This window comes from Chelonia mydas, chromosome 4, assembly GCF_015237465.2.
Source record: "Chelonia mydas isolate rCheMyd1 chromosome 4, rCheMyd1.pri.v2, whole genome shotgun sequence".
Lineage (NCBI taxonomy): Eukaryota > Metazoa > Chordata > Testudines > Cheloniidae > Chelonia > Chelonia mydas.
The window spans coordinates 6,736,144-6,808,232 of record NC_057852.1 but is presented as its reverse complement, the minus strand read 5'-3'; the positions used below and the strand labels follow the sequence as shown (position 1 = coordinate 6,808,232).

Below are 72,089 nucleotides of genomic sequence, written 5' to 3'. Positions count from 1 at the left end.
GTAACAGCCGTGTTAGTCTGTATTCGTAAAAAGAAAAGGAGTACTTGTGGCACCTTAGAGACTAACCAGTTTATTTGAGCATGAGCTTTCGTGAGCTACAGCTCACTTCATCGGATGCATAGCATATCGTGGAAACAGTTTCCACGATATGCTATGCATCCGATGAAGTGAGCTGTAGCTCACGAAAGCTCATGCTCAAACAAACTGGTTAGTCTCTAAGGTGCCACAAGTACTCCTTTTTTTTTTTTTTTTTTTAGTTTTTCATTTCAATTCTGCTGTTCTCTGGAGTTTTCACCCCCTTTTTATTGTGTGAGTGCATGTCTTTGAAATTGGCCAAATTTAAATTTGAGAGAGACAAATGGTACAAGGGTAAGTAACTATTACAAAATGTATTAACAACCAGTATCACATATTCACTTTGGCCCCAGTTCAGGAAATACTTAAGCCCATTCCTATTCAGGACTGCAGAAAGACACATGATTAACTGTTCTCCTGATTAGGGATGCTTTCTTGAATCAAGGCCTTCGCAAATAGAAAATATTGATGTATCATCTGTGTTATGACTACATACTGCCTAGACCTAAAGTTAGTTAAAAGATGTTTGCTGTAAATGCCACAGAAGCTCATGCGGAGAACTAAGACAGCTGGTTCAGTGAAAGATTTCTCAGATACCTTCCAAGGCCTATGATATCTGGAAGAATTCCAGATAAACGTGTCTGTAACTCTGGTTATTAATCCAGCAAGAAAAAAAAATCTCATTCTCTCAAAGGTATAGTAAAATGTGATGCTGACAATATGGAAAAGCAGGAACTTATTGGAAAAGGAGAACAACCTATAGACTCGGTTAATTCTATGGCTGGAATTAAAAAAGACAAATAAACCAAGGATATGTGTTAATTCATGCTGTTTAAGCAAAGCCAAAAAGATGTGAATGTTATCTGGTGAAAACTGCCAAAGTGACATCTGAGCTCTCAGCAGCAACATTTCTCAGTACTAGGTGTGGAACATGCAATCTGGCAAGTACAGGTGAGTGAGTAAGGCTCTAGTTTATTGACTTATAATAAACATATATATTTCCAATGGTGCAAGGAATACCTTTTGGTATTAGCTCTGCTCCTGAGGTATTTCAAAGAGTAATTTCACAGATTAAAAAGTGCTGATATTATAATGCATGCACCTTAATTTGGGTTAGGCACCTTAAAGAACATCACCATTTACTGTAGGCAAATTTGGAAGAACTTTCACCTCTCTGCATTGTGATATGGTGCATCTGAATATGCAGCACAAAACTGCACTGGCTTTTTTTTTTTTTTTTTTTTTTTGCTACCTTATCACATTGGAAACTGAGGGCCAGATCCTCAGCTGGTGTACGTGGGCTTATTTGACTCCACTAACTTCTTCACCAACAGTTCAGTTGAGATATTCTGCTTTATAAAAACTGAGAATCAACCAACATTGTCTAATTTTCTGTCCATTCTCAGCCTGAGGTCTTTTCCACATTACTGCTTCTTATATTTCTCCTTTCTTAAGTATGAATGTAGATAATTTTTCCTTGCCATATCACCTTTGAATTTACCAAGTTCAATATCATTGTTATTTTCTGTCCATGTGGTTAGGTTCCTTTGTATTATTCTACTTTCTTTGTGGTGGATGTTCACAATTCCTCCCAATTTAGTATCACTGGCAGATTTCATTAATTTTCTGTTTATTTCTAATTCCAGATCATTAATGAGGATGTTAAGACTGGACCTAGCACTAATGTCTGTTATGCCATCAAGTAACTCCTCTCAATTTTATGTACTGTTGTTCAGCATTACCCCTTTCTCTAGCCTTTTTAACTATTATGTCTTTGACCATTCACTATCCATTAGTTCTGGTGTGTGACTGGTCAGTTAATCACATGACATTGTTTCTGCTTCCTGATAGGATGAGTGAAATTTTCTAAACAGAAAGAGGGAACTCAAGGATGTTTAAAGATGTCCCCATGATCACTTTGGCATGACAATTTAGCTGGATATACATTTGCACAACTGCATGATTTCACCCACCTTCTTGCAGTATTTACACAGACCGTCTTTAGATTGTGCTTTCTGAGTTAGTTTACCCTTTTCCTTAAACATATGTGATATGAAACAATAGCTGATGCTGCACTAAAATCTAAATATATCACCCCTACACTTTCATCCACTGATTTTTGTAATTCTGTTAAGAAAAGGGAATTAACTTTGTCTGCTAAGATTTCTTTTTTAATAAACCATGTTGCGTAGAGTTCACATTTTTATCTCTAGGTGTTCAACTATTCTTTTAATATTTGTTTGTTTCGTAGGAATTTATTTAACTGGGGATGATTGCAAGGGTAGCAGATTTTTTTCTTTTTTGAAAATCAGTACGACATTAATTTCTTTACTCCTGGGGGATTCTGCACCAAAAAATAAAATTTTGCATACAGTATTTTAAAATTCTGCACATGTTATTTGTCAAATAAATGTGGAGGCTCCAGCATGGCATTGGAGAGCACTGGCCGCTGGCTGCGCAGAGGTGGGAGATCACTGTGCAGCTCCCCCCCCGGGAGGGGGTAGAGCTTCATGGGGGGGTCTGGGTGTGGGGGACTCAGTGGGGGGTCCAGATGCTGTGGGAGAGGCGCTCAGGGGCGTGGGGATCCAGGTGTGACTGCTTGGGACTCGGCGGGGTGGGGATCTGGGTGTGGGTGGCTCATTGGGGTGGTCCAGGTGCAGGGGGAGTGGGGCTCATTGAGGGGGTTCTGAGTGCGGTGGGGTGAGGCTTGGCGGGAGTGTCTGGGTATGAGGGGGTCTGGATGCATGGAGGTTAGGTGGATGGGGGAGCAGCTCCCTGTACAAGGATCCCTCCCTCTGCAGCTGAGGAGCGATGCATGCAGGAAGTGGGGGAAGAGGAGGAGGAGTTTGCAGTGCTTCCTGCAGATTGTGGAGAAATCTGGGGCTGGGTCTGACCCTGCACCAGATGCCATGTAGGGGAAGAGGAAGTCCTGTCCTCCCCAGCCCAGCTGTGACTAGCAGTTGAGCATGGCGCAGGGCAGGAATCACCAGTTGGGTCTTCCCCAGTCCCGCCTCCCACAGTGGTTTACCTCTCTGCCGCCTGCCCTGGGCACCTGAAAAAATACTGGTGGGGAGGGTTGCATGACTGCTCTTTTGGCTTCCCTTTGCTTCCCTGTCAGAAAGTCATTTTTCTGCGGGGAAACAAAGAAATCTGTGGGGGACCTAAATTCTGTGCTTACGCAGGAGGTGCAGAATTCCTCCAGGAGTAAATCTCTTGATAGCTCACAAGTTGTGTGTGAGTTTTCAGAAGTAATCAGTGACACAATAAATAGGGCTGGTTGAAAAACTGTGGTTGCAACTTTTGGTGGAAAATTGAGTTTTTGGTGAAATGACAGTTTTCACAGAGTGTCTAGTTTTCTTTAATTTTTTTTAAATTTTTCATCAAAAACTGATTTTTTCAGTTTCTGGCAAAGTCCAGCCAGAAATTGGGTTTTGGTTGCCAAAAGAAATTGAAATCTTCAGCTAAAAAAATCCTTTTCCCACCAGCTTTAACATTAAATGTTGTAGTTGATTGCATTAATACCCTGAGGTGTGTATCATCCAGACCAAATAATTTGTATATGTTCACATTTTCCAAATATCACACCTTATTCTCTAGGCTTCTTAATCCCCAAGTTTTTATTTCCATGAAATCTTATTTCCTTGTATTGCTGCACTCTGAACTCATGCAGCAGTTCATGCTCTCTGGCTCCAATCTTTCCTTTTTTACTCTATCTCTGTACATTCCCTACTATTAGAGCAGGCACTTTTCACTCTGAGATCAGACTAGGAGGTTGTAGGCAGTTCTGCTCACTGCTGTAGCAGTTCCTGGCATCAGAGCATGGCATTACAGGGGCTTTCACCTCCTTGGCCCTGCAGTGGCTTGTTTCTGTCCACAACTTAGTCCTCGGGCTAAGTCACATCTGGTCCAGACCACTTTGGACAAATGTTCAAACAAACAAAAACTCTTTCTCCCCACTTGGGTTCCTCTTCTGCCCACTTTCTCAGCTCCCTTTATGTATCCACTCACTCCCATGCTCTTAGTTTCTCTCTGGCTCGGAGAAACCAACTGTTCTGCTCTGCTCTGCTCTGGTTTCTCACAGTCTGATTCCCAGTCTGATTCCCTGAAGCCCCTTCACATTCTTCAGGGCCTTGCACAGCAGCCCAGCTTGCTCCCTGTGGTTCCACAACCCTGACTGATCTTTCACAGCCCTTTTTGAGGTCTAGGTGTCCATTAAGCTATCGCTAGACCCGGTAGTTCCCCACCCTCTTCAGGTTGGGAATCTGCTAATTAGTTATGCCACAGGTAGAGCTTGTCCCATTTGCCCTAAAAGGGGCCAGGCACCCTGCAACAGAGGTGTCTGAGATCCAGACAACCTGGGATCATTAAAGATCCCATGGAAGTTTTTGCAAGATATGGCATCTTACCAGATGCTCGCACTGATATGCAGTAGAGAAAGCTACACCCATCAGCCACAGGTGGATCCCAGATGCCTTAGAAGAAGATGCAGAGCTACAAGGCAGGGTGCATGAACCAGACACCTTCACACACCACGAGCTGCATTGACATCAGCTGACTTAACATTCTAAAAACTACTGTGAACTGTGGGGAGAGAGGCCAGGAAAAACGAATGGAGGGAGAGTGGCAAAGGAAAAGGTGAACCTCAAAACCAGACTCCGAGTAGGAGCTAACACATGGGTACGTGGTGAGGGCGTGGGTCAGAAAAGGAAGGAAGGAATATATATCTAGCAGTCTAAAGACAAGGGGAGAAAGTTAAGGGCTGAGCAGGATTAAAATTAGGGGGAAATGGGCATGTGCCCCCAAATGTAGTCTTTTCCTCTCTCCTTTGTGTGTTGGCTATTTTTATGCTGAGATTTTCAGAGGAGTTGAAGGGAATTGGACACCTGAATGTCATTGAGCTGGGTGCCTTGATCCCTTAGAGGCCTTTGAAAATTCTTGCCTTATATTCGGAACGCTTGAGCCCAGGGACTTGCCTTATTCTATGTTCTCTAAAGAACACTGCCTGTTTCTCGGAGTTGAATTAATAAAGTAAACTCAATCATCACCACCATCATGAAATGTTCTTAGGCCTTGTCTGTGCACAAATGTTGTACTTGACACTATACTGGGATAGTTAAAATGGTACCCTCTCCCCGCGCCCCTGTGTGGATGTAGTTATATCAGTCTAAAGGTGTTTATATCAGTATAGCTTATAGCTGTGCTGGAGTGGGGGGTGGGGGAAACCATAGGACTGGAAATTACAGAACGAAAATGGAGACGGCAAGGACATACATGAAGGACAGACCTGAATAACGAGGCAGGTGTTGGACTGGAACCTCCAGGGCAAGAGGTGAAGAGATAGACCAAGGATAACATGGAAACGCACAATAGAAGTAGAACTGAAAGCTATCAGAATGACAGGAGAAAGAGATAGGACTGCAGCAGGAGACTGGCCAAGACAGAAGGCAGAGGGGAAGGCTCTGTGTTCTGCATTGTCATCATTCCAGGCTGACCCAGCTCACCCCCTTACAGGCAGGCCCTTAGTTGATTTTTCCCTCACTCAGGGTATCAACAAGTCTGGACAGATTGTTAGACGCTAAAGAACACGCCCTTGTGGAGGGTCTCATTGATTAACAGAAAAGCCAATACAGAATATGAACCAAGTCTTCATCCCAACATCTCAGGTGGGTGACCAGAGTCATTTTTAGTCCATCTGTACCCCACCAGAGTCCAGTGCTTGCTTGAACCAGGCTCTTCCCCAGGGGGTGTCTCGGTACTGCTCTCTGCCCCTGCTGATAGGCCTTTTGCCTCTACGAGAGTAGAATCCTTTTCTGGAGTCAGGGGTCCAGGGAGGTCCATCCCCTGTGACTCTGCTCCAAGGACAGGGATGATCCTTGCCAGGCTGGGCTTCCAGCCAGTGACTGGGAGACCCTTGGCTGAGACCAGACCCCCTTGGGTGCCTGCCAACAGCAGCTCTCCAGCTAGGAGAGTCTCCTCTCTAGGAGCACCTCTTACAGGCTCCTCAGAGAGCTCCCTCTCTAGGCTCCCTACTCAGTCCTCTGACTCAGGCCTCTCACGGGAGCTCCACTCTACAGGAATTTCCTGCCCCAGTTAGGGGTTCCCCATTAACTGGCCTGTATTAGGCCCAGGTGCTTGTTTACTAATCAGCCCCCACCACAGTCAGTTACCCCAGATGGGGCCTTCATAAGGCAGTCACTGGCAGGCTGAGCCTGAACTCCCCATTAACTGCCCTGTGACATACACGGACTAGAAAGGCATAAGAGTGAGATATGTACCAGTATAACTAACCGTGTTCACATTAGGCATTGTATTGTGGTAACTACATTGGTAAAAAACATCAGCCCCCTAACCAATATAGTTATACGGCTACAAAAACTATGTTTACGTCAGGCTTAAATTCCAACTACATTATGTCCTGTCTACCTAGATTACCTCTCTATTTTCAGTTGGATACATTATTTTCTGTTATGGTTCTGTGTTGCTATGTACTGTTATGAAGCTGTTACATGTCACCCCAGCTGCAGTTGCATGCCAGTGGAAGTAATTTCCTTTACTGAAGAGACAGACATATTTGCAAAGAGATGCAGGGTCCTTTGGGATCTGAGTGGCTACATAAATGCCCAGTGTTCTCAGTGGGCAGAAGCCGGTTAATTTGATAACCCAGTGTTAGGGAACTGTGTGACCAAGGTGCCGTCCTGTTGCCGTTTCAAGTGAAATGCTTATGAGTGGTCTCCTTGTCATCTCCTGTGGATGAAACTAGTGGCTGCCTAAGAGGTTCTCCACCAATTTCCACTTCAGCATATTACGGAAAACTCAGTATGGCATTAAAGTGAGGAAATTCCATTTCAGACAACTCAGAAACAGTAATATTTGTGCAAGAGGTCAGCATACAGTGTCAATTACTGTGTGTCACCAGATCACAGAAGGAGGACATAAAAAATAAAATAGAACTGGGTTTCCTGCACAATGTTTTACTATAGCAGCATTGGTTCTCTTTCAAGTAGACGCTACAGGAGCTCAGCCACAATAGGCAGTGATTTCTTACATTGTTCACAGCAGAAAGTATTTGTACAGTAATGCAAATAGAAGCCAGTGGCCTGCCGGGCTGCTGTTGAAGGAAAATGTTTGCAGAGATATTGGAAGTGACTCAACAAAGTCCTACAGCAGGCCATGCTGGGACTCCATTTGAGGTCGGGATTGCAGGCAAACACTAGTTTCTTGCTGTGAGCAAGATGATGGCTGGGAAGTGAGGCGCTCCAGAGGGACTGAGCCTTAGCCTATGTCTGAGCTAGGAGGGTTTTGATAGTATAGTTATACCGGCAAAACCCTGTAAGCAGACATGGTTATATCAGTACAGTAGTGCTTAGCGTTCCCCCAGTCGGTATAAGCTATACTGATATAAGCACCGTTACACGGGCATAACTACATCTACATTAGAGCTTTACTTGCACAACTGTATGTTGTGGGGGAAAATCAAACCACTCATAACGGACACAAAGATGCTGGTAAACCTTAAGTTCAGATCACACCTCTGCCAAGTGTGTCTCAGGCACAATTGCTTTCAGGAGCTGCTTTTTGGGGGGTGCAGGTATGTGCCACCCATTACATTGCGCTGCATGTGAAAGCTCAGAGAAACTCGGAGGATCAGATTCTTAGGGCTTGGCTACCCATAAAAAAGTTAATCCAGAATAAAGTAGAGGGGAATTCGAAGCACATTAACTATTCCTGCCTAACTCCATGTGTGGACACTTATTCCAGAATAAGAGTGCCTTATTCTGGAATAAGAGTGTCCACATATTGGGTTAATCAGGAGTAGCTATTCCAGAATCATTTCTTGAGTAGACAAGCTGCAAAACCCTTCCTCATGTTGTACCCATTCCTTACTACATTTGTGGCCCTATTGAGTTCAATGGGATTACTCACCGAGTAATGTATATTCAGCATGAGTAAGGGTATGAGAATCTGGTCCAAAGTGAAACAAAACCCCAGAGCTTCATTTATGGGTGAAGAGTGTCACCGTGTTTGAATCCTACCACCAGTTCCAGAGCCCGTCTTTTCTCCTACTGAAAATGACATGTGGCAGAACACCTCCTTTGGCAGGTGTTCATGTACTTGAGGAAATTGAAAGCAAACAAAAGGCTTTGTAGAATGTCTAGTGAGAAATAAAAGCAGCAAAAGAAAGAAGCCTCTTTGCATTTCTGCTCTGAATAAGAAATTCCAAGACATTATTTTCTTGCGCTATCTTATTTGCTTAAATACACAGACAAGTAACAGAGGAGTCATTTCAGGGTGTGCAGCACATTAGCTGCATTAAAGAATCGCAGGCAGGCTGGCCAGGCCCTGGAGTTAGGATGTATGTTAGCTTTAATTAATAATCTTTAAATTTTGTAATCGTTAGCGGCTTCCTTGCATTCAGGGGGAATAGCTAGAGGGGGCCACACAGGAGGAAAAGAGAGAAAAGTAGACAAAGTGTTTTGGAACATTTGCAAGAATTAGAACCTCCAGCCTTTCTGTAGAATGCTCTGTTCACTGGAGGGAATATTACTGATGAGATCCTCTCAGTGTTAAGAACTATTTCCTCCCCAAACATGAACGGACTCTTCCAGAAACAGGCACCATGCTAGCCCTGCAGTTCCAATACAAATCATGTCTAGCTACTGTTCCTTCAGTAGAACAACCCTCAAATGCCTCCACCATCTCTTTTTGTAGTGTATTGGGTAGCATGCCTGTAAATAGTTTGATAGCCCTCTACAAGCCTTCCTATCTCTACTGCAAATGTCACAGGAACCTAACTATATAAACTGCTGCTCTTATCTAGTAGAGCTGGGGCAGAAACCAGATTTTCCATTTTGCAAGAAATTCTGCCATTTGCCCCCCTTTTTGTTGTTGTTAAATTTCAAACCAGAACAAAAACAAATTGTTCAGATGTCTCACAAAATGAAATTCTGAAAAAAAAAAAATTCAGGTCAAAGTCTTTTGTACCAATAAAACCCGAACATTTTGTTCTGATTTTGATCTTTTAAAACTTTTTTGTAAAAAATAAATAAATAAATAAAATTAAAAATAAATCCATTTTGAAAAGTCATTTTGAAAATAAAAATTGAAACTTCTCATTCCAAAAGTGTCAATACTGGACATTTTGACATTGTAAAGATGCTTCATTTTGGAGTTTTTCAAAACAAAAGCTTGTTGAAACTGGCATGTTTTGATTTTGACAAAAAAGGCATTGTTTGTCAAAGTATTTTGACAATGTTTTTCCAACCAGCTCTAGTAGCTAGGCCTTGGATGTTTGTATGGAGTTAGTAAAAACTGTTAATTGAGACCCAACTCTTTCCCTGTTGTTTCCTCATATTCTTAATGTTGCAAAGACACAACAGCACCCACCACTGCTTTGCTGATCCAGTGGATGGGTCCTGCACCCCCCGGGCACCCTCTGCTTCCACCAGATATTGAGGGTCATTCCAATACCATTGCTCCCTCCTGCCATGTCAGAGATACTGTCTGGGTGAGGGTCATGGTGGGAAAGACTCTGCTTCTCTGGCTCACTGAACCCTCCTATCAGGCTTGGCTCTTGTAGGTGATATAAATGTTCTATGGCTCTTCCTAAAAAATGAGGATTTAGAAATTAAGAAATTAAGTACTTAGGGTTAGATCCTCAACTTGTGTAAAATATCATAGCTCCATGGAAGTCAATGGAGCTGATATTTTTCGCTGGCTGAGGAACTGGCCCATACAACTTCTACAACAAAATGATACGATAATTAACTGGCAGCGTCCGGCTAACTCCTGAAATGTAAGCAGCTCCCACTAAACCTTCCGTGGCCTGTTAGGAAGAGCAAGCGTGTGAGCACCTGTTTCAGCAGTGCATATATTAGACCAGTTTGTTCATGCAGGAGACCAGGAAGTGAAACTGACTACTGACAGATGTAAAACTGACTATACACAAAGTGACAAGATAAAGAACTCAGCACCTATAACTAGGGCCCTAGCAAATTCATGGTCCATTTTGATCAATTTCATGGCCAGAGGGTTTTTAATTGGTCAATTTCACATTTTCAGCTGTTTGCATCTGAAATTTCATGGTGCTGTAACCCTAGGGGTTCCAACCCAAAAGGTACCTGAGGTGGGGCTGATCTCCCTACTCTGCAGCAGCCCTGCAGGGGAAGGACAAGTCTTGTCCTTTCTCAGCCCGGTGGTGACTCGCAGCTAGGAGCCCCCCCACTCCCCCAGGTGGGGTGCCTCCCAGCAGCAGGGGAGATTGGACTCACCTTCACAAGCCTCCTCCAGCTGCAGGAACATCTGGGGCTGCTGTCCAGCCCCAGGGCTTCCTGCAGCAGGGGGAGGAACTTGGAGGTGGTCTGATCTCCCTCCTCTCATGACAGTAGCCCAGCGGGGACTTGCAGCTAGGAGTCCCCTGGCTGGGGCACTCCCAGCAGCAAGGGGGAGATCAGATTTCACAGGGAAGGACTAATTTCACAGTTCGTGACACATTTCTCATGGCCGCGAAATTGGTAGGGCCCTACCAATAACTGGGGTCAGATTTCCCAAAGTGCCCGCCACCCAGCAGCATCCCCTGTGACATTCAAGTACTGTCAGATGCACAAAGTGCATGTGTGCTGGGGGAACAGACAAGATGTCTTTGCTCTTCTCCTTTGGTTTTAGTTATCCTTAAAGAGTGTTAATATTAGTCAATGAAAAACTTTGAGAGAAATGACTGTTTTGAATAAACATTCTGAGCAGAATTTTCAAAAGCATATTAGAGATTCAGGAGCACAAATCCCAGCGACGTTGAGTTAGATTTTGATCCTAACTCACATAGCTACTTTTGAAAATCCCACTCTGTCCCTTTAAGGGTTTTCTCTGAGTACTATCTTTTCTAAGGAGCATTGGGTAGCACAGACCAGCTTTCTGAAGAGCTATTAACATTTTATTTTCTCAATTTGGGGATTTAATGAATGCTACTAGAGTTGAAAGGAAAGTATGTGCAGAGAGATCGCCTAAAAGCAAAAGCCTGATGCATCAAAATGGAAGGCTCCTGGAGGAAAACCACAAAGGGATTTAGGTTCTCCAATACTAAGCATCACAGGCCCTAAATTTTAGGCACCTAGAAAATCCAGGAACAGCACTGCAAACTTCAAAGCCAAGGTAGGCACCTAGACTTCCTATACAGTGCCTTGGACAAAGAGGTGCCTACAAATGTGGATCCACAGAAGCCAGCATGCTATGTGGTGATCAGTGGGAGATACTGACAAGAGGAGTGTTTAAAGGACCAGAACACAGGGGCTCATGCCTAGTAGCTGAAGCAGGAATCAATAGCCAGGAAAGGGAGTCCAAGCTCAGAGACCTGAGCCAAAGTCAGGAAGTAGGGCTGAGGGTCAGAGCCAGCTGTTTCCTTGCTTGTAGGCAAGTATCTCAGCTTTGTCACACTGATGACCTTTCTTTGAAGTCCAAGAAGCTTTCATGGCCCCCTTCACAATAAAAGTAAGAATACAAATGTACTAAGGATCATTATCATCATGTTCCTATTATGTCTCTGGTGTTTAGGGCAGCAACAAAGCTCCTCCATTCCTGTCTGTTTCTGACAAGTCTTTCAATGGTTCCCCAGCTGTGCCCCAGGTTTTTCAGCTTGGCTTCCAAGGCTCTTTGCCATGTTGTTTTTGGGTGGCCTCATTTTCACTTGCTTTCAGGTGTCCATCTTATTGCTACTCTGGTGATGGAATCAGTTTCCATCCGAAGCACATGGCCAATCCATCTCCAGTGGCTCCTGGCAATGATGGTGCTCATATCCTCTTGGCTGCACTGTGTCAATAGATCTTGGATTGAGATAATTCTGGGCCAAAAGATACGGAGGATTTTTCTGAGGCAGGTTGTACGGGATGAAGACAGTTTGGACATGTCAGACTTTCTCATTCCCCAGCATTCTGCACTATAAAGTAGTGTTGAAAGTACGCAGCTCTGATAAATCTTGAGTTTGGTTTTGGTTTTGTATGTTGATGATTTCAAGACTGTATTTAAGCTCCTGAAGGTGTTCCTGGCTTTATCAATTTTGTTCTGGATGTCCTGGCATGTTCCACCATCCTGGCTGATGGTGCTGCCCAAGTATGTGAATGTTTCTACATTGGTCAAAACATAATCCTCTATCCGTACTGGTGATGGTGAGGCAATATTAAAGATCATGAGATCTGCCTTATTCCGGTTGATTTTCAGTCCAGTTTGCTGACTGAATGCATTGAGTTGAGTTGTTTTTTCTTGTATATGGTGTTGGGTATGTGACAGGAGAGTAAGATCATCTGCGAAGTCCAGGTCTTTAAGGGATGAAAAGGGTTTCTGTTTAATGCCACTTGGCATGTCTTCTGTTGTACGCTGCATTACCCCGTCAATGGCAATGTTGAAGAGGATTGCAGACATGAGACACCCTGATGTACTCCTGTTTTGACTTCAAAACTGAGCTGACCGTGATCAAACCCCCCGCCCCCCCCCCCGGTAATAGGTCACCTTAAGCGATCACTCTTGTTACAGTGTGTATGGTAAAACCCATTGTTTCATGTTCTCTATGTATATAAATCTCCCCACTGTATTTTCCACTGAATGGATCTGATGAAGTGAGCTGTAGCTCACGAAAGCTTATGCTCAAATAAATTTGTTAGTCTCTCAGGTGCCACAAGTCCTCCTTTTCTTTTTCCTTAGTTGGGGTGTCTATGTTGATATCAAGATCTTCTTCTGCCTCCTGGATGTTTGCTTCCTCTTTAGGTGGCTCCCTGTTCAGCAATTCTTTGAAATGGTCTGTCTAGCGCATTTCTTGTTCTTTTTTGGTTGTTAGTACGTGTCCTTGTTTGTTCCTGATGAGAGTGTTTGTCGGTGTCTGCTGTTTACTTCTGATAAGCTGCGTCATTTTGTAGACGGTTCCTTGTTCACCATGATAAGGACAAGTGTGTATAATTCATGTGTGTGCATGTATTTTGGGGGTCTGACCCTCAAAGGGGAAGGGGGTGTGGGAAATGAGATTCTTTGCTTTACACTGAAATGAAACTTTCAGTGCTTTGCTACTCTCCAATTGACTTTCATGACAATCTCCCCCGCCCCGCCCAGGGTGCCGTAGTCCATCAGTTGAGAACCTCTGTTTTAGATAATACCGACCCAAGATTTCCCCCATAAGAAAATGCATAAGACCCTAACACATTATTTCCTTTGTAAGATCTCAGCCATCATGCATAGCAGCTGTAAAACTATCTGAATGCCAGTCCTTAAACATTATTTTGACCAAGCCGAAGCCTCTTTGTGAATGAACAGAAGGCTCCTATCTCTTCCAGTAGAAACACTGGTTTTCTGGGACACTTGTATTTAATGCATATTGAGAGCTTATTTTGCCCTGCTCATTTACATTTCTGGGTCTACATCCCACTGGCCTAGTCATTTACAGCCATATCCTTGAAATTGGAGCGGGAAAGGAAACTTGGCAAACCTGCTAATGGGCTTTCATTCCTTGATGCTTCAGAGAAAGCCTTTCGTCTGGTGTCTCGAAAATATCGACTCACGTTAATAATACCTGCAATCCCTGGAGTGATGGCTCTTTGTTGACTCGCTCTCATGTCTGAGGCTCCAGCACAAGCATGATTTTGTAAGAACAGCCTTAACAAGTCAATACTTAAAAGCTCCTGGAAAAGACTCCGCTCCATTGAGGTAGTCACTTGTTTTTTAAGGGAAGTCTTTTTTAATGGCTTAGATGTATGTGCTCATCTAGGATTTCCATCTCTCTGAAAGCTCCTAGGACTTTCCGTAGCAGGGGGCCTGCAAGTGTTGGCTACGGTGACTTGTTTCAATAAAGTAAAGTAATAAGGAGACCTGATCACCAAAGTTGTACTCCTTTCAACACCTGGATAACACTCTAGCTCAACCAGAAATTATTGGGCATGATGCAGGCATCACTGGCTGAGGTTCTCTGGCCTGTGTTACACAGGAGGTCAGACTGGGTGATCATACTAGTCCCTTCTGGCATTGGAATCTATGGAACTCCTGAATTTGGAATCTCTATGTATATATGGCTGTTCTATGAGGACACTTTTATACTGTACGGGCTATAGGAGTCTCTCGTGTATAATTTCAGAGTTGCTTAGGAAATTTAGTTATGAGTGGCAGTATTTCTAGTAATAAACAATGGCCTTTCTTCTGAGCGCCTCTTTAGCCCTCCAGTAAGCAACACATTTTTTTCTATCTACAGTGTATTTTCTCCCCCCATTTTCATGATCTCCGGAGGGCGATAAGCAACTCCCTAAAAGCTGCACTGCAGAGCTTGTGGACTTCTAGCTACTGCCTCCTCTAAGGCTGGTGGTTGGCAGACTCGTCTGGTTGGGAAATTTCAGGGAAAATTTTTTTTCATGCAAAATGGGGTTTTGTTAAAACTTGAGATTTTTCCTTGGGAAAAGATCAGTTTCTGGCAGCATTTTCCACTGAAAAATCAGAACAAGGTCTCTTCATGGGTCAGCATTAGCATCTTGCATCTTCCAGAGCCATTGTGGTATCTCATGGGAGTTGTAGTTCCAAGTCCTCCCATTGGCTTATTCAGCAACAAGGGAGATCAAGGTTAGATATTAGGGAAAACTTTCTAATTATCAAGATAGTTAAGCTCTAGAACAAGCTTCCAAGGTGTGATGTTATTGACATGAACTGTGACCGTATAGATCATTGTTGCAACCAAGGTCATATAGTGGCACCAAATCTTGTACAAAGGAGGTTAAGTAAAGTGTCTATGACAAGGTTATGATTTGCTGGTTATGATTATGCTATCTGTATGCATCTATCATTTTTGTATTTAAACTTATAAGTATTGGCTCTATACTGTCTGTATTTCAAACTTGTGCTATGCTTCTGGGTGAGACCCCAGACAATTTGGTGTCAGCACTGCCTAGCCTGCTTGATGGCCCATTAAGGACCATCAGCTATACAATTGACCCATTGAGAGAAGGCAGATACACCTTGTGACTCAGCAAGGCATGCAGGGACGTGCCTATGGACAGAACTCTAAGGTTTTTCCATGCCATGTGCTGGGTAGCTTGTTTTTGGAACAAAGGAAGCACAGGTTGCATGGCAAGAGACTATAAAAGGCAGCTGCATCTTCTCCATTTTGTCTTCAATCCTGCTTCTTACCTCTGGAGGAACTTTGCTACACTGAAGCTCTGAATAAAGGACTGAATGACCCATCCCAGCTGTGGATGTACTTCGGAGATTTGATTTGAGCCTGCAGTTAATTCCGTCACTGCTAGAAGCCTGAACCAAGAACTTTGCCAGTACTGTATGTAATTGATTCCTTTAACCAGTTTTAGCTCTCATCAATATTTCTTTCTTTTTATGAATAAACCTTTAGATTTTAGATTCTAAAGGACTGGCAACAGCGTGATTTGTGGGTAAGATCTAACTGGTATATTGACCTGGGCATGGGGCTTGGCCCTTTGGGATCAGGAGAACTTTTTTTCTTTTACTGGGATATTGGTTTTCATAACCATTCGTCCCCATAAGGAGTGATGCGGGTGGTGATACAAGGGAACTGGAATATCTGAGGGAATTGTTTGTATGACTTCTGGTTAGCCAGTGGGGTAAAACTGAAGTCTGCTCTGTTTGGCTGGGTTGGTGTGCCTTAATAGTAAAGTAAGTCCAACTTTGGGCTGTAACTGCCCTGCTCTAAGCAATTTGTCCTGAATTAATACTCTCAGTTGTGTCCCGCCAGAGGCTGCATTGTTACACAAGGGAGGTTGTGAAATCCGTCTCATTGGATCATCAGAGATGGTCTAGGTTTACTTAGTCCTAACTCAGCACAGGGAGGCTCCCTGCCAGCCCTACATATATGATTATGTGCCTGCCTTCTCCATTGTGGGCCCTGCTTTCTAGGTGGATTACATCTCCCACAATGCACAGTGGTCTCTCCCTGTTGCTGCACTGCCACAGTGCATCATGGGACTCTGAAAAGTTTCAATATATTGACTTTCCAGCCTGATTTGGGATGAAAACAAATGTTGAAATATTGGCATTTTGTGTGGGGCAGAAATGCCCTTCTTCAGTCAGAGAGACAAGGTGGGTCAGGTAACATCTTTTACTGGACCAAATTCTGGTGGTGAGAGAGAAGCTTTTGAGCTTATGCAGAGCTCTTCTTCAGGTATTCAGAGTTACAGAAAAACGGAATTAACAGAGATTGGGAGCTACTTTGAAAAAGTAGAATGACGAGCAAATTGGGCTATTGAGCTGTGAAATTTTACAGAACGGAGGGCATTCCTCTGAAAGGAGGAAACAAAGAATGGTGGTGTGTGGGAAAAGACAGGGTGGAAAGCTATTTACAACAAAAGCTCTTTTAAATATAGAACAGTTTTGCTATTTTAATAGTTGAAAGAAAATTACAATGCTATTACCATCCAGCCCTGAAGAATTGCTCTGTGTGAGCTCAAAAGCTTGTCTCACTCACCAACAAAAGTTGGTCCAATAAAGGATATGCACTCATCCTCCTTGTCTCTCTAATATCTTGGGACTGGCATTACTATAACACTGCGTTCCTCAGTCAATTCCATTAGGAGCTCGAAACTGTGAAAGGGGTAAGACCTGCAAGTTCCATCTTGGCAAGGTGGGAAGCAGACTTCAATCTAGGAAGCCCCGAGCTATCACTGGGAATAGCTTTCTCCTCCATCCCTAGGAAGCCTTCCCTGCCATTGCTACTCTCCCTGTGGCTATGCACTATCATATTTTTCACCTGAGAGGGCTGTGTTGGGTGACCATGAATGCCGCAGGATTTCCAGCTCATTTCTGTGGGATCCTGAAGAGAATGTCTTGGGACCGGTAACTCTCTGTCAACATTCCTTTCCTGAAATGTGTTCCTCTGGGTTCTTGTGGAGGCACTCTGTATGTTTCCAAGGATGCGGTAAACACGTGGGAGATCTGTTACTCCATGTATACCCAACCATGCTGCTAGCTAGTGCTGCCCTCCACCAGCAAAAGAGGAGGTGCACGCAGGTCAAGAGAGACATGTGGGCAGCAGCTATGAAGCAATCAAACAAATGTAAAAAAAATCAGAGATGCCCATCTGTTAGAAGGTGTTTCTTTTTTTCTTCCCCTATGATTGTGGGTGGTGGTGTAGGGGACTCCCGACCAGCAGCTACTGTTTATTGAGGCTGCAGCCCCTCCCAGTGGCCACAGTGCAGGCAGGGTAGGGGAATCCAGGCTTCTCCTACGCCACCGACTTCCAACTCAGGATCCTGTAAGGCTGGTTTGACTGCTCACCTGTCTCTGTAGTGTGTCCGCCTCCAATCAGCTTCCCTGGGCCTCTTCCTACTCTAGTCTGTGTCCCATCTGGCCACCTCCCAACTCTGGGGAACGTTGCCTTCTGGGCTTGCAGCCCTTGTCCCAGCAAATGGGTGCTGTGTCTCCCCTGCTCACTGGCTCAATGCAGGCTCAGTGCCAGTCGTCCTGGGGAGATCCCAGGGTACTTCCTCTTCCTGGCTTGCCAACCACAGACTGAGCTGCCTGGCTGAATTTTAACCTTGGGTGCCTCCAACCTCAACATGCTCAGCAAGGGCATGGGGAGGGGACTGCTTAGCCCGTAACTGTTCCTTAGCCCCCTCATGGCCAGTGGGGGATTTATATACCTGGTTACGTGTTCCTACTTACAGTGGGTAGCTCCACACATCTCTACTCCCACAATGATTCCATGAACTCTAAGCCCTCCTTGAATACTTTTGGTAAACAATTAAATATTTATCAGGCTTTTACTACACAAAGAAGGGAAGTGGCTTTAAGTAATTAACGCAATCTCTCTGTTCCTACAGCAGATCATTTGGTTCTCTTTTAGGCCTTAGGACAGTTCTATGTCTATTAATACTTATGCAGTTTGATGTTCAATAGGAATAACCATTGATGGTTAAAACAGAAATTCACATTTTTGTCAGATTTCAATGACAAAAGCAAACAATATTTTGTTTTTCAAGCAACTGTAGCAATAACAAAAAGCTTAATTTTTTTCAGCTAGTTTTATCCCTAAGAATCCAGAAAGCTTCACAAAGTTTGTACAGGAATCATTTCATTCACCTGTGAATGTACATCCTCTGGGTTAGAATATTACAACTTTAAACAGTGTACATCTAGATTACAAAACAGGACAGGAAGTGAGCAGAATAATGTATTCATTTAAAACTGCAGGGAGAGTGTATGTCAGCAAAAGACAATTACTTAAACTGGAATTTGGCCAGGGCACTAGGGCTAAAACCCTTACTTTTGCAAAAGAGCAACATGGGATCTTAATGATGACAAGGTGCCAAGAGCTAAGATTTACGGCCTCGATCCAGCAAACACTTAAGCATTAAAATGCTCATCTCCCTGATCTTAGAATCGGACTTTGAGGCCAGAAAGGATCATCATGATCATCTAGTCTGACCTCCTGCACATTGCAGGCCATAGAACCTCACCCACCCACTCCTGTAATAGACTTCTAACCTCTGGCTGAGCTACTGAAGTCCTCAAATCATGGTTTAAAGACTTCAGGTTACAGACAATCCACCATTTACACTAGTTTAAACCTGCAAGTGACCTGTGCCCCATGATGCAAAGGAAGGCACCCTCCCACCCCGTGTCTCAGCCAATCTGACCAAGGGGAAAATTCCTTCCTGTCCCCAGATATGGCAATCAGTTGGATCCTGAACATGTGGGCAAGACCCACCAGCCAGGCACCTGGGAAAGAATTTACTGTAGTAACTCAGAACCCTCCTCATCTAGTGTCCCATCACTGGCCATTGGGGATATTTGCAGCAAGTATTCACACATTGGCTACATGCCATTGTAGGCAGTCTCATCATACTATCCCCTCTATACATTGATCAAACTCAGTCTTGAAGCCAGTAAGGTTTTTTTCTCCCACTGATCTCCTTGGCAGGCTGTACCAGAACTTCACTCCTCTGATGGTTAGAAACCTTCATCTAATTTCAAGCATAAACTTGTTGATGGCCATAGAATCATAGAAGATTAGGGTTGGAAGGGACCTCAGGAGGTCATCTAGTCCAACCCCCTGCTCAAAGCAGGACCAACCCCCACTAAATCATCCCAGCCAGGGCTTTGTCAAGCTGAGCCTTAAAAACCTCTAAGGATGGAGATTCCACCACCTCCCTAGGTAACCCATTCCAGTGCTTCACCACCCTCCTAGTGAAATAGTGTTTCCTAATATCCAGCCTAGACCTCCCCCACTGCAACTTGAAACCATTGCTCCTTGTTTTCTCATTTGCCACCACTGAGAACAGCTTCGCTCCATCCTCTTTGGAACCCCCCTTCAGGTAGTTGAAGGCTGCTATCAAATCCCCCCTCACTCTTCAGGAGACTAATAAGCCCCTTTCCCTCAGCCTCTCCTCATAAGTCATATGCCCCAGCCCCCTAATAATTTTTGTTGTCCTCCGATGGACTCTCCAATTTGTCCACATCCTTTCTGTAGTGGGGGGCCCAAGACTGGATGCAATACTCTAGCTGTGGCCTCATCAGTGCTGAATAGAGGGGAATAATCACTTTCCCAGATCAGCTGGCAATGCTCCTACTAATGCAGCCCAATATGCCATTAGCCTTCTTGGCAACAAGGGCACACTGCTGACTCATATCCAGCTTCTTGTCCACTGTAATCCCCAGGTCCTTTTCTGCAGAACTGTCGCTTAGCCAGTCGATCCCCAGCCTGTAGCAGTGCACGGGATTCTTCTGTCCTAAGTGCAGGACTCTGCACTTGTCCTCGTCGAACCTCATCAGATTTTTTTTGCCAAATCCTCCAACTTGTCTAGGTCACTCTGGACCCTCTCTCTACTCTCCATCATATCTACCTCTCCCCTGAGCTTAGTATCATCCGTGAACTTGCTGAGGGTGCAATCCATCCCATCATCCAGATCATTAATGAAGATGTTGAACAAAACTGGCCCCAGGACCAACCCCTGGGGCACTCCGCTTGATACTGGCTGCCAACTAGACATCGAGCCATTGATCACTACCCGTTAAGCCCAACGATCTAGCTAGCTTTCTATCCACCTTATAGTCCATTCATCCAATCCATACTTCTTTAAATTCTTGGCAAGAATACTGTGGGAGACCACGTGAAAAGCTTTGTTAAAGTCAAGGTATATCATGTCCACTGCTGTCCCCATCTTCACGGAGCTAGTTATCTCATCATAGAAGGCAATCAGGTTGGTCAGGCATGACTTGCCCTTGGTGAATCCATGTTGACTGTTCCTGATCACCTTCCGCTCCTCCAAGTGCTTCAAAATGGATTCCTTGAGTACCTGATCCATGATTTTTCCGGGGACTGAGATGAGGCTGTAGTTCCCCGGATTCTCCTTCTTCGCTTTTTTAAAGATGGGCACTATATTTGCCTTTTTCCAATCGTCTGGGACCTTCCCCAATCACCACAAATTATTCAAAGATAATGGCCAATGGGTTTGCAATCACATCAGCCAACTCCCTCAGCACCCTTGGATGCATTGCATCCAGCCCCATGGACTTGTGCATGTCCATCTTTTCTAGATAGTCAACCTGTTCTTTTACCACCGAGGGCTGCTCAACTCCTCCCCATAATGTGCTGCCCAGTGCAACAATCTTGGAGCTGACCTTGTCTGTGAAAACCAAGGCAAAAAAAGCATTGAGAACTTCAGTTTTTTCCACATCATCTGTCAGTATGTTGCCTCCTCCATTCAGTAAGGGTCCCACACTTTCCCTGACCTTCTTCTTGTTGCTAACATACCTGTAGAAACTCTTCTTGTTACCCCTCAGATCCCTTGCTAGCTGCAACTCCAATTGTGCTTTGGCTTTTCTGATTATACCCCTGCATGCTCTAGCAATATTTTTATACTCCTCCCTCATCATCTGTCCAAGTTTACACTTCTTCTAAGCTTCCTTTTTGTGTTAAAGCTCACCAAAGATTTCTCTGTTAAGCCAAGCTGGTCGCCTGCCATATTTACTATTCTTTCTACACATCGGGATGGTTTGTCCCTGTAACCTCAATAAGAATTCTTTAAAATACAGCCAGCTCTCCTGGACTCCTTTCCCCCTCATATTAGCCTCCCAGGGGATCCTGCCCATCAGTTCCCTAAGGGAGTCAAAGTCTGCTTTTCTGAAGTCCAGGGTCTGTATTCTGCTGCTCTCCTTTCTTCCTTTTGTCAGGATCCTGAACTCGACCATCTCATGGTCACTGCTGCCACCCACTTCTACTTCTCCTACCAATTCTTCCCTGTGAGAAGCAGGTCAAGAGGAGCACAACCGTTTGTTGGTTCCTCCAGCACTTGCACTAGGAAGGTGTCCCCAACACGCTCCAAAAACTTCCTGGATTGTCTATGCACTGCTGTATTGCTCTCCCAGCAGATGTCATTGTGATTGAAGTCCCCCAGGGCCTGTGATCTTGAAACTGCTGTTAGTTGTCCTAAGAAAGCCTCGTCTACCTCATCCTCCTGGTCTGGTGGTCTATAGCAGATGCTCACCATGACACCACCCTTGTTGCTCTTGTCTCTAAACTTAACCCAAAGACTCTCAACAGGCTGTTCTCCAGTTTCGTACTGGAGCTCTGAGCAATCATACCGCTCTCTTACATATAGTGTAGCTCCTCCACCTTTTCTCCCCCACCTGTCCTTCCTGAACAGTTTATACCCATCCATGACAGTGCTCCAGTCATGTGAGTTACCCCACTAAGTCTCTGTTATTCCAATCACATCATAGTTCCTTGACTGTGCCAGGACCTCCAATTCTTCCTGCTTGTTTCCCAGGCTCCTTGTGATTGTGTAGAGACACCTAAGATACTAGCCGATTGCCCTACTTTCTCAGTATGAATGAGGAGTCCTCCCCTCTTGCACCCTCCTCTTTGTGTTTCCTCCCAGTATTCCACTTCCCCACTTACCTCCGGGCTTAGGTCACCATCCCCTCCTCACTAGGTTGGCAAGCCTACCTGCGAAGATGCTCTTCTCTCTCTTCATTAGGTGGATTCCCACCTCTTCCTCACAATCCTTCTTTCTGGAACAACATCCCATGGTCGAAGAATCCAAAGCCCTCTCTGACACTACCTGCATAACCACACATTTACTTCCACTATTCAATGGTCCCTACTTGGGTCTTTTCCTTCAACAGGGAGGGTGGATGAGAACACCACTTGCGCCTCAGACTCCTTTATCCTTCTTCCCAGAGCCACGTAGTCTGCAGTGATCCGCTCAAGGTCATTCTTGGCAGTATCGTTGGTGCTCACGTGGAGAAGTAGGAAGGGGTAGCGGTCCATGGGCTTGATCAGTCTTGGCAGACACTTTGTCACATCCTGAATTCTAGCTCCAGGCAAGCAGCACACTTCTCGAGTCTCCCGGGTCAGGATGGCAAATGGATGACTCCGTCTCCCTTAGGAGGGAGTCCCCGACCACCAACACCCATCTCCTCCTCTTGGTAGTCATGGAACCCTCATCCCTAGGACAATGCATGCCATGCCTTCCGGCTGATGGGGTCTCCTTCTGATACCTTCCCTCAGAGGGCTCTTCCAAATCCTTCTCCGCAGTAGTACCTGTGCAGAGAGCCTGAAAATGGTTTCTTACCTCTACCTGTATTAGGGGTACATGGGTTCTCCTCTTTCAGTTTATATCCATTTGTTCTTGTGCCCACATTGGGACTTAAATAACTGCTCTTCCTCTCTGGTATTTATCCCTGTGATTTATTGATAGAAAGCAATCATATCCCTCAGCCTTCTTTTGGTGAGGCTAAACAATCCAAGCGCTTTGAGTCTCCTCTCATAAGATAGGTTTTCCATTCCTCTGACCATCCCTAGTAGACACAGCTGCCAACTTTTCCTTTTCCCCAGGGGTGCTCCACCCCTGCTCCACCCCGAGGCCTTGCCCCCACTCTGCCCCTTCCCCCACGGCCCTACCTTTGCTCTGCCTCTTCCTGCCTCTGCTCTGCCCGTTATCAGCTGTCTGGCTGCAGTGCCGCCCCCATCAGCTGATGAGAGGGGATCACAGCGAACAGCTGTGGCTGGTGGATGCTGAGCACCCACTTTTTTTTCTGTGGGTGCTCCAGCCCCAGAGCACCCACGGAGTCGGCACCTATGCTAGTAGTCCTTCTCTGCACCTGTCCCAGTTTGAATTCATCTTTCTTAAACATGGGAAACCAGAACTGCTTATTTAAGTTGAAGCATGAGTAGTCAAATTGACTTCACTGGGACTGCTCTTGTGCTTGAAATTAAGCTACTGGCTGAGCACGTTGCTGCATTGAGGCCATAGTGAGCCTTGGCTTACAAGGAAAAATGACTTTAAGAGGTTTTTCACTCCACATATTTAGCCAGATTTTCCAGTAAGCTCAGCACCCAGCTGCTCCCACATAGGCACCCGGTTAAGTGTCTGGATTTTCCAAAGATCTCAGAACCCAGCTGTTACCATTGCTCTTAAGGGAGCTGAGGGATGCTTCTTTTTGGAAGTCTGGCTACTTCATTTGGGCACCTAATGGAAGCTGAACTCGTTAGCAAGTCTGGTCCCAGGGGTGGCCTGTATTTCGCCAGATGCTGGTGACTGAACAGAAGTTTAATAAAATGTCAGAATATTAATGAAATCAGCTGATAAACACATAGTAGCTCCGAGTCTGGGCTTTGAAGTCAAATAATGAGGCGTGCTTTCGGTCCATGCTTTTATTATTAGAGCCCTGCAAATCCATGCGTATCTGCTGCATAGAAGGGCTCAGAATTGTAGTGTCTCTGCCTGGAGTAGGGAAGGAGGTATGGGTCAGCAGAGTGGGCGGCAGGGCAGGAGGTCTCTGGGTAGAAGTGGGGCTGGGGGTGGGGGAGGTTGGGGGCTTGACACAGTCCTGTGTCACTGCTGCGCGGTGACCTGTGGAGCTGTTTAGAGCCCTGCAAATCTGCAGATATCTGCAGTCGATTGGATGTGGATACACCTTTTTGTATCCATGCAGGGCTCTATTGGTTATTTTTTTTATACAGAAGTTTACATTTTTTATGAAGTGATCCTCTATGAGTTGTTGCACACTGCATGTCTCCTGCATCCTTGGGTAGTGGCCTAGATACTCTAACACAGCTAAGGCCACCACCCAAATAAGATGACTTTTCTTAATCTCTAAATAAAACAATCCACTTTAATTAATTTGATGTGCTTAAGAAGCACATGTATTTATTATGGATTGTTTTTTTCATTTATCCCTACAGAATGAATATATTACAGTTGGGCAATTTAGTACATCCTTGTTTTAAAGTTTAATTTGATTCTTCTTTTAACAGTCTATGCTTAACCCTCAGGCTATCAGGTTTGAAATTCCCTTGTGCAGCATCTTTCATCTTTTTCCATTTTACACCTCTGTGTGATTCGCTTTGCTATGGAAGTTGCAAGAGTAACAGTGTTAAAAGTAACTCATCTTTGCATGTAATAAGACAGCTTATTATTAAAACTAGTCAAATACAAAACTAGTTCCATGACCAATTCTGAATCTTTGCAGTTGTTTTCATGAACAATAGGTCCATTTTTCTTTTTTCCCCCAAATAAAATCAATTTTAAAATCAAATGATTTAAAACATTATCAAATGTTCATTTACCAAAACCACTTTGGTAAACAAAAAATGTCATTACTGTTTTGATAACTATTTCGATAAAAATTGAAAATGAAAAAAAATAACTAATTTCATTCAATTTTTCAAAACTTGATAGTTTCCTTGTGAAATGGACACACCTTTAGGTTTTTGGATTTTGTTTTTGATTTAAAAACAAATAATAGTGCAGCAAAAATATTATTGAAAGCGGTTATCAAAAAAAGTTGTTTACCAAAACTAGGATTTTCATTAAAGCAAAAATTCAACATTATTTTTTAATTTAAAAAAATCCGAAAAACAGTTCAGAGAAAAATTGACATCAACTATTTTTCATGAAATATTTCATTGTCTTTAAAAACAGCTCTTTTTCATTTAAAAATCTTTTTGTTCAAAATTTTTTTGCCCAGTGGTAGTGACCGATATATTTTAAAATTAAATGCTTCCACTGTTAATATTCCTTCCGTTGATCCTGATTGTGCAATCATTGGTGGTCATTTACGGACACAAATAATTCCACTGAAGTCTCTGTGACGACTCACAATATAGTAAGTGTTGCACAACTGAGCACTATAGGCTTGATCATGCTAGCTGCTGAGCACTCTGGCCTTGATCCAGAAAAATGCTTAAGCATGTGCTTAACTTTAAGCATGTGAGTAGACCTGCTGAAATCAGCAAGACTATTCAGGGAGTAAGGTGCCACTCAGCATGAATAAAGGCATCAGAATCTCTCCAAGTCTAGGATCAATTGAATTCTCATGTTGTCATATCAATAATATTTCAACTCCTAACAGTATTTTCCCTTGATATTTTAAAACTCATTTCAAAGTAATTTCACTTAAACTTCTAGAGAATCTGGGATGACATCTGGGATGTTTCTGATGTCTCTAGTGATAACAGGTCTTGTGCACATTTGTGCTTCAACGTGAATTTTAATTTTGTAATCGATTATTTTTGAATTAGCCTCTTGATAATAGGAACATAAGAACGTAAGAACGGCCATACAGGGTCAGACCAAAGGTCCATCCAGCCCAGTATCATGTCTACCAACCGTGGCCAATGCCAGGTGCCGCGGAGGGAGTGAACCTAACAGGTAATGATCAAGAGATCTCTCTCCTGCCTTCCATCTCCACCCTCTGACAAGCAGAGGCTAGGGACACATTTCCTTACCCATCCTGGCTAATCGCCATTAATGGACTTAACCTCCATGAATTTATCCAGTTCTCTTTTAAACCCTGTTATAGTCCTAGCCTTCACAACCTCCTCAGGCAAGGAGTTCCACAGGTTGACTGTGCGCTGAGTGAAGAAGAACTTCCTTTTATTTGTTTTAAACCTGCTACCCATTAATTTCATTTGGTGGCCCCTAGTTCTTATATTATATAACTTTTCCTTATTCACTTTCTCCACACCACTCATGATTTTATATACCTCTATCATATCCCCCCTTAGTCTCCTCTTTTCCAAGCTGCAAATTCCTAGCCTCTTTAATCTCTCCTCATATGGGACCCATTCCAAACCCCTAATCATTTTAGTTGCCCTTTTTTGAACCTTTTCTCATGCCAGTATATCTTTTTTGAGATGAGGAGACCACATCTGTAAGCAGTATTCAAGATGTGGGTGTACCATGGATTTATATAAGGGCAATAAGATATTCTCTGTGTTATTCTCTATCCCTTTTTTAATGATTCCTAACATCCCGTTTGCTTTTTCAACTGCCACTGCACACTGCGTGGACATCTTCAGAGAACTATCCACGATGACTCCAAGATCTTTCTCCTGATTAGTTCTAGCTAAATTACCCCCCATCATATTGTATGTATCGTTGGGGTTATTTTTTCCATTGTGCATTACTATACATTTATTTATACATTTAAATTTCATTTGCCATTTTGTTACTCAATCACTTAGTTTTGTGAGATCTTTCTGAAGTTCTTCACAGTCTGCTTTGGTCTTAACTATCTTGAGCAGATTAGTATCATCTGCAAACTTCATCCCCTCTCTGTTTACCCCTTTCTCCAGATCATTTATGAATAAGTTGAATAGGATTGGTCCTAGGACTGATCCTTGGGGAACACCACTAGTTACTCCTCTCCATTCTGAAAATTTACCATTTATTCCTACCCTTTGTTCCCTGTCTTTTAACCAGTTCTCACTCCATGAAAGGATCTTCCCTCTTATCCCATGACAACTTAATTTACATAAGAGTCTTTGGTGAGGGACCTTGTCAAAGGCTTTCTGGAAATCTGAGTACACTATGTTCACTGGATCCCCCTTGTCCACTTGTTTGTTGACCCCCTTAAAGAACTCTAATAGATTAGTTTAGTAAAACATGATCTCCCTTTACAGAAACCATGTTGACTTTTGCGCAACAATTTATGTTCTTCTATGTGTCTGACAATTTTATTCTTTACTATTGTTTCAACTAATTTGCCCAGTACTGATGTTAGACTTACTGGTCTGTAATTGCCAGGATCACCTCTAGAGCCCTTCTTAAATATTGGTGTTACATTAGCTATCTTCCAGTCACTGGGTACAGTAGCTGATTTAAAGGACAGGTTACAAACCACAGTTAATAGTTCCGCAATTTCACATTTGAGTTCTTTCAGAACTCTTGGGTGAATGCCATGTGGTCCCGGTGACTTGTTACTGTTAAGTTTCTTAATTAATTCCAAAACCTCCTCTAGTGACACTTCAATCTGTGACAATTCCTCAGATTTGTCACGCACAAAAGACGGCTCAGGTTTGGGAATCTCCCTAACATCCTCAGCCATGAAGACTGAAGCAGAGAATTCATTTAGTTTCTCTGCAATGACTTTATTGTCTTTAAGTGCTCCTTTTGTATCTCAGTTGTCCAGGCGCCCCACTGGTTGTTTAGCAGGCTTCCTGCTTCTGATGTACTTAAAAAATGTTTTGTTATTACCTTTTGAGTTTTCGGCTAGCTGTTCTTCAAACTCCTTTTTGGCTTTTCTTATTACATTTTTACATTTAATTTGGCAATGTTTGGCAGTTAATTTGGAGCACAGCATACGACGAGGCATTAAAAACATGAGCATTCTTTCAGTGCATTACCACTACTCATTGCAAGATTTAAACCTGTGCTTTTAAGGGCAGGCAACCGCTTGACTTTTCTTTATGTTTAAGCAAGAGATAGTGAAACTACTGAAACTGCTAAGAGTTTAGAAAGTGGCCGGCCTGTTCAACTTAGCGGAATGAATGACATGAAATGCCAATGACAACATTAGTGCAGTAGTGAGGCTCAGAATTTAAATGCATGTAAGCCACAAAAATTGAATGCTAAGGTTCCCATATCGATGTTAACTTGGTCCAACTGCTTAGGTAGCATCCACTGAAGTGGACTCTGAGTTGTAGCTGAACGAACATCTGTACAGTGTGGCCATGTTAGCTTTGGTGTGGAACATCAGCAGCTGGATTGTCCCTTTCACTTTGAGTGGCGGGGACTCTGGGGCAGGACATGGTCATTGTAGAAGACAGGGGGCCATGACTTTGGAATTGTTCCCTTTTAGCTAACCCCACAGAAACTCCCGTATGGCTACATCAGGTGGATGGGGCTTTGTTTGTACTGAGGGATGATTGCTCTCAGTGTTGTTTCCCCATCCATACAATGGGGAAAAACAATGGTAACATTATCTTGTGCAGTGTGGACACCACATAATGACTTCCATTCCTGAGGTGGGTTCAAGGGAGCCCCTTGGACCATGGATCCTGCAGGAGCTGTATTACCATAGGAGTAGGTTACAGGAGGCAGTGCAGAAGCCTGGAGGCCTTGGTTTCCCCAGATCTTGGGACAGTGGTGGATAAGGTGTAAGTGTGATAAGTGATGCATTGGGAGGAGATAATGGCTGGACTGGGGGAGCTGTGAGGTGGGTGTGCTTTGTTTTGACTGACCTGGGATTATACCAGTTTCATGTATATTGCATCAAAGGCTTTTTAAAGGAGCAAACGCAGACAAGAGGCCGGTGCCCTTGCTACAGACTCGAGTAGGGAGGCCACTTGGTACTGCCTCTTCCAATACAGAAGGCTCTTCTGGGGTAGCAAGGGCCTGTCTCACTGTTGCTGTCTGAGCCACTGCCAGACACACCCCAGAATCCCCAGCATGGTAACTAGAGAACCGCCTATGGTTCCCTAGCAACCGTCTGCTGGGGAGGAGGTGCCTGATAATCCCTCCTAGCTCATGGTTTCTAGGGGCCCTCAGTGCATTTCCTAGCAACAGTGGGGGGGTATATCTTTGCCCTTTCTCAGCAAGTGAGATGGCTCCTCAGCTGCCACTCCCCTGGGCTAGCAGGCACTTGCTGTCCCCTCGCAAGAGCCCATTGACTGCTGGGAAAGTGCCCACACTGGGCCCCCAGAAGGGACTGTTTGAGGGACTGTTCTGGTGCCCCAAGAAACAAGGAGATAAGGTGACAGCCTCTAGGAGAGCAGCCGTGGAGGAGACCACCAATACCCTTGTGGAAAGGCCCTTGCAGATGGTTGGGAGCCATGGCCCTGGAGTTTCATGTCCCCAATCTCAGCAATGCTGTCCCATCCAACAACTTAATTGGGATCATTTTCTGCTACCTGCACCATGGAGAACATTCCAGATGCCGCTTCCCCATCCATGCAAGCCAATGAACATACCAAGCAGGAACTATACCCTCATGGACCTCTGCTAGCTCTCCTAGGGTAACAACCACACACTTTTGATTTAAATGATGGGGCCTAACTAAACTCTGCTGTTAATGGAAACTGTGCTGGGAGGCAATTAAAAAGGTAATCCCTGGCCCTCTCGTTGCACCCACAGGGAGAGCTGCCTTGTGTCGTTTTAGGGCCTTATTACTAATAGCACTTTTATCTGGCTTGTAAATGCACAGGTGTATCGGGCCTCGTCATGCATCCATGATGTGACCCAGAAAAGTCTTAAGTAGAGCTGCTCAAAAAAGAGGGGAAGGATGGTCCAGTGGTTAGGTTATTGGCCTAGGATTTGGGAGACTGGGGTTTAATTCTCTGTTCTGCTACAGATTTTCTGGTGTGATCTTAGGTAAGTTACTTAGCCTCCCTGTCTGGGCTTCCCTACCTTGCAGGGGTGTGGTGGCGGGAGGCAGATAACAAGAAAGATAAAAATAACATGACAGATAAAAAGAAAATTAACCAACTCTATTTGAATTTCTTACTGCTCCTTCAGAATTTTGCAGTTTTGAAAAAACAAACACCAAAACATACCCAAATTTTTAACTCTCTCTAATACTGACCAGGATGGCTTACATTTAATTTAAAGGTTGCATGGTCATCTATTAGGATTTAGGCATATACACAGGATTGATTAGATACTGTGGGCCAAATTACACTCTCACTTATATCTGTGCAACCCCACTGATGCCCAAGGAGTTGCACAGCTGTAAATAAAGGCAGAATTTGCTTTTTGTGAAACCTTCATTCCTGGTAATGGTGCAGAAGCAAGGGAGAACCTAATCTCACTGTCAGACCTGGAGATGAATTGGCAGGGTTTAGGGATATTTACAAACAACACACTTTTTTTTACTTCTAATCTGAACCAATTTGATCTGCAAATCAGTGACATTCAGATCCCACCCTTCCAGAGTCCTCCTTTCCCAGGCATTGCTCTCCCTGGTCTGTGAAAAGGGAATAGTAATTGTCATAAATATAAAGGGAAGGCTAACCACTTTTAAATCCCTCCTGGCCAGAGTAAAAAAACGCTTTCACCTGTAAAGGGTTAAGAAGCTAAAGATAACCTCGCTGGCACCTGACCAAAATGACCAATCAGGAGACAAGATACTTTCAAAGCTGGAGGGGGGGGGGAACAAAGGGTTCTCTCTGTCTGTGTGTTGTTTTTGCCGGCCCAGAGCAGGAATGCAGGTCAGAACTCCTGTAAAGGGCTAATAAGCAATCTAGCTAGACATGTGTTAGATTCTGCTTTGTTTAAATGGCTGATAAAATAAGTTGTGCTGAATGGAGTGGATATTCCTGTTTTTGTGTCTTTTTGTAACTTAAGGTTTTGCCTAGAAGGATTCTCTGTTTTGAATCTGATTACCCTGTAAGGTATTTACCATCCTGATTTTACAGAGGTGATTCTTTTACTTTTTCTTCAATTAAAATTCTTCCTTTAAGAACCTGATTGCTTTTTCATTGTTCTTAAGCTCCAAGGGTTTGGGTCTGTGTTCACCTATGCAAATTGGTGAGGATTTTTATCAAGCCTTCCCCAGGAAAGGGGGTGTAGGGTTTGGGGAGAATTTTGTGGGGGAAACATGTTTCCAAGCGGGCTCTTTCCCTGTTATATATTTGTTAGACGCTTGGTGGTGGCAGCAATAAAGTCCAAGGGCAAAAGGTAAAATAGTTTGTACCTTGGGGAAGTTTTAACCTAAGTTGGTAAAAATAAGCTTAGGGGGTTTTCTCCATGCAGGTCCCCACATCTGTACCCTAGAGTTCAGAGTGGGGAAGGAACCTTGACAGTAATGCATGCTTACTTCCTTGGCATGTTATGAGACTAACTCATTCATTGGTGTAAGGCACTTCGTGATCCTCGGGGTCAGTTTAATCTTTACTGTAACTTCCGTTGACTTCAGTGTTGTTACAATAGGCCTGAATTTGGTCCATCCCGAGTAGGTGGTTTATTCTTTTGTGTTTGCAACCACTAGAGGGCGAATTGATCTCTCTCTTGTCACACCCAGCCACATTTGAACAAGTCTAATATATTCCATTCATTAGAAGGCATTGGCAAATTTATAGGGTGAGATACTTAATTCCCTGCTGGCCCCCTTATGCCATGTTAAAAGGGCTGGAATAGTGTAAAGTGGCCATCAAAGCCCTGTATTCAGCTGGAGGACAATTCCCTGGTGCAGGCACTGTAGTAGACAGCTGTAAGACTGCCCTCTGAGGACTGCCTCCCAAAATCTGGCACAGGGGACAAGCCGGGCTCAGGGCTGGGGTCTGGAGAGGTGGGCATGCAGCACTACAAAGATTCTGGCAATGCCATGGCCCATAGGGAAGCCCAAGGGGGCAGCTTTAGCTTAGACAGAAATGGCTTCCTAACGCTGTGGCACCTGTAGACTTCAGAGGTCAGAGTCATCCTGAATGGAGGGCTGCCCCTGTGTGTGGCTCTGCTGGCTGTCCGAGTTAACCCTGCTTCAAGCAACAATGCCCAGTGGGATTTCTGCATGCAATCCCTCAGACTCAACAGGGGACTCTGCTCTGGTCACTCCTCTTCCTTCCACAGCCCCAACATGGATTTCCACCCCCATGGCTGTAGAGGAATGGTCTGGGCTATTGTGTTGCTATAAGGGGCACTCCATGTTTCACACTCTGGACAATCAGTCTGGAGACAAGGTGGAAAATGTTACAGAGGAGGTAGTTCAAGTACCTCCAGTCACTGCCTCGTAAAACAGAGATAAGGGGGATTTCAATTGAAGAAATTGAAAGGCAGGAAAGTCATAACTAATAAAAGGAAATACTTGTTCACATAATGCATAATTAGCTTTTGGAACTCATTGCCACAGGATATCATTGAGGCCAAAAGATTCAAAGAGGATTGGATATTTATATGCAAAATAAAACCACTTTAAGACCAAAACAATAATCAAAAACTAGAGTTTTGGAAGTGATCTAAATCCTCAAGCTTCAGGGCATAATCCAACTTCTAACTAATTGGGGTCAGGAAGAACCTTTCTCTGGAGTCAGTCATAACTGCAGGGCTTCTTGCACCTTCTTCTGAAGTGCTGACGACTGTTGGAGACTGGATATTGGACTAAATAGATCATTGGTCAGATCAGTTATAGCAATGCTTGTGTTCTTAAGGCTAAAATCTTCTCCTTAGTGTGTCTCATTGCATCTTGGTATTTCTAGGGACAACTGCCATGCACCATGTATGGTTACATGTATGACGCTGTGCCTGGAGGACTTTCAATGCCTGTAGTCCAGCCACACGCTTGAGTTTGGATCAGAAGGTCAGTCTTGTATAGAGAACACTTTGAGCATTGGAACAGGGAGAAGAGGAGCTCTTTGAGTGAACTCTACATTGGTTAACTACGGGCTGACAGGAGCCTAAGCCCAATTACCCACTGGGTGGCACCTGGCAGGGTGTTGGACATAACTGGAGATCAAACCCAGCTGGGGAGGAGTTGGTTCTTTGTCATAGAAGGGACACGGGTCAGTGAGAACTCTGCAGCCACTGTGTTGGTGGTAGACAGCAGAGGAACAGGAAGAAGCAGCAGGAGCGGGTACAGAAAAGATTGTGTTGGAACTGGCTAGAGGTGGTATATCCTGCTGGGTGGAAGGCTTGTGCAGGGCCCTGAGGTAAAGGGGAAGAACTGGCTCACCCAGGCAGAGGTGATCCCAGGAGCAGGAAGAGCCCAGCAAGGGTAGGACTCATAGGCAGGAAGGCCTGGGGAGTGGAACCCTGCTTGATGTGAAGGTTGTGGTGGACCCAGAACGCAGCCCTGGGGCATGTAACTCATTACAAGGATCCGACAAGGAGTTGGGGAGAAGGCCTGAAAACAGGGTACAGTAGGAAGGAGTCCAGGGAGGCAGCAGCAAGGAATCTGATGGAGCAGCTACTGGGTGTATGATCTCAGTGTAGAAGGAGGGCCCTCTATTGCCACTGGTCAGAGGGTATGTGGCCCCTGAGAAGGGAATAAAGACTACTGAAAGCCGTGAGTGAAGGGGTGTAAAGACCATGAGGCCTGGAGTTGAAGGCCAAAGACCAGATATAAGGATTGGGACTAATATTTGTCAGACCTCCTGTTACTCTGGAAGAGGTGGAACTAAAAGTGATCTGGCCAGAAGACTGAGTTGCAAGAAAGAAGTGACAGTCAGCAGGGGGTGCTAGAGACAAAAGTGTTGTTATGCCCAGACTTGTTAGGGGTGCACCAGTGGTGGGTCACCCCATCTAAGTACTTCTGTCCAGAAGCAAGCAAGGCATATGTCAAATGGAGGAATGAACGAATACTTGAGAAAAACAATACTTTTATGAGTAAGGCTAAGATTTAGTCACAGGTATTTTTGGTAAAGACATGGACAGGTCAGGGGCAATAAATAAAAAATCATGGCTGGTGACCTGTCTTTGACTTTTACCAAAAATACCCCCAACTAAATCTCTACTTCTGGAGCCCTGCTGCTCGGGGGGGCCCTGCTCCAGTGCCGGGGGTTGACTTCCCCCCAGCCTCTGCTCCCAGGGACTGCTCTCCAGGCGGCCTCTGGGCGCCCCTGGTGCCACTGCTCCTGCCGCCTGGGACCACTGCTGCTCGGGCAGTCCCCAGAGCCAGCCACACTGGCTGCTGTTATGGTGGTCCCTGGAGCCAGCTGCCCGGGGCTGCCTGAGCAGCGGCCAGTGCAGCTGGCACAGGGGACTGCCGGAGTAGCTGGCCCCAGGTTGCTCCAGCAGCAGCCAGTGAGGCTGTCCATGGGGTGCCCGAGCAGCTGGCCATGGGGCCAGCTGCTCGGGTGGCCCTGAAGTCAGCTGCACCAGCCTCTGCAGAAGTCACGAAGGTCACGGAAAGTCACGGAATCTGTGACTACCATGACCTCAGCGAAAGAATCGCAGCCTTGTTTATGACGAGCTCATAAAAGCCTGGGAGGTGAGACCCCTTCAGCTTCTTTACTAGTAATTTAAGTATAATTTGAGCAAAGTTCCTTTGTATTATGCAAGGTAGTTCAATAGTGCATTCCCATTAATGTGCTATACATTCAAAAGAAAAACCTAGCGGAAGACAAAAGGTAAAAAGCTTGCTTTCAGAGCTGCAAGTTACATGATTAGCTGCATATACTGAAAAGCTTGTCTGGGTGGCTTGCACTCCCAGTTGGGCTACAGAGAAATGAAATTCTTCTTTAAAGCACCCCCAAAAAGCTAATTTTGAACAGCTGCTGTGTGTGTGGTTTTTTTCCTCTCGTGTGATGTTCATTAAAATTTAAAAATAGAAGCTCTTAAAGATGAGATGACATGTGAGTTTCCTGTGAGTACATTTATTCAAAACGAGTTTCATGAGGACAGGAAACATCAAGCACTACAAAAGCACAGTAACACAGAAAGCCAAATTCTGCTCTCAGGCGTGGGCTACACTTCTAACTTATACCAGCATAGCTCTGTCGGCTAGTGGTGTGAAAAACCACGCCCCTAACCACATAGTGATGTCGACAAGCCACCCAGTGTAGACGCAGCTCTACTGCTGGAAGAGTGCTTCTGTCAGCATAGCTAATGTCATCTGGGGAGGTGGCATTCCTGCACCAGCAGAAACGCTTTCTTTCAGTGTAGTGTAGACATAACCTCAGTCCCCCTGGGATAAGTGTGATGCACAGGAGTCAATGAAGTTACTCTGTTCTTACTTTGGTTTAGATAAGAACGGAATTTGGTCCAGATATTGTTAACATGTCCGCAGTGTGGTACTGATGGCTCTCCCCAAGGCAGGATAGGTTGATTATTAAGTGAAAATCCATCTCACCTGACCCTAGTGACAATAATGTTCAACTTGCAATACAAATTATCTGTCTTGTAAGCAATTAAAAATCAGTTACTTACAGGGAAATCTTAGTGGAGAAAGTACAAGAATCACAGTAATGGGATCAGGCAAAGTGTCAGTGGCTCCAACAGGAGATGGTCCTGCATCAGGATTTCACAAGATGCTCACTGCCCTCTTCCTTCGACCATTCTTATCCTGCTATAGCTCAGTGGAGTTACTCAGAACTTACAGCAGTGTAGGTGACTGGAGAATGAGGCCTAAGGACTGCAGCATTTGACCCTGTAGTTGTAGCTTAGGTTTAATGGATGAGGAAAAAGGACACATCTGATTGTCTTTTGCATCACTTCAATCTGTAGGTGAAATCCTGGTCCTGCTGAGTCAATGGAGAGATTCCTATTGATTTCAGTCACCTCTGGCTCAAGCCCTATGGCACAGTCCTGTGGTGGCTAATCCTAGCCATGCTAAGGGCTGGAATGGAGCAGCCTCTTGTGTGCTGAGCAGGCTGACCTGAAACAGATTAGGGCAGTAGGCTGGGCCATGGGAGACCCAGGTTCAATCCCTAGTTTTGCCACAGACTTTCCTACGTGACCTTGGTCAAGTCACTTGTGTCTCAGCTCCATGGCTGTGCAAAGGGGTTAATAGTGCTGCCCTACCTCGCAGGGGTGTGGGGAGGATAAATACATTAAAGACTGTGAGATACTCCGGTACTATGGTAACAGAGGCCTGATAGTGCTAGATGGGGAATAGCATGTGAGGAAGAGACGGTTTCCCTTCTAATGCACCTGCACAGGACAGAGCAGGAATTTTCTCAACATCTAACAACATATCAGAGCAGATTAGTTTAGAAGCTAGGTAGGAATAAATTTTTTAGTCTCTGAGGTGCCATGAGGACTCCTCGTTTTTTTAGGAGGGAAATAGTGGCAGTAGAACAAGCAAATGCCTTTCATCTTACAGCCCCTGCGTCTAAACTCACTGAGGAATGGCAACGTGACTTTCTGTGAGTCTGCAGACGTGAACCGTAAAGGAACTGGGAATACTGCAGAAAATGTGTGACATTAAGAGCAGCAAATAATAACTGGTGGAAGGGAGCAGTGCTGGTTAAACACGCATTTGAAAAGCAGTTAAATAATTACCCAGTTATACTGTAGAACGGTTCTCAGCAATAAGACCCGCAAAATATACTAGCTCTGGGTTTCTGAGCTCTGCTGACTGAATAGTGTGCTGGTGCACAGAAACTAGTGCCCAAGGGAACTTTTCTTTGCAACTGGTTATTTTTCGGCAGTGAGGTCTATGATGTGTCAAAATCCCTAAGCTCTGTTCTCTGCCACTAAATGGGGCAAACCACTCCCTCCCTGGGTGAGATTCACAAGGCAGCCCTAAGTGCCTAAAGCGGAAGCTGGGCCCCTAAGTCCAACATTTAGGCACCGCTGGTGTTCACCACAAACCCCTCCCCTATCTTAGCACCTATGGGTCTCAGGGACTTTAATGGTGGAAAATTAAATTTTGGTGACTGGGCGTGCACGCAGCTGCCTCAGTCCTGACACCACGCAGGAGCTGAACTCCTAAGCCATGGCGGGATTCTCAAATGAGGCATTCCCACACCTAACTTGCCTTTGAGGCCCAAGCTGATTGATGTGCTAAGAGAACATCTAATCCCATGCAGAATGGCCAGAGGAGGAGGTAGTGCTTCCCTTCCCCCACTAATAAATCTTTAGGTTAGGGGCACTCACCCAAGATATGGGATACCCATGTTAAATTTCCCCCTCTGGCTGCCTTGGAGAAGGGATTGAATTTGGGTCTCCCCTCTCCTAAGGCGTGCCCTTGCCCCTGAGTGATAGGGTACCCTGAGGCAGGGCTGTTTCAATTTCCCCTGTTGAAGCCGTTCCACTGTGTATAAATAAGTAATATTCATTGGCGGCAGAGGACTGGTCCCTGGGTCTCCTGCGTCCCAGGTGATTGCGCTACCCACCAGCACATAGAGCCGGTGTCTCTCTCGCTCATATTTATGAAGTTGTACAAAGTGGAAAAGCTTCGACAGGAGAGAGCTCTGCCATAGCCTGGGGGTTAGGGCACCCTCCTAGGAGAGAGAGACCTGCGCATGAAATCTTTTAACATGGGGAAACTGGTGCGCAAGTGGTAACCACACAAAACTTGACAGGAGGAAAACCCTGACCCAGTGGCAAGGAGATCCAAGACAATCAGGGGCCTCCCTCCTGCTGCAGCCCTCATCCAGCTTCACAGCCGCGGAGTACTAGAAGGTTGTCTATATGCGCCTGATCCACTGTTGCGGTCTTCTCGTGGAGAGAGGACGCCCATGTTCAATCCCTTCTGCACATCAGGCAGAGAGGGGAATTGAACCTGGGTCTCCTCCATCCCAAGTGAGTGCTCTAACCGGTGGGCTAAAAGTTATTGGGGCAGGGAGGCCCAGCACCTCAGTTGCTCTGGTTTAGGTGCCTAACTCCAGGAAAGGCATTGTGGCTGGGAATATCAAGCAGAGATAGACACCTGTCTCTCTTGTTCTGGGGTGGGACTTCAGGCCTACCCCTCTCTTTGACACTTCCTTTTGGCTAGGTTAAGTGGCTCCCTGCTCAGATTGCAGGTTTTTGTGAATCCCACTTTTAGGCACCTATCTCTCCCCATGCATTGTATAGGGAGTCTGGACGCCTAACTCCAGATCGTGAATCCCACTTGGTGGCAAGGCACTTTGATGGTTCTAGGGGCACCCAGGACTGTGGGTCACCTTATTGCACCCTGCTGCCAGTGGTAGCTGGTTGTCAGCTCTCTGATGCTGCCAGCCCTTCAGCCACTCACACTCTTTCCTCTGCCTTGCAGGTTAACAATAGGTGCACTTCTATCCCTTTGAATAATTCCCTCCTGATAGCCAGCTCCTGAACTAGCTACTCTCAGATTACAGCTTCTCTGCCCCCAGAGGTGTAGTGTGCCTCAGTTTTCCAGTTTTACCTTAAACTGCACAGCACTTGTGATCACTTATAATAAAACAAAAGTAGATTTAGTTAACAGAGAATAAAGATTGAGCCAGAAACAAGAGAGAGTGATGAAAACAAATGGTTACAACCAAAAACAAAATCATAAAACATGAACCGGGGTATACACTTATTAATAGTCACATTTTCTATCTAATAAAATAGGTTTCCTGCCGAAAGTTTTCTGTTGCAGAGCTAGCTAGTTTCACAAGAACCAGGATCCAAACATTAATGAAGGACCCCTGCTTCACAAGAGGTTTCCTTACTGAAAGGATAAAGAGTGCTTCTCCCTAGTCTGTCATATTGAAACGGCATTTTGTTTCTATTCACAGATAGGGCAAACCCCCTTCTTAAGTTTCTTCTTTGCCGTTAAGTGGTTTTGATTGTTTTTCATAGCCTCTGATGGTTTCCCATTCAAAGTCTTAGTATAGTGCAAGACTAAACAGTAGAGGCCTGCATTGCATCACCAGGCCAAACAGGTTGGGATGACAAGTCCCCCTCTTACCCAAACAGGCCATCACTCAGATATACCATCTCCTGGTGATCAATTTCTACTCCAGGTCCATAAAGTGTACTTTCAGTATAAATACACTATTCCTGTACAAGCGTCTCACCAAGTATATGAATCTTGACAAGTTATGAGCTTCTTGTAGATACCGTGCATGTTACTTTTTATAGATAAATATCCTGCTAGACATGTTTGGTGTAGTGAGTTCCTCAGGTCTGAGGTGAGAAATGTTTGCAAAGAACAGGGGACCCTTTGCCAAGGCTGTGTCACAGGAATGTAAAAGTTAAGGACTACAGTGCTCAGCATTGCAACTACTAAGTCCCCCTTGTGAATTCCATCCTCTGTGCCTCAATTTACATACCTGTAAAATGGACATAATGATAGCTCCTTCAGAGGTAGTGCTGCAAGCCTGAATTAATCAATGGACAATTGGAACAATTTACCAAAGGTCATTGTGGATTCTCCATCACTAGCAATTTTTCAATCAAGATCTGATGTTTTTTTCTAAAAGATCTGCTCTAGGAATTTTTTGGGGGGAAGTTCTCTGGCCTGTATTATACAGGCGGTCGACTAGCTGATCGTAACAGTCCCTTCTGGCCTTGGAGTCTGTGAATGATGGTCAAGTTCTCTGAGACGCTCAGCTGAATGGCACTACAGGCTTACTGGTTATAAATATTCTTAAAATAGTGGCCTCCCCATCGAATGTATTCTTCTGTTCTTTATGAAAATCCCAGGGCTGAACTCCCGGCCTCACTGAAGTTACTGGGAGTTTTGCCATTGACTTCCCTGGGGTCAGGATTTCACCCCAGGTGTCTCTGCATTACCATTTTTGACCGCTCATTCCGAGAATGCCTTCCTGGAATGTAAAAAGCAGTATTCTGGTTCTCAGAAATATGGAGACAGAAAGAATGGCTGACACTGTAACCCCTGTCATTTAGATTAACTGATAACCCTCAAACGGGATACATTATCTGTGTGTGTGTGTGGGGAAATGTCTTTCTCTCCTGGCATCCCTGAGGTAGCACTTGATGTAGGTGGGCTGGAAGAGAGGTAGGTAGTGAAGGCTCAGACTGTAATCCATAACTGTCTCTGCTTCCAGGATTCTTCCTCTTGCAAAGTCCTGATCTAATTAAACTGTCATCACACTGTTACAGTAATGGTTTGAGGGCATTTGATAGAGCTTGACTGAAGTGGAAAAGAGGGAAATGAGGGATTCATTATGTCGATGACGCAATGCATCACAAACCTGGGTGCTGATATCTAATCCTTCAGTTAGGTTAAAAAAAGGTTTATAATGGAGGAGGAGGAAGGGAATGTTTTCAATGCTCTGTCTTCTAGCCTTCTTAAAGGGTCACTGTCTAATGTGAGATCCGGGCTTTAAAAATCTTCCGTACGCAACAAGACAGGGCCCTGTTATCCCCATCTAGAGAGGCACTTGTGTGTGTTTGCTTTTGCTCTGTTGGGGATGGGTCCTATGGGGAGCACACGGCTCAGCTCCCAGAATACAGCACAGCTCTATTTTCCACACCCCCAGCTAGCTCCCTGGCAGTGCTATGGAGCGATGGATGAAAAGTGCTACAGAGGAGCTATGTAGTATTATTATCCCACTTTCCCTGGACTCTAGCACCAGCACAGAGGGATGGTGCAGAAGAGTGGATGTCGCTTCTGGCTGCAAATCAGGATGACAAGGAGAGGGGGACCATGCTCATCTTTTAAGCCCTGTTCTCATGTCTTGCTGGCCATATCCCCTACCCACTCGGGGAAGGCAGTGCTGTAGCACGGGCACATCCGTGCATGGAATTCAGTGGAGTGATCTGGCCCAGTGCTAGCACCCATGGACGCGGATACTGAAATTTGTTTATAGATTGTATTTCTCTTTCTCCATTTATGTTACTCTTTTTCCCAGAAACGAGGTTTTCATACCCAAATACCCCACCACAGATTGAAGCTGAATTACACCATTTGCCATTTACTTTTCCAGAGCCTTCATTCTTCTGTTTCTTCCTGCTTTGCTTTGTGGCTTTGAAATTTCATTTTGTTTCCAATGATGAAAGCATAGGCTTCCTGAACTGATTATCATTATGTAATGCCTCCGCAAAGGCTTTTACTACTATGTATATTCTCTGATTCTCTTTGAGATGTCTGTGCTCTGCAGTGATTTACTACTGGTCTGAAGCCACTGGGGGAACACTGCCTGAGGCTGGGGCTTGGGTTTGGATGGCTTTTTGCCACAGTTGTTAGGATTTCCAAATTGTGTCAATAACAGGTGTCTGTTGCCACAAGCATGAGAACGTGTTCTCCTAGCACTTAGGGCCTGCTCCAATGCCCATTGAAATCATCAGGAGCCTGTCTGTTGACTTCAGTGGGCATTGGATCGGCCCTTTAATTGTTTCACTTTGCTATATGTACACCACTGCAGAACTCCCACAGCTGCTCTACCCCCTCCAGATACTTAGATTTCACATTGATACTGGCAGATAATATAATGGCTGTGACACAACGGGCAGGAAATATTTTTAAGTGTAAGAAAGTTCCCACACCACTGTTACTTTAAAACAGTTGGAGCCCGATTCTGCAAAGATTTACACACGTGCTTAACTTTACACACTGCGAGTAGCCCCATCCGCTTCAGCGACATTGCATAACCCTGGTGTGAGTCATTGCAGGACTGGGGCCTTCGATTGTGCTATACAAAAGAACTAACATAAATTCTTCTGGTTGGCTCAGTCACCTGCGGTGTTACACTGCAGCCAGCCAGGATAACTATTAATAAGAGCACCGTTTCTGATGGTTCTTGGGGTACCCAGGACTGAGAGGGATTTAAAGAAAAAACAACCATATTTTCAGTGTGTATGTGTGATACTCCTTACTTCATATCTGTACATATATTTCACAATGATGTTAATGGTCAATGTGAAAGTGGTTTTCATTTAAGACTTCACATAGTATTCTTTGAGCTAGAATGTACACACCAGACTCATGAGATTACTGTAACCCCTCTGTCAGCATTGCAAGGTTCTGATGTCGCACCTTTACAGCATTCTACAGCTGTAGATCTCAAAGTGTTTTACAGAGGTAGGGAAATACTATCCCTGTTTTCCAGATGGAGGAGAGTGAAGTGCACAGAGGACTAAGTGACCTGCTCAGGATCCTGAGTGGATACTAAGCCATGGCAGAACTGTCCTCTGAAATAAATACGTTTAAAAGCTTTAACACGAAAGCAGGTTGTGTCCCCACCTTCTTGACACTCCCCACCCCCCAAAAAAATCATGAGGGCAGAGATCTGAAATATAGACAATAGACATTTTATAAAGGGTCTTAATTTCAAAACACTTCTTTTAATGGTTAAGTTATGGGTCAAATATATAACAAAGGGAATTTATATATGGGCTGTCGATTAATTGCTGTTAACTCATGCAATTAACTCAAAAAAAGTAATGGTGATTAATCACAGTTATAATCTATATATAGTGACAGTGACCAGATGGCTACAGGAGAGTGATCCTATTGGGATCCAGGAAGTGGGCAGGCAGAAGCCCGCCCATGGCTAAAGACCTCCTCCCAGCCTAAGGGGAGGATCCACATGACCTGGAAGCCAAATGATTCCGGGGGACTGAGAGAAGGCAGATATATTAGCCCCAGGTTAAGCAGGTCCCTTTCCCCTGGGTAAGGTAATGGGGCAGTTCCAGAACAATCAGGAACTTGCTGGAACCAATTAAGGCAGACAGGCTAATTAGGACACCTAGAGCCAATTAAGAAGCTGCTAGAATCAATTAGGACAGGCTGGCTAATCAGGGCACCTGGTTTAAAAAGGACCTCACTTCAGTCAGTGAGGGGCGTGCTGCTGGAGGACTGAGGAGTACAAATGCTATCTGGCATCAGGAGGAAGGTCCTGTGGTGAGGATACAGAAGGTGTTGGGAGGAGGCCATGGGGAAGTAGCCCAGGGAGTTGTAGCTGTCACACAGCTGTTACACGAAACACTGTAGACAGCTGTGATCCACAGGGCCCTGGGCTGGAACCCGGAGTAGAGGGCGGGCCCGGGTTCCCCCCATCCCCCCCAACTCCCTATTGGATACAGGAGGAGTTGACCTGGACTTTGGGTCCCACCAGAGGGGAAGGTCCCTGGCCCACTAGGTGGACCAGCATAGACTGTGGGAATTGTTCTCCTTCCTTTCCCCCATGCTGGACAGTGATGAGGTTAGCTGAGTGAACGGCAGGTTTGAGCCACTAGCAAAAGGGGCCAAACTGAGGGTTGCCGTGAATCTCTGAGGTGAACAAATCTGCCAATAAGCGTAGGACCCACCAAGGCAGAGGAGGAACTTTCTTTCTCTCTCTGGGCTGTCGATTAATTGCAGTTAATTCACACAATTAACTCAAAAAAAGTAATCATGACTAAAAAAATTAATCGCAATTAATCACAGTTTTAATTGCATTGTTAAACAATAGAATACACATTGAAATTTATTAAATATTTTGGATGTTTTTCTACATTTTCATATATATTGTATTCTGTGTTGTAACTAAAATCAAAGTGTTTATTATTTTTGATTACAAGTATTTGCACTGTAAAAATGATAAATAAAAAATAGTATTTTTCAATTCACCTCATAGAAGTACTGAAGTGCAATCCCTTTGTCGTGAAAGTGCAACTTAGAAGTGTACATTGTTTTTGTTACATAACTGCACTCAAAAACAAAACAATGTAAATCTTCAGAGCCTACAAGTCCACTCAGTCCTACTTCTTGTTCAGCCAATCACTAAAGACAAACAGGAGATAATGTTGCTGTCTTCTTATTTATGTCACCAGAAAGTGAGAACAGGCATTTGCATGGCACTTTTGTGCCTGGAATTGCAAGGTATTTACTTGCCAGGTATGCTAAACATTTGTATGCCCCTTCCTGCTTCAGCCACCATTCCACAGGACATGCTTCCATGTTGATGACGCTTGTTAAAAGAGCAATGCATTAATTAAATTTGTGACTGAACTCCTTGGGAGGAGAACTGTATGTCCACTGCTCTGTTTTACCTGCATTCTGCCATGTATTTCATGTTATAGCAGTCTCAGATGATGACCCAGCACATATTGTTCATTTTAAGAACACTTTCACTGCAGATTTCACAAATGCAAACAAGGTACCAATGTGAGATTTCTAAAGATAGCTACAGCCCTTGACCCAAGGTGTAAGAATTTGAAGTGTCTTCCAAAATCTGAGAGGGATGATGTGTGGAGCATTCTTTCAGAAGTTTTAAAAGAGCAACACTCCGATACAAAAACTACAGAACCTGAACCACCAAAAAAGAAAATCAACCTTCTGCTGGTGGCATCTGACTCGGATAATGAAAATGAACATGCATCAGTCCGCACTGTTTTGGATTGTTATTGAGCAGAACCTGTCATCAGCATGGATGCATGTCCCCTGGAATGGTGGTTGAAGCATGAAGGGACATACAAATCTTTAGCATATCTGGCTCATAAATATCTTACGACACCGGCTACAACAGTGCCATGAGAACCTATTTGGTATTGGTGAGGCCTCATCTGGAGTACTGTGTCCAGTTTTGGGCCTCCCACTGCAGAAAGGATATAGACAATTTGGAGAGAGTCCAGCCGAGGGCAACAAAAATGATTAGGGGGCTGGAGCACATGACTTATGAGGAGAGGCTGAGGGAACTGGGCTTATTTAGTCTGCAGGAGAGAAGAGTGAGGGGGGATTTGATAGCAGCCTTCAACTACCTGAAAGGGGGTTCCAAATAGGATGGATCTAGGCTGTTCTCAGTGGTACGAGATGACAGAACAAGGATTAATGGTCTCAAGTTGCAGTGGGGGAAATTTAGGTTGGATATTAGGAAAAAAATTTCACTACGAGGGTGGTGAAGCACTGGAATGTGTTACCTAGGGAGGTGGTGGAATCTCCTTCCTTAGAGGTTTTTAAGGTCAGGCTTGACAAAGCCCTGGCTGGGATAATTTAGTTGGGGATTGGTCCTGCTTTGAGCAGGGGGTTGGACTAGATGACCTCCTGAGGTCCCTTCCAACCCTTATATTCTATGATTCTATGATTCTATGAATGCTTGTTCTCACTTTCAGGTGACATTGTCTGAGCAATTGGCTGAACCTTGAAGTAGGACTGAGTGGACTTGCAGGCTCTAAAATTTTACAAAGATGATTAGGGGTATGGAACGGCTTCCGTATGAGGAGAGATTAATAAGATTGGGAGTTTTCAGCATGGAAAAGAGTCGACTAAGGGGGTATGATACAGGTCTATATAATCATGACTGGTGGTGAGAAAATAAATAAGGAAGTGTTATTTATTCCTCATAACAAAAGAACTAGGGGCCACTAAATAAAATTAATGGGCAGCAGGTTTAAAACAAACAAAAAGAAGTATTTCTTCACACAACGCACAGTCTGTGGAACTCTTTGCCAGAGGATGTTGTGAAGGCCAAGACTATAACAGGGTTAAAAAAAGAACTAGATAAATTAATGGAGACTAGGTTCATCAATGACTATTAGCCAGGATGGACAGGGATGGTGTCTCTAGCCTCTGTTTGGCAGAAGCTGGTAATCGAAGACAGGGAATGGATCACTTGATGATTCCCTCCTTTGTTCATTCCCTCTGGGGCAACCTGGCATTGGCCACGGTTGAAAGACAGGATACTGGGCTAGATGGACCTTTGGGCTGCCCCAGTATGGCCATTCTTATGTACATAATTATACTATGTAAGTTCAACTTTCATGATAAAGAGATTGCACTACAGTACTTGTATTAGGTGAATTGAAAAATACTATTTATTTTGTTTTTTATAGTGCAAATACTTGTAATCAAAAATATACTTGTAATCAAATATAAAGTGAGCACTGTACACATTATATCCTGCATTGTAATTTAAATCAATATATTTGAAAATGTAGAAAATCCTTTATCCAAAAATATTTGAATAAAGGATATTCTAGTATTGTTTAACAGTGTGATTAATTGCACGATTAATCGCGATTGCTTTTTTTAATCATGTGATTAATCACAATGGATTTTTTTAATCGCTTGACAGCCCTAAAATATATATATATACACACACACACCTTTTGAGGTTGAGATGACACAACAAACTAACCAAGCTTCACTCATGTAAATCATCAGAACCATTTTGATGTGTGTATATGAAGCTTTTTAACTTATAGTTGTGCACTATCTCAAAGAGTATGGCGACTGGAAAGGACTTTTATTCCAGTGAGTATTTTCTGCCGAAAAAAGCTGTATATAAAAATAGAAATATCAGTGTGCAGAGCTAGTCAGAAAATTTCTAATTAAACCTTCTGTGTGAGAAAACAGGGTTTAACTGAAATTGATTTTTTTTGGTGGAAATATCAATTTCAAAGAAATTTTTCAAGCTTTTAATTTTTTTGTTTAGAAAAACATTGGTTAAAAACTCCCTCCAATTGTTAACTTTGAAATGGTAGGTTTACTCCTCTTGGTTACTGTTTTCCAATTTTAATAGTTTATTAGCTCTGTACAAACTATGTACCATTAATATAAAAGGTGACTGAATTATTATTGATAATTGAAAATAAAAAAACCATGGATTTCTTCTCCTAGACTCATTAGATCTGATTTTCCACTCTCCTCCACTGTCTTGCATCTTATGCAGTCCCTGAGGCCAAGAATTTTCAAAAATGAGAACTTAAAGTTAGTCCATATTAGCTCTTTAAGTGGCCTGATTTCTAAAAATGCAGAGCCTGCAGCAGCTCCCATTGAAGTTAACGGAGTTACTCTGCAATTACACAGGTTATATCTAACACCAGAATTTCTCCCCTTGAGGTCTGATCCAAAGGTTATTGAAGAAAATGGAAGTCTTCCCATCTCTAGTTGCATATTACAGGCGTGGAAATTCTTATTTTATCAAACCCATTTATCATTGAAAAATTTATTTGATGTGAATGAAAGTTTTCCTGGGAAATGTTCATTGTGGTTGAAATTAGTTTTCCAACAACCCCCCCAAAACAATAACAAAAAAATGTTTCTTTATTTCATTGTAAAACTGAAATTCCATGAAACTGAAAATTCGGTTTGCTCAAAAATGGTCAGATAGCATTTTTTTCAACCTACTGTTACATGCCCTTCTGTAAGAGATGCATCTTTGTTTGGATAACTCTCTGAAAATTGCAAAACTCCTGTTAAAGTTCACTAGTTTCGTAATTGTAGTAGTTTTAAAATTTTGGCATTAGTGTAACTGGAACCATTCACTGGACTAGTGTTTGGATGGCCAGGCTGTTTTACAGGAAAGTATTATGCTATCTTTGTTTATCCTATTTAGTGAATGCATGAACTCACATGCAGAATATATATTTAATGGTTTTTATATCTTTTTCTCAAACTAATTCCAGCACAGCTCCTAGACTGGCTTACACAGCCATGACTAAGCTCTTGCAAGGCAAGTGTATACTAATTTTAATTAGGAAATGACGTTGCCTGGGAACATGGACAATGTCTCATCTACTTTTTTGTTCCACTTTGACCTTTTGCTTTCTGATCTAGCATGAAACTAGTATAAACTAGCAGGTGCTGACACCACCTTGACGAAGAAAGAATTCAGCCCTTTAGCAGGAACAGCATTCGGTTACCACCATTGCTGGTGCCTCTGATCAGCTAATTTCTTGGCCAGTACACAAAGCCAAATATAGCAAGGTTAAAATCCTGCTTAGAACCAAAATCAACCTTATCTACCTTATTCTGAAGCCAAGAGAGCCAGAAAGTATATGTCCTCTTAATGAAAATGGGAAATCATTTATTTGAACAAAGCAGAGATTTATCAAAGGTTTTTTAAAATAAATAACATGCAAACATTAGCAAAAGAGATGACTTTCAAGAATTCAGTGTTGGACCACTGCGATGTACAGTGACTGTGGCTCTGGCTGTCCAGATATATTAGCAGTATCTGAAGCGTACATGGTCAGGAAAGGAATATTTCATCTCTTCTCATTCAACCTGTATAAGTCACTGATGCATTAACCTGCCAGAGAGGAGTGATTTTTACTAAATGTTTGGGCTGGTGGGGTCTTCTTCCTAAGTGCTGCAGAGAAAACACATGGTTCACAGATAGAGAATGAATGGGAGAGTGCTCTACACCCTCGACTGGTAAAGACATTCGAACAACTGAAAATAGCCGTGCTCTTGGGTCAAAACCTGCCCTTAACACCAAGGAAACAACACCACCTTCCACAGCAGTGTTGTAAAGCTCTAATTGAAGGCATGGTTTGGTCCACTATGTGTATTGCTTTCTTCATTTTTAAAAGGTCTTAAGCAAAGTTTTCTAGACACTTTCATTTATACTGGGGGGATAGAAGGGACAATCTTTAGCTTCAGGCAAGCCTAGTAATCAGCACATGAAGCTTTGTTCTGAGTTTCCATTATGCAAAATGTGTTCAGGAAGCTCAAGGATTTAAGTTACTGTATCTTATTGGGTGGTTTCACTGTTCCGTAGCAAAGAAGTGGGAAGAATGTAATACTAGGTAAAGCACACTGATATTCTTATTGGCGAAAACGTTTTCAGAGCTGTGAATTGCATGGGAGGCTGTGTGCTGAGGAGAATAATGGAGTTTATGAACCAAAATGCTTTCTCAGAGGAAATCTGGAAGAGGGATGGGACAAGGAAGAAGGAAAGGAATACATTTTCTGTTAGTACTCTCTCCTCTGCTGCATTAAGAAACAGGAATTGTGCAAACTTGCTTTTAGAAACTCCAAACAGGTACTGTAAAATTGGAGATGATGGCAATTTTAAAATAGTAGTTCTTTTAAACAGAAGTATAAGCCACTTTTAATGCTTCATAAGGGCGTTTTGGTTGGATAATGATATTGCTTAGCACTTACATAGCACATTCGGTCATTCAAAGGGATCTGACAAACATGATCTAATCTGCATAGCATCCCTGTGAGGCAGATAGCGGCTAACCACCCCATGTTGCAGATGGGACAACTAAGGCAGAGGGATGAAAGGCTAGGTAGTACCTACAGCTCAGTGCTTTGTGGAGAAGTGGGTCACTACAGTGAGAGTGGACCCTGGAGCAGAACCGCCTCTACTCTTTGACAGGGTGGAGTTGCACTGGCTGTCTCATTTCAGCTTCATCCTGCTCCTGGGTGGCGCGTGGACCCCCTGTTCGGGGAGGCTAGCTCCCTGCCTCACCTCTTCCGCCTGAGGCCCTACCCCCACTCTGACCCTTCTGGCTCCCAGCTCTCACCAGCCGGCCCACCAGTGCAGCTCAGAACTCCGGCCGGCACCTGGCGCAGCTCCGAGCCCCAGCCCGGCAGTGCCTGGAGCAGCCCTGAGCCCCGGACCAGCCAGAGGAGCTTTGAGTCCCGCCATGGCCTGGCCCCAGGGCTGTGGCAGGGAGCATTAGCAGAGGTTTCGGGAGGCCTAGCCCCAGCCTCCATTATGCACTGTCCAGGATCCCACTTCCTTTGATTTGCCAGCATGAGCCCAGAGCGTACCTCGGCTGACCCTCAGCACAGGATTCGGAAGTTTTTGTGCCTTTACCCCTGCCTATGTATGGATCCACAGAAACCAGACACGCTTTGGGCTTGGCATCTTGCCCCAAGCCAAAGAAAGAGTCAGTGCCAGAACGAGGATTAGAACTCAGGACTTCACAATACCCATATCTATACTGAAAACAAGAGAGCAAGAGTTTGTGGTGTGTGTGGTTGTTTAGAGCAGACCATAGCTTAACAGAGAGGACTTCTCATGGACCACTTCCTATACCTAACTCCTCTTCATGACTTCAAAGCTGCCAAAAGCAGCTGGACACACATTGTCCTTAAAATTAGTGGGAATTGGCTTTCCATAGATGGCATTGAAAATCTTGAGCCTAAAACCCAAACTGACAGATTCTGCCATCGTTTCTCAGAATGAGTAATATTTATTCCGAGTAGGCCCTTTGACACCAGCAGAACTGCTTGCAGAGTGAAGTGTTGCTCACCACAAGAAAGGACAAAGAAATCTGATCCTTTAATTGTTTTCTTTTATATAGTTATATACCTATATAATCACAGTGAAATTTATGAACCTAAACCCAATTGCTTTACAGCTGGCAGTGCCTAAAACAATATGGAGATATTGCAACAGGTCAGAAACCATCAAATGCGTACAAACCATTCAGTTAGCCTGCTAATAATTTCTTGCTGTCTGTTTATATGGCCCCTATTACACCAGTATCTGAGCTTCTTAGAATCATAGGGTTAGAAGGGACTGCAAGGGTCCTCTAGTTTAACCTTCTGCCAAGATCTTACAATCTTTAACCTCAGAGCACCACCATGAAGTAGGAAAGTGCTTTTATCCCCATCTTAAAGGGGGGAACTGAGACAAAAGGACTAAGTGACTCGACAAGGTGACACAGGAAGTCTGTGACAGAGCAGGGGCTTGAAACCAGGTCTCCCAAGTCCTAGGAGAGTGCCCTTAACTTAACTCATGAGACATTCTCCTGTCTCAGGAAGGTTAGCTCACCCAAATTGTTTCTCCCAGCATTAAACAGCCAGCACTGCTGCTTGTCCCCTAGGTGAAGGATACATGGGTGTATCTCTGCACCCCCAGATATACTTCCCACCATCCGTTGTCCTCACTGGTAAACAGGGTTACCTGTACTGTAAACACTTACTAGCCTGAGTATAGCACACTGTATTTTTGCCTCAGAGTTTCTGGAAGGGCTATAGGAACCTAGTGCTGTATATCCAGTAGTGGATGTCCTTTACCATTATAGTGTAGAAAGCGGTATTCTATTACCTATATTCATGGCTCTGTACAATCACTATACCCGAGGGCTAACATTAAAGTAACACCAAGGATATTAATTCAGAGTCAAGACAAATGGGCTTGCCCTCACTTACCTTCTTGCTAGAAGATTGTAACACACTGATGGGAGACTCACCTGTGCCTAACAACAGCAGGATTAACTAAGGACAGAGTGAAAACCTTGACTCTAAATTTCCATTTGGGAGTTTAATTCATGCCTTAAGTGCTGCTGCTTTAGCCTCGTATTTAGACGCTGACTCTTATACATACAATGATAATACAAACCAGATTGTATCCGCTTATCATGAGCATGCAAGATGGTGCCAGTGAAGCCCACACCAACTAGTTCTTCAACAGAGACAGTGCCCAATTCATGTTGATGATGGCAACAGCTTCTGTTATAGTATCTGTCGAGCCAGTTTGTGCTCAGAGAGGATCATACAGGTGATCAGCACTCTCGTGTTAGCTCTGCACAGGAAGAGCCAAAATATGGAATTAGGAGAGGTACACCCAGACGTTGCATGGCTGGGTTCCCAGGGGCAAGAGCGGCCAGCATGGCGGGTAGTGCTAGTCTAGCTGCTTTGGGGGCCATTGCCCTGCCTCCTTGTGCACCAGACCTTTTGGCTGCAGGCTGGAGAACGGCTCGGAGGAGAGAGCAGCCAGTCTCTGTAGAACAAGGGAAAAGAGGGTCACTGAGAGCTCTCCTGCCAGCATTCTTGAGCACATTATGGTCTCCATGGACATTATGCCCAATCTAGCCCTGCTACTGCATCACTTCTCCTCCTGGCTCCACTTGTAGAGGGCCACATGTTTATTAATGATTATTATTGCTATTATTTCTGTTTATTTATTTATTTACTATTAGCAGCAGCAATATAAAGGGTCCAATTGTCTCTACCAAAATAACAATGAAACTTTCCCCAAACAAAACAAAACAAAATAAATTAAAAAGGAACAAACTGAAGAGGGAGTTATGGCATGAGAACAGGAGTGGATGTGAATGGCAACAATAGTAATACATGGGGGAAAAAAACCTTTAAAGAGCAGTGTTAAGGTTTGTTTGGAGGAGGGCAGACTTGGACGCGGGCATCTGTCAAACTACGTACCCTCCAGCACCAAGGCACGATCACCTGTAAATTTATGACACGACAGTAGGGTCTCTCCAGCCCATGGAGCATAGCCGTAATACTCATGCTGACCAGCTCCACCACAGGCGTGAGCTGCCCCATGCTGCACTGGCATGTAGCAGCAGGCTATCCTACATATGGCAAAGGAGCAGTTCACGAAGGACTGGGCTGAGAGTCGTGTCCTCAAGGAAAGTTCGCAACCTCTTAGGCCTCCACAGATGAAAACAACATCCAGGATGAGTCACCAAGAGCGGTAGCTAAAGGCTGAGTGTGCAGCTCCCATTAAGACACTCTGCCCATCAATCACAACCGCCATCAGTCCTTCAGACGCCTTCCTTAACATCACCTGCTGTGAGCAGCGATCATCCTGCTGTGTCCGCTATGGATTCATTTCAATGGTTGCCTGTGAAGTGGCAGGCTTATTTTAAAGGGCAGCTTTTAAAAGGCAAATTTGGGCTCACAATTAAAGTCACTGGGAGCTGGGCATCTAGCCCCATTGTGTGCCGTGGAAATTCTCCCCCAAAGCACTTAGTGGTATAGGTCCTGGATCCATTAAAGACCTCCCCTGTGACCCTCACCCTGTTGTGCTCATTCACCACCTTCTCCCATTCGGATGAGCTGCTCCAATCGCTTAATTTTTTTTTTTAAATCCCTTTTAATCACTGTGAAGGTTGTGGCACCCTGTGATTATAATTGTCATAAATTGGACATGGATGTCCTAAATATTCTAGGAAATGGGTATATATATCTCACAAACAAGATGAAACAAATAAAGTTCATAAGCATGTAAATGCTGTCTCCAAATTGCACTCTCTTTCCAGGTGACTCAGTGAAGCTCTCTGTCCTACGTACCACACTGGTTAAAGAATGCTTTTCGTACGGCAGGAAGCGACTGAGAGCACAGAGATTGGTAGGACATTTAAAGTGATAGCATGACCTAATTGAGGGTACTATTGTAAGTTTTGCTTCCCTAACCTAAACGTAGGGCAGCTGACCTGTCGCCCCAGCCCGGGAAAGATTAATACCACGCCCAGAGGCTTTTCCAGCCCTTCCTGCAGAGCATATTTTTTTCTTTAAACACAATGCAACAGTTCTAGGTAAGTTCCACATTCATATTCTGCTCCCTTTCTTGCTTTTCTGCAGGGGCCCAGGGGTCTTTCCCATTCTTCTTCTCTTCCCCCTGTGCCAGGAGGACCTACCACAGGATCTGATATCTCTCTCTCCAGTGGCTTTTCTTTCCAAGGAGTCTCGGCTGCTTAGTCTTGGCTACTTAGTCTCGGCTGGGGGGCAAAATCCCTCCTGTGACTCTAACAATATAGCAGAGCCTGGAAACAGTCCACAACAATAAGTTAACAATAGTTAGAAGTTTGATGAAGCTTTCATATTATGAGCTATTGAACAGATTGGTGCTATTGAGCCTGGGTAGAGAAAACCACAAGCAGATTTTAATGAGATGTTTAAGTGTCTGAATATTTGTATTGATTTACCATGAACATAAAACAGTGAGAAAGACACACAAATGGATCCGACGAAGTGGGTATTCACCCATGAAAGCTTATGCTCCAATACGTCTGTTAGTCTATAAGGTGCCACGGGACTCTTTGCCGCTTTTACAGATGCAGACTAACACGTCTACCCCTCTGATACTTGACACAAATGGGAGACACCAAGTAACATTAAAGGAAAGATAAGAGGAAAGAGAATAAGAGATTATATAGTGAAAATAATTGCTAGAACAAAGCAAATCATTCACAACCAAAAACTTATTAGATGTATTTAGTCTCTTTACGCTTGTGAAGTGTCTACAAGGATGATTTCCTCAAATCTATTCATCATGAGAACTCCTCTGATTAAATTTCTGATGGCTTATTTAAAGCTCTGTAGATTGTTCACATGGTTCTGAGTGTTCCATACTTGCGGTTTGAATTATGGTGGGGCTGAGCCTGTGAACTTACTGCCACATGCACTTCCTTTGACTCCAAATGGACTGCATGCAGGAATGGGTGTGTTCAGGATTGTCTACTGGCCTGACTGTGATTGGTTAGCTGAATCACATTGTGCTGTTTCTGTTCCCTGACTGATAAGCTGACAGCATTCTGGTACATGCAAATGCAAAAATTGCGGTGCTTTTTTCCTTTTTTTTTTTTTTTTTTGCAAATACTCATCCATGTAACTTTGTAATTTTATTTTCTGCAAACATTCATGCAAAAGACTGTCTGTACAGCACCTTGCACAATGGGGTCCTCTTCCATGACTGGGGCTCCTAAGTGCAATTGTAGTACAGATAATAATCAACTGCGCATGGAAAGCAAACACAAATGGGGTGCAAATGTGGTTAAAACACACTTTATTAAAATATTTTCTGTGAATAGTCATTTGAATCTTAAGAATGCTCACTTAGGCCATGTCTGCACTACAGAGTTAAGTTAACTTAAGTTAAGTCAATGATCATAAACCACTGTAATTACATCACTTGCATGTTTACACAACGCTCCTTGTGTCAGCAGAATGCATCCACAGTTGGTGCTCTAGTACTGACAGAGAGAGCAGGGCATTGTGGCTAGCTATCCCACTGTGCATATTGCCACTTTCTCCTGCTAGGAGTTCTGGAAATGGATCACAGTGCATCATGGGGGTGGGATCCCTCTCCATGATGCAGTTTTCTTCATCCCATAATTCCAATGGCTTCTGACTGCATTTCGTGCCATTTTTCAACCACCCCTGTAAACTTTGCTCCTGCCATCTCTGCCTGAAAGCATGAATCCTGCACTGCTCACCAGTCTTGGGGTGAGCATTATGAACACAACGCAGCTGATCCTGTAGTATTTCATGAACTGAGAATCTGAACAGTAATCTCTGCTGCCAGTCCTGCTGTGTGCCATGGAAAGAAACAATTTAAAATTGATGTTGGCATTCATGGAGCAGCTTCACATGGTGGACCATCATGATTGGACTCGGGAAACAAGCACTGAGTGTGGGATTGGATTGTGATGCAGGTAAGGGACGATGAGGAGTGGCTGCAGATCTTTCGGATGCTCAAAGCAACCTTCCGGGAACTGTGTGTAGAGCTCGCCCCCGCCTTGCGGCACAAGGACACAAAAATGAGAACTGCCCTAACTGTGGAAAAGCGAGAGGAAAATTGCTGTGTGGAAGCTGGCAACTCCAGACTGCTACCAGTCAGCTGTTAATCAGTTTGGAGTTGGGAAGTTCACTGCTGAAGTTGCGGTGATGCAAGTATGCAGGGCCATTAATCGCCTCTTGCCAGAAAGGTCTGTGACTCTGGGCAATGTATGGGAAATAGTGGATGGCTTTGTGGCAATGGAACTCCCTAACTGCAGCGGGATGATAGATGGCACACATATCCCAATTTTGGCCCCAGACCATCTTGCAACAGAGCCACATCAAGAGAAAGGACTACTTATTTATGGTATTGCAGGGTTGTTTCACTGACATCAATGTGGGGTGATCAGATAAGATACATAATGCACACATCTTCAGCCTGTATAGAAAGCTGCATTCAGGGACTTTCTTTCCAGACCAGAAGATTCTAACAGGGAATGAGGAAATACCCATAGTGATTCTGGGAGATCAACCCCTTACTCCTGTGGCTCATGAAGCCGTACACTGGAAACCTTGACAGCAGCAATGAGCACTTCACCAACAGGCTCAGCAAGTGCAGAATGACTGTAGAATGTGGGTCTGGCAGATTAAAGGGTCGCTGGTGCTGCCTTTTTGGCAGGTTAGACGTTAATGAGGAAAGTATTCCCATGGTCATAGCAGTCTGCTGTGCTCTGCAAAACATTTGTGAAGCCAAGGGGGAAAAGTTTCCTCAGAGATTGAACATTGAGATGGATTTCCTGGTGGCTGACTTTGAGCAATCAGACACCAGGGCTATTAGAGAGGCTCAACAGGGGGCTTTTTGAATCAGGGAGGCTCTGAAGCACCATTTTGACAATGAGCCCCAGTAGTGCGACTCTCTATATTGAAGTAAGCCAGGCATTATTTACTCGCCACCTTGAATGACCCCTGTAATGATTCCTGTCTGAGCATTAATTATAATCTGAAAATGTGGTGATTGCCACTGTGGTTGAATTTCTGTTGCCACCATCCTGTGTAGGTCACAAATAAGGAATTGCTGTCTTTATGAGACTCACTTTTTATTAAACAGCAATACACAGATTAACATTTCTTACAAGGAACATGACAGTGAGCAGTACTCTCTGAAGTGAGGATCTCACAGCTGAGTGTAAGTCCAGCTGTCGTTATGGAAAATGTCCCTAGGTGTGGATTGCAAGGGGTACTGTAATGGGCCAGGAATGTGAGAGGAATGTGTTTGGGGAGGGCAAGGAAGAAAGTTCTGTGTGGGCTGCAGGGAGAGTTGAGTGCACATATGTTCCACCTGCAGCCCAATCTCTGTTTGGTCCTCCATGAGTTTTGTTATCTGCTCCTGAGCCTGTCTCCTCTCCTGGCTATCCATTTGTAGTTTCTCATTTATTGTCACTCTCTCCATGCTCTGTGCTCACTATTGGCCTGATCTAATGATTACAGCGACGGTTGGCCTCCCTTGCCTTCTGGTAGACCTGCCTCAGCTCCTTTATCTTAGCACAGCACTTCTGTGTGTCCCTTTCATGCCCCTTCTCATCCAGGGCATGAACAATCTGCTCGTAGGTGTCAAAGTTCCTGTGGCTGGATTGGAGCTGCGACTGCACAGCCTCCTCTCCCCACAGATCCAACAGATCCAGAAACTCCTGTGTACTCCACATGGGAGCCTGTTGGCTGCAGAAAGCCGGCATGGTCAGCTGGGAAAATGCAATGTGAGCATCCAAGCCGAGCAAAAATGGAATTTCAAAAATTCCTGGGGCTTTAAAGGAGGGCGTGTGTCTGTGTACTTGGCTGCAGGCCAGCAGAGTTTAAACTGCTGACCAGAGCAGTCATGATGGGCGTTGTGGGACACCTCCTGGAAGCTACTTAGGGTGACATAAGCAAGCACAATGCCTACCACTGACACTGTGTTGCTCTAACTTTGTTGCAAAAAGCTCTATGTTGCATGTTGTGGTGGTTTTATTATGTTGGTGTAGCATGGGAGTTAAATTGGTGGGAGGAGCATTGTTGTGTGTACACCTCTTCTGTTTTGTTGATGAAACCTGACTTTTGTCGACAAAACTGTAGTGTAGACAAGGCCTTAATACTACGGAGACAAGGTGAGTGAGGCAATATCTTTTATTGGACCAACATTGGTTGGTGAAAGACAAGTTTTTGTTGTTACAGAGCTCTTCTTCAGGTCTGGGAAAGGTTCTCAGTGTCACAGCTCAGTGCAAGGTGGAACAGATTGTTTAGCATAAGTAGTTAACACATTTAAAGGGACCATTCAAGGTGAATTGACCCATTCCCACCTCTTCAATCATAGGGGGTGAAAGGGGGAGGGGAAAGAGCTGGTGGCAGGCAAGGGGTGGTTAAATGGATTACAGACTGTTGAAATAAGACATAAATCCAAGTGTGTCTATTCAATCCATGATTTTTAGTGTCTAGCAAAGTTATGAATTTAAACTTCTAGGCTGGTCTCTTGTAGGTGTTGTGCAGGTTTCCTTTCAGGATGAGGACTGAGGTCAGATAGTGGTTGCTTTTTCTCCTTTCCCCCTATGACTGGAGAGGTGTTAACTGACCACTTCACCTTGAATGGTCCCTTGAAAATTGTATTAACTACTTATGCTAAATAATCTATTCCAATTTGTATTTAGCTCTGAGTACATTTCCCAGACCTGAAGAAGAACTCGGTGGACACATCTACAACACATCTACAACAACATTGCGTACCTAGCTCTAATACTGACATATCAGACAAAGCTTCCCTTAACTTCAGTGGAAGCTTCACTTGAATAAGAAATACTGAACGAGTCTCCATAATTGGTACAATCTGACATGATAAAATTACAATATAGAGTACATTGGTAGTTATGAAAAAAAGCATTTTTCTTATTCTACTGAGAACTGTAATACGAAAAAAAGTGGTATGTTCCTGTTCTAATAATCTAATATTTTTCAAATGAGATGTTTTTATGTTGATAAAATAAATGTCATCTTTGTAGTGTCTGTTTAAATTTGTTAAAACCGAGTGTTTTGATGCCCTTATATGGAAGCACATGGCTAATAGCTTAACAACTCAGCCATGCTATTTCAGAAAACAATGCTTCAGTTTTAAATATGATACTAGTCTTGTGCTATCTTGTTGCTTAGTTAGACCCTAATCTTATCCGACCTGCTGGTTATAGACACCGTGAGCCCATACAGACTGCCTTTGACCTCCTGTGTCCTAGGGGAGCCCTGCTGGTCTGGGTTAACAGATCTAGTTGCAGCATTGGGGCCTTTAGGGCTCGCACAGGAGAGATGGTTGAAAAATGTGGGATTTTTAAAAAAATTTCTGTGGAAAATATGGGTTTTCAGTTAAAAAGCAAAACTGATAGCAGAATAATTTGACCAAAACCCCAAAATGGTACTGAACATTTTTTGGTTTTGTTTTTTGTCAAAAATTTCAAAGACTAAAAAGATATATTTTTTTGTTCAAAAAGCTATTTTTCATTGAAAAAAATATTTCTTTTACAGTAAGGTTAATCATCTCTACCTCAGTCTTGTTTTAAAAGCCCAAACCAAATTGCCATGATATCATTCCTACCCACCAGCAGTCAGGACCTTGGTTATACCTGCCATCCAACAGTGGCTTGCCGGTCAGCACAATGGTGCCTGGTATCACGCTGTGTATTCATACCATAGAATCTTAGGCTATGTTTACATTGCACATCACTGGGAGTGGCGTGTAGGGTATGTGTAGCTACAGGTCGCAGTGAAAAGCAGGCTGCATCCACACTGTAGTGGGTAGCTACCACCCATCAGTGAAAGGCTCTGCTGAGCACAGGTGCTGACTTTTCATTGTGCTGGGGGGTGCTTGACCCCAGGGCCTGCCTCCAGACCACCTCACTGCCACATCCCTGCCCCGCCTCTTTCCGCCCCCTTCCCTGAGCGCACTGTGTCCTCGCTCTGCCCCCCAAACCCGCCAACTCCTGCATGGCGCAAAACAGGTGATTGTGGCGGGCGGGAGGTACGGGGAGGGAGGGGGAGGTGCTGATAGGGGGGCTGCCAGTGGGTGCTCAGCACCCACCATTTTCCCCCATGGGTGCTCCAGTCCCAGAGCACCCACAGAGTCGGCGCCTATGCTGGCAAGGGAGGCAGTGGGGAAAGGCGCGAGCAGTCTCCTGTTGCTGGAGCCTTTCCCAGCAGGGGGGAAAGATTCCTGCAACAGGACATTATGCTGCTAAAAACAGTCGTGTAGATGTGGGAAGCACAGATTAAGTGTGTAGAGAACATATTGCAAAGGTTCAGGTGTGTCTTTACCAAATGTGCCTAAGCAGTGCGTAACTGTCTACACTACTTTTTATAGCTGTGCTGGGGGGCATGCGGTGTATGTACTCCACCTGCCATCGTAAGATATGTGCAGTGTAGACACACTGTTAATGAGGAAAGTAGCAGCTAGTAAACCATGAGCACCACTTTCTATATCACCCGGGACTTTTCTTGGAGGCTTCTCGGGCTTCTCAGCCTGCTTAGTCCATGAGCTCTGGAGAGGCCACAGCCAGTTCTTAGCACTAACACAAAATGGCAATGCGATAGAAAAGGATATCAAACTGGATCTTAAAGTGACACATGAGCCTCTTACACCAAAGGTGGTGACTGAAGTTTGTTTTCGTGCAGGGATTACAGCATTATTTTCTTTCATTTTAGCGTTGTCCCAAGAGAAAACATTTGTCAATTATTCAGCATTTCCAGGAGTGCCTCAGATCTCCTGGGGAGAGATGAATTCCACAAAACCAATTTTCAAGAGAGGACAATTGACTCAGTGGTGATTTTTTTTGTTTCTTTTCTCTTTTAAGAGAAACTACAAAGCCTATTAAGATGCATTGTGAATAATTGAGTCTGACAGTTCACGGCTTTAACAAGCTCACCACTAAGGGAAAAAAGTCTAGAAGCGAGTGGAAGGACAGACCATGGATCATAGTTCATCCTCTCATTTGAAAGACACACTGCAAAAACAAAGGTAACAAGCAGTATATTAAGTCTGTCTTTTAGTGTAAACCACTGTTACATGTTTATAATATGGTCATGTCCCTGTGTATAAAGAACATACACGTGTTCTTAGACAGAAATGATAGTCATGACTATTTCTGTGATTATATATGAACTACATCATCAATTAGTGTATGATAATGTGGGCACAAGAACAGATGGGTATAAATTGGCCATGAATTAATTTAGGCTGGAAATTGGAAGGTTTCTAATAATCTGGGATGGGGTATGTACTCCACACAGGTGGTGAAAGGGTTAACTAGAAACAGGGAACAATTAGTGCCCCTGGCTGCACCAGAATGATGGTCTGACCCAAGTGAAGATGAGGCCCAGCTGAGTGGGCGCATAAGGGGAGGAACCCCAGATGAGTGCGGGGGATGCAGGGAGAGAGGGGAAGAACTCTGCAGTCCCTCTCTGGTCACTAGAGAGCAGGGGGAAAGGCCTGGAGCCAGGCAGATGTACAGTAAGCCTATGGAGGAACTGAGGAAAAGGGCTTGAAGAAAGACCAAGGTAGAAAAAGTCCAGGGAGGATCCTGAGTGAGCAGAACTTAGCTGCTCATCATGGGGTCACTGGCCTGGAGCCCAGAGGAGTGGAAGTGCCCGTGTTCTCTTACCAGTCCACTGGGAAAGGTGGGGCGGAAACACCCAACACAAGGGGGAGAAGAACTAGTCTGTGGCTGGGTGAGCTCAGGTAGGGGCAAAGAGTTGTGATGAGTTGAGCTTATTGGCCTCTATCACCTTGGAAGGGGCGGGGACTAAACATGACCTGGCCAGAGCAATGAGACAAGGCAGACCACCACAGGGACAACGTGGTGACAGCAGAAAGTACTAGAGGAGGAGAATTTGCTACACCAGTGGTGCCCAACCTTATTACACAAGAGGGCAACATAGACCTAAGCACAACCTTGTCTGGGCCAAACAGATTCTACATATTGTAGCGAGATTTAAAGTCATGAGCACTGATTTATATTTTAAGTTCAGCTTGGTTCATCTGTATTTAGATATGTGATTTCTTTGTATAGTATTGTCTATTTAAAAACAAAGAAAGAAATCAGTACATAAAATGTGTATCAGAATTATAGAAATCAGGGGGGAAAAACAGCAAAGAACACATCACCCTCTTCCAAATCACAAATAAAGAGCTGCCCGGGGCTGACTGCCCAAGCCCTGCCGCCCAGGCTTATGATATGCTCTGGTGGCTCACGTATGGCCCATGGGCCATAGGTTGAGCATCCCTGTGCTATACATACCCAGTCGCAAGGCAGTACACCAGTGGTAAGACCAGTCTTCTATACCATCAGAGGGGTGAGGTTTTGGAACAGCATTCCTATAGGAAGAGAGGGGACAAACAACCGACCTAGTCTTAAAATGGAGCTTGATGAGTTTATGAAGCGGATTGCATGACAGAGTTGCCCAAGACAGCAGAGGACTGGACTCAGTGACCCAGGAGGTCCCGTCCAGTCGTATGTTCCTCTGACGTGCATCACCAGTGAAAGTAAACTCTAGTTGAGGATTAACGTGTTTTGGAAACAGGCTAGTTATAAGGACTTCCATGCCAAAGCTTTCAAGACAGTGCGGCAAAGCCTTCACAAAGGCCCCTCCTGACACAAAGTCTGTATATGCTTCACGGTGGAACCTCTCCTTTCATACAGTAGTGACACTGATTTTTCTCAGCCTGCAGGTGTGCAGAGCACCTTTCCTTGTGTAAGGATGTGGATGTGGCTGTAGAGACCAATTGCCGGTCTCCATTTTGGAAGGCAGGGCTCCAGCCTGCAGGGGGAAGAACAGACAGCAGCAGGCTGCAGCTTACCGCAGGCTCTGGCTTCTGCGGTTTTTGTAAGGCTAGGGTAAAAAATGTCACTAACGACAAGCTCTCATTGCGTCAGTGCAAAGAACACCAAGACAGTGTCATCAATCCTCTGATGTAATCAGTATGCACTCTCCAGAACATACTGTATGCCGACACTGGAGAGATCAGCAGCGAGTGCTGGAGCAGTACGTCCCAGGTTGGGAAGGACTAGTAGCCACATGGCCCTTGACTGCAGGGCATACGTATTTAAGGAGGAGATAATAAAACAGCTGAGCAAAACACAGGACATGCCCTGCCAACAGCTACTGTGTGGATCTGCGTCAAGAAATCTCGTCTTATTGTTGAGCTTTAAAGCTCCCATAGACTAATATCATGTTTTATTTATACACGAATACATTATTGTTTTCTTTAGACATTAGAATATTTTAAAAAGATAATTATTTTATTTTGTTTTCTTTTCAAATTTGTATTTATAATTATTGTAATTCCCGAGCGACGAGGGTGGGTACAGGCCTGTTCTGAGAATCAGGGAAATGTAAACAGCTCCCTAGTGGAAAGATGGCACACAGAGAATCTGAGACAACACTTTACAGTTCTTCTATATTTTATAAACAACATAAAGTGAATTGATGGTTTCACTTAAAGATTTCGAGCTGGTATGTGAATTTTTTTTATAGATACAGGAAATCTGGAAGAGACAAACAAAGAATATTTTTAAAAATGATAGTTTTTTAAAGTATAGGTGAGCCCCCTCCCCAGTTTATTTAGATGATCCTGCTGCATGCAAAGAAGTGAGCAGTTTTCCAAATCCACAAGCAGGAAAGAGACTCAGAGGATGGTCTGAGCGGCACAAGTACCTTCTTCCTATTTAACAGGTGACAATGTAGTAAATGTAACATCTAAGTATCAGCAATGAGTCTAATTTAAAGCCCGCTGAATACTCCCCAGCAAGTGTGTGAATCCAGCATTTCAGCCTTTTGTGGAAATAGAAAATGCAAATGTTTATGAAGTACATGAATTACACTCTACAATCTAGTTGATCCTTTTTTGAGTAACAAACAATAGACTTCTGAAAACGAAATGCTGCTTCTTGGGGAAAGGGAGATGGAACATAAAGATCATCAGGTACTTCCCACAAACCACTACCATATGCTTCTCTTTGGATGGCAAAAGTCAAACCTATGGAAACGAGAATCTCTTCTTTCAGCATCACTTGTAATAAAAATTCAACCTCAACTTTAAGATCCCATCTTTTGGCTAAACAGCTCTGTGTCTAATCCAGCCATCAAAGTTAATGGGAGTTCTTGGAGGGAGGGACAGTGGTTGCAGGAGGGAAGCGTCTGGATGAGGCACCAGGAAGTCAGTCTGTGTGCACATGGCTGGAAAACTAGCTGCAGCTGCAGCACCCCTGTAAATAGTTCTCTTAATTAAGAGCCAGTTTAGCTTTAGAAACACTGAGTCCCTCCAGGTTATTACCCGGCACAGAGCACCTGAAACAATAATATTAACTGAATAGTCTCTTTAACAATGTGTGTTTAAAAGTGTGCACATGTAGTTCTTGATTTCAAAACTGGCATTGAAACAATACCTTGTTAATGCTTCCCGGTAATCAGTGAGCACCAAAGGGTTAGTAAAATGTGTTTGGGAGAGAGGGTGGCTTAGACAGAAGATGGCTTCTGGTGCTCATATTGACTTTTGTCAAAGGACGCCCCAAGAGTTACATCAAACTGTGCTCAGTCTTCATGGGAGTTACCTGTCTCAACATACACTTTCTCAGCAAATGATTGGAGTCCGTGGGACAGATCCTGCTTTCAGACACATGATTTCAACCCTGATGAAATGAAGCAGGATGAAGGTCTGTGAGAGAGCGCTGAATTTGGCCCTGTCTCGCTTTTCATTCACTTTTGCTTTGGGTTCTCAGTCTTTTTCCCTTTCTAACTTTCTCCTGGTTGTCAACCTTTGTGAGGCTCTTCCCTTGCAGGTGGTATTCTGGAACTAAGGTATTGGGTAATTTCCTGTCCCTGGGAACCTCCAGCAGCAGAGTGCAAAGACAGGGTTGTCTGGCATCATGCACAGTAGAATAAAAATCACATTTTGCTGATGGGTTTTTTTTCTTCTTCTTTACCTGGTGGCACCCAGAGATGTTTGCAGAATCTGACAGCATCTGAATACTTATCTTTTAATGCAGGTATTGCCTTGAAAAGTCTTGATATTGTGTCAGCTTTGATTAAGTATGGCCTATGTCTTTTACAAGAGACTTTGTGGCTTTTCTGTCTTTCCAGTGTGCTCATTCTAGGTCTCCTCTGAAAAACTGGTGGATCTGACTGTCTCTTCCTTTGTTCACCTTGATAACATGGGTGAAAATCCCCTCTTCCTTCTTCTCTGTTTTTGCAAGCTGTTAAAGAAACAGATGCTGAGGCAACTTGGAAATGATCCGATGTATTCTGCTTGGTGTTTACTGATGTAGACCCCTTAAGGCATCCGATGGCTAGCAAATCTCAGCCTGTTCCTCATTTGTTTGGAAAGGAATTGCTTCTGACATCTCTTCCTGCTGTATTCCCATTATAGCTCTTTTATCCCATCCAGGAAGGCGGAACGCTCAATGCAAGAGCTCCCGTTAGTGCTTCCTGCTATGTTAATTCTTTGGTGCAAACTTTCTGCTGTCTTGCCCACCCCAAAATGTCACCTGCTCAAAACATCTGGGAAAAGGATTTCCAAAGAGACTACGTAATGCAAGTCCCCCATGTGATAGAAAAACACGCTGCTGTAAGTGTGGCACCTAAAACACCGTGTGTGTTATATCCATGGCTTAGCTTGACAGTGCGCCAGGAAACCATTTCTAGTCAGAAGTGCTGTGGAAGAATCCTTTCTGTTCTTGTGATGACTTGATCCTGGGCGCTGGAACAAATGAGTCAAAAATAACTAGGAGTAGCAAGGTCCTTAATCATAAACATAGGGTGCTGGTTTCATCACTGTTGAGTATTTCGGCTAGGGAGGGTGGGTGGCTGAATAAACGTTTTTCCGGGTTGTGCATTGTATTGGCAGTGGCTCTTATTCTGTGGTTCAGAACTATAAGAGTCCCTGCTCTTTGGAGGCTTATCTAACTGCAGTCACTAAAGCAAGTTAGCAGGGAAGTGCTAACCGAACAGAAAGGTGCCCTACAGGCAGAATTGTGAGAGTGAGCATCACAATCAAATCACTTACTGTACATTGTTTTTTTTCTAATTTGCTCCTCTCTTCAGAGGGAGCGTTAGGAGACTATGAGCATGGGAAGCAATAAAAGGTTAGTGGGACTAGAATGCAAGGGAGTGCTATAACTGTGAGTCTGTGTGACTGCATTAGAAAGGAGCTGGAATATGAGGACAGAGAGGAACTGACTCCCACAAACCTAAGGCTAAAGCCATGTCTACGCTACCACTTATGTCGGCAAAACGTACGTTGGTCAGGGATGAGAACCCCTCCCTTCCCCCACCCCCGAGCAACATAAATTTGCTGGCATAACTGGTAGTGTGCCCAGTGCTACGTTGGCTCCTGCTGGCATAGCTAGCATTGCTCACTGAGGTGGTTTTATTATGTTGGCGGGAGAGCTCTCTCCCATCGGCATAGAGCAGCCATACGAGCGACCTTACAGGGGCGCAGCTGGATCGGTCCAGCTGTGCTGTGGTAAGCTTTCTAGTGTTGACATGGCCTAAGACTGTGTTCCTTCAGCAATCTGTTGCAGACCTATTGATGGACTAATTATCAAGCCTTTCCATGCCCCTTTTTCTCCTCCATTACTTGTGAGATTGTTCCCAGCCCTATGCATGTGGGTCGGAGAGGGGAGGGTATAAGCAGCCTTCCCCTTGGTGTGTAGAGTGTCTGTGAGTCTAGCACCTGCTGTGGTTCTAGACGCTCAGCAACAGGGGAAGGGAGACAGCAGGGCAGAGGAGTGTCTACTTCACCCATTAACAGGTGTCACATGGCCCTTGCTCTACTCAGATTGTCAGTAGGGTTATGCTGATTTACTTCAATTAAAACGTCAATCTCTGTAGGGTGGGCACCTTTTTAGAGGAAGTCCACCTACTCTGTAGTCAGAGCAGCACCGCTCACTAACTGCTTACCCTCCTTGGCAGCAATCCTGCTCCACCTGAAATCAACGGGACTTTTTATCATTCGCTGCAATGGGAGCTGTTTCAGGGTTTGTGCTGATTTGTTTGGCCTACAAGACCTTTTCAAAGGTCCGCTGCTCAGTGCAGAAGTAACTTCCCCAGTAAACACCTCTCTAAAGCAGCCAGGGAGCTGTGTGACCTCTGTGCGCTTAGTTACTGAAGGGGCTGATGTAAACACTTTCCTCACCTTGGAAAAGGCTGTTTGTGTCCTTCTGAAGAGGATGCTCAGAAAATTCTGCAACAAATGTGTTCAGACTACTTTGGTGCTGTATATTTTGTATGGGGGAGCGGAGTTGATCCTGCATCTTGACTCAGATTTTTATTCAAAGTGCAATTTAACTAAAAGATTGTTTTCTCCAGTTAATGACTTTTTAACATTTTTTTATTTTTAACCACATTAAAATGTGCTATAAAGTAAATAACTTAACTGAATTAGTCATTGCTGGCACATGGGAATTCAGCTTTTGTTATTCCAGCTTCCTCCAGCAACAAATCTAGGCATACATAGGCTGACATCCAATCTGACTGCATAGGCAGGTAACCCTATGTCAGGGAGGGATAGGCTGGTCTTTTGGGTTACAGAACAGGACTGGGAGTAAGGAGATCTGTGTTCTAATCCTAGCTCCACCACTCATTTCCTGTATTACCTTGGGAAAATCACTTAACTTCTCTGCACTTCTGGCTCCTCAGCTGGTGTGTATCTCACGCACTGCTGGGCACCATGTTCAGTGATGTGGGAGAACTCAGCCTCCAGGAAGCAAGAAACTCCAGGAAACTCACTGTGCTGCATCATAATACAGCACCACTAACTTGACCACTACTGGCCAACACCCTCCTCCTGTGGAGACCCAACAGGAGCAGTGAAGACACAAGAATAAGGCATTCTTGCAGGGCTGTGTCTTCTGTAAGGTGTTCAAGGCCAACACTGTGTCTTTAGTTTGTCTGGAAAGCACAATGTGCCTTTCCTACAGTGTAAAACAATAACCATACCAAGGGCCAAATTCATCCCTGGTATAAATCAATGATGTTACAACAGGGATGGACCTAGCTCAAGGGCTTTGCCAGTATTTTCAAGGTCTGGTGATAATTTTGCCATTTTAGACTAAAAACCTAAATACAAGCTAAATATTTCGTTTTAGATGTTAAAGCAGAACGACACTTATCCAAATTTGATGGCAAGCTTACGGCACTAACCCAAGTAGACATGGACTGGCTAGTGGCTCTGAAAACTGCAGTATGGCTTCTTGTGTCAGTGAACCACAAACTGCATACCTTAGCTCCTAAAAATCTCTCCTTCCTCCTCTTGCCCCACACCGTGTGTGTGTGTGTGTGTGTGTGTGTGTGAGTGAGAGAGAGAGAGAGAGACTGAGAAAACCAGAAGCACAAAGTATGGGTCATATTCTGATCTCAGTTTACAGGTGTAAAACTCTTGAGACTTCATTTAAATCAGTGGATTTACAGTGGGGTTATTCAGATAAGAACGTGGCTCCATAGCGTGTGTTTGTAACCAAGGAAACAATTTAAAAAATAATACCACTGCCCTCGCACACATAATGAGTGTCCTCTGCCAAGATTTATGTGTATTTAATGGCGAGACGATCAGGCCCAAATGCAAGGAAGTTAAAATGTGAGGCCATACTCTAGATTTTCCACAGCATTCCCTCTCACTTGCACTCATGTTCAATACGTTTACGGAGCTACTGGCAGGGTTAGAGGCTCTGGTGTTTTCAATGTACTGGTGATACCCTTCTCTGTGTGCCATTTTCTACCCACCTAGTCAATACAGTTAAGTGGCTTATCCAGCATTGGCTAGACCTTGGAAGTGGGCAAGATGGCTGAGGTCTAATCTGAATAAGGGCCTGTCAAGGTTCCTTCCCCACTCTGAACTCTAGGGTACAGATGTGGGGACCTGCATGAAAGACCCCCTAAGCTTATTCTTACCAGCTTAGGTTAAAACTTCCCCAGGGTACAAACTATTTAACCTTTTGTCCCTGGACCTTATGCCACCACCACCAAAGTGTCTAACAAAAATAACAGGGGAAGTGCCCACTTGGAAACGTCTCCCGCACCAAAATACCCCCCCAAGCACTACACCCCCTTTCCTGGGGAAGGCTTGATAAAAATCCTCACCAGTTTGCATAGGTGAACACAGACTCAAACCCTTGGATCTTAAGAAAAATGAAAAAGTAATCAGGTTCTTAAAAGAAGAATTTTAATTAAAGAAAAAGTAAAAGAATCACCTCTGTAAAATCAGGATGGTAAATATCTTATAGGGTAATCAGATTCAAAACATAGAGAATCCCTCTAGGCAAAACCTTAAGTTACAAAAAGACACAAAAACTGGAATATACATTCCATTCAGCACAACTTATTTTATCAGCCGTTTAAACAAAACAGAATCTAACGCATATCTAACTAGATTGCTTACTAACTCTTTATAGGAGTTCTGACCTGCATTCCTGCTCTGGTCCCGGCAAAAGCATCGCATAGACAGAGAGGACCCTTTGTTTCCTCCCCCTCCAGCTTTGAAAGTATCTTGTCTCCTGATTGGTCATTTTGGTCAGGTGTCAGTGAGGTTATCTTAGCTTCTTAACCCTTTACAGGTGAAAGGGTTTTTCCTCTGGCCAGGAGGGATTTAAAGGTGGCTAGCCTTCCCTTTATATTTATGACAGGATCTGTCTACACTACAATCTTAAATTGACCTATGTTAGGTTGACTTACAGCCACCTCAGGAATTACTGCGGTGGTTGATGTCCACACTACCCTCCTGTTGGTGGTTTAGCATAAGTAGTTAGCACATATTCTAAGGGATCATTCAAGGTGAAGTGGCCTGTTAACATCCCTGTACTCATAGGACAAAAAGGCGGGTTACTGGGTTACAGATTGTTGTAATAAATCCAGTGTCTTTATTATACTGTGATTTTTAGTGTCTAACAAAGTTATGAATTTAAGTTCCAAGTCTCTTCTTTTGAAAGTGTTGTGCAGGTTTCCTTTGAGGATGAGGACTCATACCTCAGATATAGAGGGATTGCTTTGTGAAAAGTGTTTCCCTACAGGTGACAGGGTGTTTTTGTCTTGTATCATTTTCCTGTGTGAGTTCATTTGAGAGCATACTGATTGTCTGGTTTTGCCCTCATACTTGTTATTGGGGCACTTAATGCACCAGATGAGGTACACCACATGTTGTGACAGACATGTGTAGAACCCATGGATCTTGAAAGGTGTGTTGTGGGGGGTGTTGATCATTGTAGCAGAGGAGATATGTCTGTAGGTTTGCATCTGTTGTTCTCACAGGATCTGGTGCCGCTTTGAATTGATGTGTCCTGGTCTGTGGGGAGCTAGCATCTTATGATGAGCTTGGAGAGGTCGGAGGGTTGTCCAGGAAAGATTTCTTTCAGGATGGCGTCTCTATAGAGTATAGGTTGCAGTTGTTTGATGGCACTGTATGGGTTCCAGTAGGGGCGGTAGGTGACAACTAGGCATGTGTGGTAGGAGGGGGTTTTATTTCTGCATTGAAGCAGGTTCTCTCAGGGTTTTTGGGTGGCTTATTCCATGATGCGATCTACTTCTATGGTGCAGTGTCCTTGTTTGTTGAAGGCAGTTTTGAGTGTGTTGAGATGTATATCCCAGACTTTCTCCTCTGAACATATTCTGTGGTATCTGAGTGTCTGGCTGTAGAGAACAGATTTCTTGCTGTTTGTGTTGGTTCTGGATCTATGTAGTAGGTGTGCTCATCTTGTATATGGCTATCTGTAGGGTTTCCTTGTTAAAGCTGATTGTGGTGTCTAGGAAGTTGATGCTGGTGTTGGAGTGTTCCTGAGAGTGTTTAATGGACAGGTGGTTGTTGAAGTTTTGGTGGAAATCTATGAGAGAGTTTTAGTCGTCTGTCCAGAGGATGAAAATATCATCAATGTATCTCAGGTATAACATTGGTTTTGTGGTGTATTTGTCCAGAAATTCTTCTTCAAGGTGCCCCATAAAGAGATTGGCACGCTGGAGAGCCATCCTAGTACCCATGGCTGTTCCCATGGTTTGGACAAAGTGCTTGCTGTTGAATGTAACATTGTTATGGGTGAGGATGAAATGGATGAGTTGGTGATGTGTTTGGAGTGGATATCTGAGGGTTGCCCATTTTCTTGTAAATATTTGAGGTAGGCAGCTATGCTGTAAATGTGAGGGAAGTTGTTGTATAGGGAAGCAACATCCATGGTGGCAAGGACAGTGTTCTGAGGGACGTTGTTGATGTTGTGGAGTTTGTGGAAGAAGTTGGCTGTGTCAAAAAACAAGCTTGAGAGCTTAAATTCATAACTTTGCTAGACACTAAAAATCATGGACTGAACAGAGACACTGGATTTATGACTGATTACAACAATCTGTAACCCGCTAACCCCTGTTTTTGTCCTTTGGCTGCAGAAATGTCACTGGACACTTCACCTTGAATGTTCCCTTAGCACATATTCTAACTACATCTGTTTGACCTTGTGTTTAGCTGTGACATTCTGAGTATCTTCCTCAGACCAGAAGAAGAGCTCTGTGTAGCTCAGAGTTTATCTCTCTCACCAACAGAAGTTGGTCCAATAAAGGATATTGTCTCCCCGACCTTGGCTCTCTAAGACAAAGCTGGCTGACGAGGCAATGGATCAATCTGTCCATTTGAAGTCAGAGAGTGCATCATCATTTACAACTTGGGTCCACAATCTATGGCTAGATTCTATTTACATTGCAAGCTCTTTGGGGCTCTGTACAGCCCCCTAGCACGATGGGCACCTAATTCTAATTGGGGCCTGTTGGTGCTACTGTAACACAAATAATAAGTCTTATTATTATTTTGTATGACCATAGTACTCAGGAGTCCTAGTCATGGACCCAAACCCCATTGTAATAGGTGCTGTACAAAGAGAACAAAAAGACAGTCCCTGCTCCACCTTTTTTCCCTCCTGTGTCTGGCCAGGAGACAGCGACCATTTCTTTCAGATGAGGACCTTGCTACCATCACCCATGCTGTTGCAGAAATGTAGCCTTGAGTTGACACTATGCTTTAACTGGGGCTATGCCTTAAGTGCACCCAGCAGATGAAGTTGGGGCAGAATGCAGCTGCTGGCTTTTAAAGTGGGGAATCCCCCCTGGAGCATATGACACAAGTGGTCTGGGATGTGTTGGCTGCCAATTATTTTCTAGGCGGAGACAGAGGCTTGGCTTTTGACACACCAATCTCCAGACGGGTTAGAGGCTGTTCACTTGAGACACTATCTCTTCTCCCAGTTGCAGTCTGTAGAATCACCAAAGCTGGGCCCCTCTTGGCTTAACTGGGAGGGGGCTGCTGGCAGGGTATTGTCCACGAGGTTGCCCTTAACTTTGGAACTTACTCCTTATCTTGGTCCATAATAGTCAGGAGCTGCTGACTCTTAGGGTCTGATGCAAAGCACCATCTATTCCCCCAGGTTTTGGAGGAGTAGGGGGATGGTGCGGGCTGTTGTTCAATGAAATGAGGTATTTCCGTGTTTATCTGTTTTGGTTTGTTGTTTCTGGCAGTGAGAGTTGAAGTGAAATCACTGGATTCATTTTTAATAAGGATTGTATTTAAATATCTGTCAAGACTGCCTGAAGGCAAGGGTAAGGGCTTTTTATGATTATGTAGAAATAGAAATAAATACATAATAAATAAATATTCAGCATTAACGTGTAGATTTATAATGCACATCACAAAAATAGAAACCAAGCCAACCAACCAGTGTGATCTGCAGCGAGGCGGAACATCCATCCAGATTTTCAGCTTTACTTGTGATTTTCCTTGTTTGTCAATTTAAGTCACTGTTCCTGAAATGCAGTGGGTGAGAGGGTTAGTAATTGAATTTACCTTGCTGCTTCTGCAAACTGCCTAGCAGTCTATAACAGCTCCTTTTAGCCCTGTGGCCAAATTGCCTGTGTGCTCCTGTGAGTTGCATGAGTCCACTAGGCAGGCTGCATGTCTGTAATTTAATCTCAGTTCTAACAGATAACTAATAGAAAGTGATCAGCAAGTTAAAGATCTTTTACTTAAGGAGATAGAATTCCATGAGGTTATTTATAGCTACGTGGTATTCAGTTTCTTCCTACTGCAGTGAGATGGTATGGAGAACGTAAACATGGTCTGCTAAGAGTTAAATGCAAAGGGAAGAATTTAGATCTGTCTTGGCAAGGTTGTACACCTTTATGATTGCAAAGATCCATATATTCAAAAGGATGGGGCTTCTAGGCAAACATCAATCCACTTGCAAACTATTTGATTAAAAAATCCTGAAATGCGGTATATGCAAATAATACTATTTACTGCAATTTAAAATATTCTAAGCGAACTCTAAAATAATCCCAGATAGTCTAGGAACATACAAGCCTGCATCTACACATGAACACACACATTGTGAAAAACTCAGCAATAATGATGGCCGTGGTTGGTGATGGGACACTGGATGGAGTGAGCTGCTGCTCTGAGGTGGCACTGAGCATTCTCTCTCAGGTGCTTGGCTGGCTGGTTCTTGCTCACATGCTCCGGGTCT

The 72,089-nt window shown here is 44.2% G+C and overlaps 2 long non-coding RNA genes across 2 annotated transcripts; both read left to right on the top strand.

The window, feature by feature from the left end:
- The first annotated feature begins 10,054 nt into the window (after nucleotides 1–10,054).
- On the top strand, nucleotides 10,055–19,046 carry LOC122465381. The gene is made up of 3 exons (XR_006290181.1): nucleotides 10,055–10,189; nucleotides 13,062–13,066; nucleotides 19,034–19,046. It is a non-coding gene; the product is annotated as an uncharacterized LOC122465381 (long non-coding RNA).
- Nucleotides 19,047–29,573: 10,527 nt separating this feature from the next.
- On the top strand, nucleotides 29,574–61,435 carry LOC122465541. Its single transcript, XR_006290468.1, has 3 exons — nucleotides 29,574–29,657; nucleotides 59,403–59,566; nucleotides 61,270–61,435. It is a non-coding gene; the product is annotated as an uncharacterized LOC122465541 (long non-coding RNA).
- The last annotated feature ends 10,654 nt before the right edge of the window (nucleotides 61,436–72,089 follow it).